This window comes from Ammodytes marinus, assembly GCF_949987685.1.
Source record: "Ammodytes marinus genome assembly, chromosome: 22".
Lineage (NCBI taxonomy): Eukaryota > Metazoa > Chordata > Actinopteri > Uranoscopiformes > Ammodytidae > Ammodytes > Ammodytes marinus.
Genome location: NC_137226.1, coordinates 17,113,577 through 17,185,665, shown reverse-complemented (window position 1 = coordinate 17,185,665; position 72,089 = coordinate 17,113,577). Strand labels below are relative to the sequence as shown.

General features: G+C 43.0%; 3 protein-coding genes and 1 long non-coding RNA gene across 5 annotated transcripts in view; 1 reads left to right on the top strand and 3 right to left on the bottom strand.

Annotated features, from left to right (window-relative positions):
• Positions 1-14,226: 14,226 nt before the first annotated feature.
• Positions 14,227-15,119, bottom strand: LOC307268145. Its single transcript, XR_013845438.1, has 3 exons — positions 15,001-15,119; positions 14,461-14,545; positions 14,227-14,309 (listed from the first exon to the last, which is right to left on the bottom strand). It is a non-coding gene; the product is annotated as an uncharacterized lncRNA (long non-coding RNA).
• A 2,381-nt stretch (positions 15,120-17,500) lies between these two features.
• On the bottom strand, positions 17,501-36,418 carry optn (optineurin). 2 transcript variants are annotated; one of them, XM_080051016.1, is made up of 13 exons: positions 36,310-36,418; positions 34,744-34,871; positions 34,177-34,358; positions 33,469-33,630; positions 32,705-32,889; positions 32,477-32,555; positions 27,343-27,458; positions 26,156-26,305; positions 21,373-21,457; positions 21,063-21,221; positions 20,810-20,952; positions 19,362-19,444; positions 17,501-18,421 (listed from the first exon to the last, which is right to left on the bottom strand). In XM_080051016.1, the coding sequence occupies exons 2-13, from the start codon at positions 34,865-34,867 to the stop codon at positions 18,309-18,311; spliced, it is 1,581 nt and encodes a 526-aa protein (XP_079907142.1). In that variant the 5' UTR covers positions 34,868-34,871; positions 36,310-36,418; the 3' UTR covers positions 17,501-18,308. The 2 variants fall into 2 exon arrangements, with proteins under 2 accessions (XP_079907142.1, XP_079907143.1); XM_080051017.1 differs by having other exon boundaries at positions 34,744-34,913; positions 36,310-36,413.
• Positions 36,419-38,592: 2,174 nt separating this feature from the next.
• On the top strand, positions 38,593-48,832 carry ccdc3a (coiled-coil domain containing 3a). Its single transcript, XM_080051391.1, has 3 exons — positions 38,593-39,402; positions 39,914-40,091; positions 46,133-48,832. The coding sequence occupies exons 1-3, from the start codon at positions 38,996-38,998 to the stop codon at positions 46,442-46,444; spliced, it is 897 nt and encodes a 298-aa protein (XP_079907517.1). The 5' UTR covers positions 38,593-38,995; the 3' UTR covers positions 46,445-48,832.
• Positions 48,833-57,937: 9,105 nt separating this feature from the next.
• The window catches only part of camk1da (calcium/calmodulin-dependent protein kinase 1Da), a 53,503-nt gene continuing 39,351 nt past the window's right edge, over positions 57,938-72,089 (bottom strand). The window contains exons 4-11 of the mRNA XM_080051260.1: positions 68,065-68,203; positions 67,559-67,685; positions 64,134-64,209; positions 61,277-61,389; positions 60,037-60,115; positions 59,465-59,552; positions 58,422-58,644; positions 57,938-58,207 (exon numbers count right to left, since the gene is read on the bottom strand). Of these exons, the coding sequence (XP_079907386.1) occupies positions 58,080-58,207; positions 58,422-58,644; positions 59,465-59,552; positions 60,037-60,115; positions 61,277-61,389; positions 64,134-64,209; positions 67,559-67,685; positions 68,065-68,203 (973 nt within the window). The 3' untranslated portion in view covers positions 57,938-58,079. The remainder of the gene's footprint in view (positions 58,208-58,421; positions 58,645-59,464; positions 59,553-60,036; positions 60,116-61,276; positions 61,390-64,133; positions 64,210-67,558; positions 67,686-68,064; positions 68,204-72,089) is intronic.

The following is a 72,089-nucleotide window of genomic DNA, read 5'->3' as shown; positions in this document are numbered from 1 at the left end:
GGTAGTATAGAGATTAACATAGCTGCTTGCCAAGCAGTTGACCCGGGTTCGATTCCCGGCCAATGCATCATCAAAAAGACTCTCCTGAAATAGGGGAAGTGTTCTTTAGGGTTCTCCCTGCCAATGTAATAACATTGAATGTCACAAGAAGAGCTGGTTTTGGCCAAGTCTTCAAGGAAATTGACAAAAAATTCATCAGGTATGCCTTGGCAGATTTGAATCCCACAAGTTTCAAGATGATTATAATCAGGTATAGCAAGAGTTACAGCTTCTTCACGGTTTTCCCTGACCGGGAATCGAACCCGGGCCGCAGCGGTGAGAGCGCCGGATCCTAGCCACTAGACAATCAGGGAGGCCATGATAGCAGGTGGACAACACAGATTGAAATAAAAGAATTATCATCTTTCTAATGTCCGTCCCTTCTCCATCTTCCCCTTTGGGAGCTGCAGTAATAACATTGTAGTTATGGCACACTTTTGCATTGGTATTATAGAGGTTAACATAGCTGCTTCCCAAGCAGTTGACCTGGGTTCGATTCCCGGCCAATGCATCATTAAAAAGACTCTCTTGAAATAGGGGAAGTGATCTTTAGGGTTCTCCTTGCCAATGTAATAACAGTGAATGTCACAAGAAAAGCTGATTTTGGCCAAGTAATCAAGGAAATTGACAAAAAATCCATAAGGTATGCCTTGGCAGATTTGAATCCCACAAGTTGCAGGATGATTATAATCAGGTATAGCAAAAGTAACAGGTTCTTCACTGCTTTCAAACCTATGTTCCCTGACCGGGAATGGAACCAAGGCAGCAGCAGTGAAAGCAGCGAATCCTAGCCACTACACCATCAGGGAGTAATTACATTGTAGTGATGTCACACTCAAGCATTGGTAGTATAGAGGTTAACATAGCTGCTTGCCAAGCAGTTGACCCGGGTTCGATTCCCGGCCAATGCATCATCAAAAAGACTCTCCTGAAATAGGGGAAGTGTTCTTTAGGGTTCTCCCTGCCAATGTAATAACATTGAATGTCACAAGAAGAGCTGGTTTTGGCCAAGTCTTCAAGGAAATTGACAAAAAATTCATCAGGTATCCCTTGGCAGATTTGAATCCCACAAGTTTCAAGATGATTATAATCAGGTATAGCAAGAGTTACAGCTTCTTCACGGTTTTCCCTGACCGGGAATCGAACCCGGGCCGCGGCGGTGAGAGCGCCGAATCCTAGCCACTAGACAATCAGGGAGGCCATGATAGCAGGTGGACAACACAGATTGAAATAAAAGAATTATCATCTTTCTAATGTCCGTCCCTTCTCCATCTTCCCCTTTGGGAGCTGCAGTAATAACATTGTAGTTATGGCACACTTTTGCATTGGTATTATAGAGGTTAACATAGCTGCTTCCCAAGCAGTTGACCTGGGTTCGATTCCCGGCCAATGCATCATTAAAAAGACTCTCTTGAAATAGGGGAAGTGATCTTTAGGGTTCTCCTTGCCAATGTAATAACAGTGAATGTCACAAGAAAAGCTGATTTTGGCCAAGTAATCAAGGAAATTGACAGAAAATCCATCAGGTATGCCTTGGCAGATTTGAATCCCACAAGTTGCAGGATGATTATAATCAGGTATAGCAAAAGTAACAGGTTCTTCACTGCTTTCAAACCTATGTTCCCTGACCGGGAATGGAACCAAGGCAGCAGCAGTGAAAGCAGCGAATCCTAGCCACTACACCATCAGGGAGTAATTACATTGTAGTGATGTCACACTAAAGCATTGGTAGTATAGAGGTTAACATAGCTGCTTGCCAAGCAGTTGACCCGGGTTCGATTCCCGGCCAATGCATCATTAAAAAGACTCTCTTGAAATAGGGGAAGTGATCTTTAGGGTTCTCCTTGCCAATGTAATAACAGTGAATGTCACAAGAAGACCTGGTTTTGGCCAAGTCTTCAAGGAAATTGACAAAAAATTCATCAGGTATGCCTTGGCAGATTTGAATCCCACAAGTTTCAAGATGATTATAATCAGGTATAGCAAGAGTTACAGCTTCTTCACGGTTTTCCCTGACCGGGAATCGAACCCGGGCCGCGGCAGTGAGAGCGCCGAATCCTAGCCACTAGACAATCAGGGAGGCCATGATAGCAGGTGGACAACACAGATTGAAATAAAAGAATTATCATCTTTCTAATGTCCGTCCCTTCTCCATCTTCCCCTTTGGGAGCTGCAGTAATAACATTGTAGTTATGGCACACTTTTGCATTGGTATTATAGAGGTTAACATAGCTGCTTCCCAAGCAGTTGACCTGGGTTCGATTCCCGGCCAATGCATCATTAAAAAGACTCTCTTGAAATAGGGGAAGTGATCTTTAGGGTTCTCCTTGCCAATGTAATAACAGTGAATGTCACAAGAAAAGCTGATTTTGGCCAAGTAATCAAGGAAATTGACAAAAAATCCATCAGGTATGCCTTGGCAGATTTGAATCCCACAAGTTGCAGGATGATTATAATCAGGTATAGCAAAAGTAACAGGTTCTTCACTGCTTTCAAACCTATGTTCCCTGACCGGGAATGGAACCAAGGCAGCAGCAGTGAAAGCAGCGAATCCTAGCCACTACACCATCAGGGAGTAATTACATTGTAGTGATGTCACACTCAAGCATTGGTAGTATAGAGGTTAACATAGCTGCTTGCCAAGCAGTTGACCCGGGTTCGATTCCCGGCCAATGCATCATCAAAAAGACTCTCCTGAAATAGGGGAAGTGTTCTTTAGGGTTCTCCCTGCCAATGTAATAACATTGAATGTCACAAGAAGAGCTGGTTTTGGCCAAGTCTTCAAGGAAATTGACAAAAAATTCATCAGGTATGCCTTGGCAGATTTGAATCCCACAAGTTTCAAGATGATTATAATCAGGTATAGCAAGAGTTACAGCTTCTTCACGGTTTTCCCTGACCGGGAATCGAACCCGGGCCGCGGCGGTGAGAGCGCCGAATCCTAGCCACTAGACAATCAGGGAGGCCATGATAGCAGGTGGACAACACAGATTGAAATAAAAGAATTATCATCTTTCTAATGTCCGTCCCTTCTCCATCTTCCCCTTTGGGAGCTGCAGTAATAACATTGTAGTTATGGCACACTTTTGCATTGGTATTATAGAGGTTAACATAGCTGCTTCCCAAGCAGTTGACCTGGGTTCGATTCCCGGCCAATGCATCATTAAAAAGACTCTCTTGAAATAGGGGAAGTGATCTTTAGGGTTCTCCTTGCCAATGTAATAACAGTGAATGTCACAAGAAAAGCTGATTTTGGCCAAGTAATCAAGGAAATTGACAAAAAATCCATCAGGTATGCCTTGGCAGATTTGAATCCCACAAGTTGCAGGATGATTATAATCAGGTATAGCAAAAGTAACAGGTTCTTCACTGCTTTCAAACCTATGTTCCCTGACCGGGAATGGAACCAAGGCAGCAGCAGTGAAAGCAGCGAATCCTAGCCACTACACCATCAGGGAGTAATTACATTGTAGTGATGTCACACTCAAGCATTGGTAGTATAGAGGTTAACATAGCTGCTTGCCAAGCAGTTGACCCGGGTTCGATTCCCGGCCAATGCATCATCAAAAAGACTCTCCTGAAATAGGGGAAGTGTTCTTTAGGGTTCTCCCTGCCAATGTAATAACATTGAATGTCACAAGAAGAGCTGGTTTTGGCCAAGTCTTCAAGGAAATTGACAAAAAATTCATCAGGTATTCCTTGGCAGATTTGAATCCCACAAGTTTCAAGATGATTATAATCAGGTATAGCAAGAGTTACAGCTTCTTCACGGTTTTCCCTGACCGGGAATCGAACCCGGGCCGCGGCGGTGAGAGCGCCGAATCCTAGCCACTAGACAATCAGGGAGGCCATGATAGCAGGTGGACAACACAGATTGAAATAAAAGAATTATCATCTTTCTAATGTCCGTCCCTTCTCCATCTTCCCCTTTGGGAGCTGCAGTAATAACATTGTAGTTATGGCACACTTTTGCATTGGTATTATAGAGGTTAACATAGCTGCTTCCCAAGCAGTTGACCTGGGTTCGATTCCCGGCCAATGCATCATTAAAAAGACTCTCTTGAAATAGGGGAAGTGATCTTTAGGGTTCTCCTTGCCAATGTAATAACAGTGAATGTCACAAGAAAAGCTGATTTTGGCCAAGTAATCAAGGAAATTGACAAAAAATCCATCAGGTATGCCTTGGCAGATTTGAATCCCACAAGTTGCAGGATGATTATAATCAGGTATAGCAGAAGTAACAGGTTCTTCACTGCTTTCAAACCTATGTTCCCTGACCGGGAATGGAACCAAGGCAGCAGCAGTGAAAGCAGCGAATCCTAGCCACTACACCATCAGGGAGTAATTACATTGTAGTGATGTCACACTCAAGCATTGGTAGTATAGAGGTTAACATAGCTGCTTGCCAAGCAGTTGACCCGGGTTCGATTCCCGGCCAATGCATCATTAAAAAGACTCTCTTGAAATAGGGGAAGTGATCTTTAGGGTTCTCCCTGCCAATGTAATAACATTGAATGTCACAAGAAGAGCTGCTTTTGGCCAAGTCTTCAAGGAAATTGACAAAAAATTCATCAGGTATGCCTTGGCAGATTTGAATCCCACAAGTTTCAAGATGATTATAATCAGGTATAGCAAGAGTTACAGCTTCTTCACGGTTTTCCCTGACCGGGAATCGAACCCGGGCCGCGGCGGTGAGAGCGCCGAATCCTAGCCACTAGACAATCAGGGAGGCCATGATAGCAGGTGGACAACACAGATTGAAATAAAAGAATTATCATCTTTCTAATGTCCGTCCCTTCTCCATCTTCCCCTTTGGGAGCTGCAGTAATAACATTGTAGTTATGGCACACTTTTGCATTGGTATTATAGAGGTTAACATAGCTGCTTCCCAAGCAGTTGACCTGGGTTCGATTCCCGGCCAATGCATCATTAAAAAGACTCTCTTGAAATAGGGGAAGTGATCTTTAGGGTTCTCCTTGCCAATGTAATAACAGTGAATGTCACAAGAAAAGCTGATTTTGGCCAAGTAATCAAGGAAATTGACAAAAAATCCATCAGGTATGCCTTGGCAGATTTGAATCCCACAAGTTGCAGGATGATTATAATCAGGTATAGCAAAAGTAACAGGTTCTTCACTGCTTTCAAACCTATGTTCCCTGACCGGGAATGGAACCAAGGCAGCAGCAGTGAAAGCAGCGAATCCTAGCCACTACACCATCAGGGAGTAATTACATTGTAGTGATGTCACACTCAAGCATTGGTAGTATAGAGGTTAACATAGCTGCTTGCCAAGCAGTTGACCCGGGTTCGATTCCCGGCCAATGCATCATCAAAAAGACTCTCCTGAAATAGGGGAAGTCTTCTTTAGGGTTCTCCCTGCCAATGTAATAACATTGAATGTCACAAGAAGAGCTGGTTTTGGCCAAGTCTTCAAGGAAATTGACAAAAAATTCATCAGGTATGCCTTGACAGATTTGAATCCCACAAGTTTCAAGATGATTATAATCAGGTATAGCAAGAGATACAGCTTCTTCACGGTTTTCCCTGACCGGGAATCGAACACGGGCCGCGGCGGTGAGAGCTCCAAATCCTAGCCACTAGACAATCAGGGAGGCCATGATAGCAGGTGGACAACACAGATTGAAATAAAAGAATTATCATCTTTCTAATGTCCGTCCCTTCTCCATCTTCCCCTTTGGGAGCTGCAGTAATAACATTGTAGTTATGGCACACTTTTGCATTGGCAGTATAGAGGTTATCTTAGCTGCTTCCCAAGCAGTTGACCTGGGTTCGATTCCCGGCCAATGCATCATCAAAAAGACTCTCTTGAAATAGGGTAAGTGATCTTTAGGGTTCTCCTTGCCAATGTAATAACAGTGAATGTCACAAGAAAAGCTGATTTTGGCCAAGTAATCAAGGAAATTGACAAAAAATCCATCAGGTATGCCTTGGCAGATTTGAATCCCACAAGTTTCAGGATGATTAAAATCAGGTATAGCAAAAGTAACAGGTTCTTCACTGCTTTCAAACCTATGTTCCCTGACCGGGAATGGAACCAAGGCAGCAGCAGTGAAAGCAGCGAATCCTAGCCACTACACCATCAGGGAGTAATTGAATTGTAGTGATGTCACACTCAAGCATTGGTAGTATAGAGGTTAACATAGCTGCTTGCCAAGCAGTTGACCCGGGTTCGATTCCCGGCCAATGCATCATCAAAAAGACTCTCTTGAAATAGGGGAAGTGATCTTTAGGGTTCTCCTTGCCAATGTAATAACAGTGAATGTCACAAGAAAAGCTGATTTTGGCCAAGTAATCAAGGAAATTGACAAAAAATCCATCAGGTATGCCTTGGCAGATTTGAATCCCACAAGTTGCAGGATGATTATAATCAGGTATAGCAAAAGTAACAGGTTCTTCACAGCTTTCAAACCTATGTTCCCTGACCGGGAATGGAACCAAGGCAGCAGCAGTGAAAGCAGCGAATCCTAGCCACTACACCATCAGGGAGTAATTAAATTGTAGTGATGTCACACTCAAGCATTGGTATTATAGAGGTTAACATAGCTGCTTCCCAAGCAGTTGACCTGGGTTCGATTCCCGGCCAATGCATCATCAAAAAGACTCTCCTGAAATAGGGGAAGTGATCTTTAGGGTTCTCCTTGCCAATGTAATAACATTGAATGTCACAAGAAGAGCTGATTTTGGCCAAGTAATCAAGGAAATTGACAAAAAATTCATCAGGTATGCCTTGGCAGATTTGAATCCCACAAGTTTCAAGATGATTATAATCAGGTATAGCAAGAGTTACAGCTTCTTCACGGTTTTCCCTGACCGGGAATCGAACCCAGGCCGCGGCGGTGAGAGCGCCGAATCCTAGCCACTAGACAATCAGGGAGGCCATGATAGCAGGTGGACAACACAGATTGAAATAAAAGAATTATCATCTTTCCAATGTCCGTCCCTTCTCCATCTTCCCCTTTGGGAGCTGCAGTAATAACATTGTAGTTATGGCACACTTTTGCATTGGTAGTATAGAGGTTTACATAGCTGCTTCCCAAGCAGTTGACCTGGGTTCGATTCCCGGCCAATGCATCATTAAAAAGACTCTCCTGAAATAAGGGAAGTGATATTTAGGGTTCTCCTTGCCAATGTAATAACAGTGAATGTCACAAGAAAAGCTGATTTTGGCCAAGTAATCAAGGAAATTGACAAAAAATCCATCAGGTATGCCTTGGCAGATTTGAATCCCACAAGTTTCAGGATGATTATAATCAGGTATAGCAAAAGTAACAGGTTCTTCACTGTTTTCAAACCTATGTTCCCTGACCGGGAATGGAACCAAGGCAGCAGCAGTGAAAGCAGCGAATCCTAGCCACTACACCATCAGGGAGTAATTAAATTGTAGTGATGTCACACTCAAGCATTGGTAGTATAGAGGTTAACATAGCTGCTTGCCAAGCAGTTGACCCGGGTTCGATTCCCGGCCAATGCATCATCAAAAAGACTCTCCTGAAATAGGGGAAGTGTTCTTTAGGGTTCTCCCTGCCAATGTAATAACATTAAATGTCAAAAGAAGAGCTGGTTTTGGCCAAGTCTTCAAGGAAATTGACAAAAAATTAATCAGTTATGCCTTGGCAGATTTGAATCCCACAAGTTTCAAGATGATTATAATCAGGTATAGCAAGAGTTTCAGCTTCTTCACGGTTTTCCCTGACCGGGAATCGAACCCGGGCCGCAGCGGTGAGAGCGCCGAATCCTAGCCACTAGACAATCAGGGAGGACATGATAGCAGGTGGACAACACAGATTGAAAAAAAAGAATTATCATCTTTCTAATGTCCGTCCCTTCTCCATCTTCCCCTTTGGGAGCTGCAGTAATAACATTGTAGTTATGGCACACTTTTGCATTGGTAGTATAGAGGTTTACATAGCTGCTTCCCAAGCAGTTGACCTGGGTTTGATTCCCGGCCAATGCATCATCAAAAAGACTCTCCTGAAATAAGGGAAGTGATATTTAGGGTTCTCCTTGCCAATGTAATAACAGTGAATGTCACAAGAAAAGCTGATTTTGGCCAAGTAATCAAGGAAATTGACAAAAAATCCATCAGGTATGCCTTGGCAGATTTGAATCCCACAAGTTTCAGGATGATTATAATCAGGTATAGCAAAAGTAACAGGTTCCTCACTGTTTTCAAACCTATGTTCCCTGACCGGGAATGGAACCAAGGCAGCAGCAGTGAAAGCAGCGAATCCTAGCCACTACACCATCAGGGAGTAATTAAATTGTAGTGATGTCACACTCAAGCATTGGTAGTATAGAGGTTAACATAGCTGCTTGCCAAGCAGTTGACCCGGGTTCGATTCCCGGCCAATGCATCATCAAAAAGACTCTCCTGAAATAGGGGAAGTGTTCTTTAGGGTTCTCCCTGCCAATGTAATAACATTGAATGTCACAAGAAGAGCTGGTTTTGGTCAAGTCTTCAAGGAAATTGACAAAAAATCCATCAGGTATGCCTTGGCAGATTTGAATCCCACAAGTTTCAAGATGATTATAATCAGGTATAGCAAGAGTTACAGCTTCTTCACGGTTTTCCCTGACCGGGAATCGAACCCGGGCCGCGGCGGTGAGAGCGCCGAATCCTAGCCACTACTAGACAATCAGGGAAGCCATGAGAGCAGGTGGACAACACAGATTGAAATAAAAGAATTATCATCTTTCTAATGTCCGTCCCTTCTCCAGCTTCCCCTTTGGGAACTGCAGTAATAACATTGTAGTTATGGCACACTTTTGCATTGGTAGTATAGAGGTTAACATAGCTGCTTCCCAAGCAGTGGCAAGACGTGGATGGCTGGCACAGCCTGACAGCCAATGAAATTGCAGCATCGACCCCTGCTGACTATGGTCCTTAATCCCTCAAAGTTTTCCCTTAAGTAGTTAAGATAAATATCTGGAGCTGGTTCAAACCCCGGAACGGACAAAGGTAAAGAGGTGGTTTTGAAACAAGAAATGTTAATCTCACTTTGATGGTCTTCTTCTATTATGACTATCATTATATTTAAGTTACAGACAGACAGAGAGGTGCGTGCTAATATTTTCTACACTTTATATTGGTAATAAATTCAGGAGCTTAGAAGAATTAACTCAAATGCAGTGTGGAAAAAAAATACTAATGCATTATGTCAAGTCCTTGACATATTTATTATGGCTATTAACCAATTATATTACATACCTTTCATACTAAGTGTATACAACATATTTAAAATGCAGCTACTTTTTCCATTCAATAAATTCAATGATCACAAAAAGTATTCACTTATTAAAATTACACAAGGACAGGGTTAAATCTTAATCATTTATTATTAACAATCTTCACAGCATCACAACTTAATATTCAAGAAACATAGTATAAGGGCTCATATTTGAGTAAATAAAACTGCAACAGTATTATTGTTGCATTCACGTTGAACTGGGAAGACGTGAGTGGAATTAATTAGATTTTTTTTTCAGTTTACAGAAACTAGTGCATTGCCCGTAGGAAGCAGGTCTGCTGTGTGTGTCTCGCTCGTCACTCATTTCAAGCTTTGGTCGCTGATCAAATCGGAGGGAAGCGGGGTTTAGCCTGCCCAAAGGTGCCCTGCATGAGTGTTCTGATGGCTCCCTCCTGGTGCTGGTACTCATAGAATAGGCAGTCAGTCAGTCAGGTAGTGTAAAGAGACAGAGATCCCGTTCCAGCCATCTGAATCTCCATACTCGCCAAAGGGAGCTGGATCTGTGCCCTGTCGAATGAACTGTGTTATTGTTCTTTGGCCAAACTTCCCTGCTTCACCATCGATGGTAGTTTGGCAGCTGAGGAGGTAAACCAGGTTAGCGTGTTCATACTTCAGGTGCATCATCTCCATGACCTGCTTAGCCATGTCAGAGGGAGAGTTGCCCGTAGCAAATAGCCTTCTTGAATGTGAGTACTGCTGGCAACAGGTTAGCAAACCTCTGGGGAAGTTTTTCCAGCCAGATCGGGTTGTCAGCGTACCACCTTTTCCAGCAAACTTTGCAGCACAGCCTGGATGACAGCAGGTAATACTGTCCGGTTAGTCCGACGATAACTCGAGGTCTGCCAACACCTGCAGAGGCAACTTGAGCCTGAGCGCAACCATCTATGCAAGGCAGAGGGTGTAATTGTTCCTCAGCCTAACCATTATGTTATCATTCTCTGGCTTCCATATAAAAAAGGGGTGAAGTTGAAAGTACTTTGGGGATGGAAGCTCAGAAATGCTATCGATTAACTCAGGCTGAGGAGGGGAACGCCATCAGTCATGGTCATAGGAAGGAAGTGGAGTAGAGGCACGGCTGGGGACAGGTGATGGCTGACCTAGTCAGACAAGAATAAAAACACAGGAAATCATCAAGATTTTGTATGTGACTTGCTGAATCAGTAACTTTTTTTAATTCAGTTCTTACAATACATTTTACATATTTGGTATTTGCTCCTGTTTCTTATTTCAAGTCACTTTGTAAACCATAAGTTGCTTAAAGTTGCTATATAAATACAGCTATTATTATTGTTCATACACACATAAATACTTACTTTGAGCTATTGGTGAACTTAGGGCAGATGAGGTTGTGTGGGTGCCGCTGACGCCTCAGGAGAACTCTGATGTTCTATATAGAATAGTAAACATTTCATTATTTTTAACAGGAAGATAAAGAAAAAAATATAAAAAGATACTTTACAACATTTATGAAGGACACTACATAAGTAAAGAGAAGTTTGGGGTTCCCTGCTCAAGCTGCTGCCCTCGCGACCCGATTTCGGATAAGCGGTTGAAGATGTATGTACTACATAAGTATTTTTCAAAGGTGAATACAGGTAAAATAACACACCTGGAGCTGTGATGACCGTCTCAGGAGAGGGACAGGTTTCTTCACAGCTGGCAGAGCTGGGGCTGCAGGGAGGGAAGGTCAACAAAAAGCAATCAATTAATGGTCTGGGTTTGAACTGAAATAAACAAGGCATGTGTGAAAAAAAGTTTAAAAGTACACAACATAAATATTTTTCAAAATTGAATACAGGTTAAATAACACACCTGGAACGGTGACTGCCGTCTTCGATGGCAGGGGAGCTTCTGTTTCTGGTGAAGCAGATGGTACTATGACGAAAATAGTGATGTTAGTCATTTATATTTTGGCAATATACAAAAATCAGTGTTAGTAAAGGAACAAACTACCCATCCTTTACTTCACCTGCTTCAGCAATATAGTGAAACAATACATTAATGTAATGTTTCTTACATAAATAATGTAGATTATATTTCATTCTTACACATGCGTTTGATTTATTATGGATTAGAATTCAGCTTTCAGTCACTACAATTTAGCCTAAGCAGGGGAAGCAAGATGGCACACTGCAAACACATGCATTCGTCTGTTAGTAAACAAGACGTTAGTTATATACAGCTCCGGCAAAAGAGAAAGACCACTCCACATTTTTAGTTTCACCGGTTGTACTATATGAAGGTATTCGTTAAAAACAATAACAAACTGTATGTCTAACACATTCCGAATAAAAATATTGTAATTTAGATAATTTCAATAATGGATGTAGAAATGCTGATGTACTAAAATGTGTAGTGGTCTTTATTCTTGTAGGAAAATAAGGATTGGTACTTATACCAACATCATGACTGGTAGCAATTCATAGTCACTAGGACTCTTGGTAGAACACCAGAACACAAACATGATAACAGACAGGTAGAACTCATGCTTCATGTTGGGATAATAATTCATGTTCCCAGAGTTGTCTGTTTATGTGTGACATGTTTGTTCAGGAACCTCTTTGCCTTGGTGTTGCCTGTCGTCTGGTGGGGGACAATGATGATGCAGAAGTAGCTGGAAGACACACAAAAATTGTATTCATATATATATATATATATATATATATATATATATATATATATACACTGCAAAAAAGCTTAACTGTAAATTGTTTCTGAATGGTTAGGTAGTAACAACAAGGAGGCTAATGTTTACTTACAACTCTGCACATGCTGTTTAGAAGGAGAGATGGTCAGCATTTCTCTCTCCAGCTCTTCATCTTCATCCATCACTGTGATGCAACAGACAAGAAGGAGAATGGTAAACGGTGCATGATTCAAGTTAATTCCATGTGGTGCTCTTATAAACCAACATGTACTGGTACATCTTTTTGTCAAAATAAACGGAAAACAAGACCCACCCATGGATCTGGCAGGAGCTGGTGAGGTGTGTGTTGAAGAGGAGCCAGAGGCTGACTGTAGCTTCTTCTGCAGATATCTTTTTAATTTATACATTTTTGTTCCAGGAGCACAGCTTTTTTATTATATTATATTTTATTATAAAGGATGCATAGCCATCATCCCTGCTTTCCCAAATCTCTCGCCAGGTGCCAAAACTGACTAGCTGGTCATCCTCTCCTGTTGCTGCTGCTGCTGCTGTCAAATCTGGCCTCTGTGATAGATAGTTTAGAAGTGCTTGGACTTGGCTAAAACTGAGGGCATACATTTCAAATGAAAGTAAGCTGTCCTTGCTGTGTCCCTCACCCATGAATACTCCTGCAGCCTCTTCCTTTTCTTTACTCCTGATTGGGTCAATTGTGTACCCGATGTCATTCTCCAGGAGCCAACGGAAAGATTTCCCTTTGTACTTTCCAAACTGTAGGATGTACTCTCCAAACACCTCTGCTCTGTCCGAGGCATCACCTCCTCTCTGACGGACCACAGTCAGGGCATTTTGTCTGACCACCTCCTCCTTCAACGGGGCAGACTTGTCCTGCAGTGCTGGGTTGTCCTTTAGTAGTTTTGCTGCTTCGGTTGGGTCCTGGCGGAGATACCCACGAGGACCAGTGCGGAATGAAACACTGATCCTCCCGGGGAAAAATTTTTGCTTTCGCATTTTTCTGTAATGAAAAAAATTATTTGGTTATTTAATATGTTAAAGAGAGGAATTGTTTTTTTTTAAACACAGGTGTTGGTAGGTATGGGCTCAATGGGAAGCAGGATTATTGTCAGAATATGAAGACTATTTGTGTCTGGATCTTGATTTCATGTCTGCTTTTCTTTATGTCCTATGTCCTGTGAGTGACAATGAGCTGTGTTTAGATTTGACTGTTTGAACGTCAACATGGCCATTTTAAGGTGAAAACCTTTGAACGTATGTAAACAGTCTCCTAGTAGAGATAAGATGACAGAACTTGGTGTAGTGAGTAGTGATACCCTTTGAACCTACTGTCTATACCTTTAAAGTAGATGTCTCAATTTCAGTGTATTTTCAACAAAAAAACTAAATTTAATTACCTCTCAGCATTTCCTACATTATTATATAAACGTGATTGGTGTAAAATAAAGCATGCATGACTGGTATATTAGACTTGTAGGCACAACATGACACAGTATGAAAATCCCTCAGAGTGGTTTGCAATGTAAAATAACAATATCAGCGTTTAACATATGACAGCTCAGTTAAACTGTCTATTGTGTGTGTTTTTTATTTTTAATCTCAAAGACAGAATGCATGATAGCGGGGAAAGTTACTTTCGTCGGTAACTTTATAATGGCGACTGGAAGCCGTCGACATAACGTTGTAGTAAGTGTAAACAGAACGAAAGTACACGATACAAATGAAGCACGTCCATTCGTAGCTGGTTTCATTCACTGTCTAGTCTGTTATCCACCGTCATTTTGACTGTTTGTGTAAAAAAGCACCCAGCGTTTATTTAACTTTAACCACAAAACGGTGAGACGTATTAATGGTAGTAAACGCCATACTCCCATATGTTAACTCACGACAATCATTAGAACTGTAAAAATGTAATTCCACAAACATCTGACGGCTCAATGTGGCAGTATAGTCGCCGTAATTCATTATACATTGCAACGGGCAACTTTAATACTGTTCACGTAAACAGGAAAACTTCAGACGGCGCTGAGATAAAATATCACTACAGGTCCGTTCATCATTGTTTAATTCATCATATCATAACGTTATAAAGTAAATCACTTACTTCTGAACTGTGATAGTCTCTTCAAGCGAGCTGCAGACAATTCAAACTCCAGGTGGAGGCTGATAGCCCCGCCCGCCCCCTGAGCCTGGAAGACAGATATGGTCTCCAGCTCCTTCTCCTTGCGGGACATCTCCTGCTTCATCAGATCGATCTTTTCCTGTTTGGAGACCAGGGCTTCTTCAGCAGCAGTCAGCTGACCCTGGAGCTGTTCCACCACCTCCCTCTGCACCAGCTGAGACTACAGGACCACAGGGCAACAGGTCAAAAATGCCTGGCTCTCTTTTTCTAATTGATAAATATTGGTATGACTGTATTAGGTTTGGGAGAAATCAGTTATCTTTTGCTAATATGAGAAAAAAATAGTTCCTCAATATGCTAGGAGAACTGACCTCTCTCTTCTTCTTCTCTTCTTTGAGTTCATTGTAGTCTTCAAACAGCTTGGTGTTGGCGTCCTTCAGCTGGGCCAGGTTGTTTCTGCGAGGGGAGGAAACAAATAAATATTGAAATGGTGGTTTTTGGTTCATCTGTCCCCATTATTTTGTTCTGGTTTTGTCCAAACGGGTTGATTTGTTTAAGCTGATCCAGTTGAATATCAGGGAAGCTGAACTTTTGTTATCCATGAATGAAAAATTAGGAGGGGGTAAGAGCAGAAAAGTCTTTAAACTTAAACCGTTTTGAACATGACCAATATTATTTGATTTGTATACGGGTTGCTTATATGCTGCAGAGGCTCCCATTTGTTTGTATTTTGAACGATAAGTTGACTTTGTGATTGTATTACTTTATCATGTTCAATACATTGACTAAATAAAAAAAGGAGATTAATCAATTCAGTGTATATGTGTGTGTGTGTCCGTCTGTGTGCGTGTGTATCCTCCTGTGTGCGTGTCCCTGTGTGTGTGTGTTAGTGTGAGTGTGTCTCTCTCTACCTCTCCTCTGCAGCCTTCCTCTGCTCCATCAGGTTCTGGGACTGCATGCTGTCCAGCTGCAGCTTGAGCCGGTCGTTCTCTGTCTGCACAGCCTGCTTCTCCACCAGCTGGGCCTTCAGTCACCACGTCCTGCACCACCTCCCGAAATCTAGCACAATGCACACCCATCAAGACCACTGGTGTATGGTAAACAAGAGTGTGTGCAAAATGACAATAGCCTTAGCACATCAAAGGCTGATTTTGGCACTGTTCCTTTACTTGATGGTTTGTGTGTTAAGATAAGGCAGTGTGGGCGTGGGCATGTGTGTGTGTGTGTGTGTGTGTGTGTGTGTGTGGGCCTAACCTGTCCTGCAGGTTCTTCTTCATGCCTTCTGCTTCACCCAACTTGCTCTGTGCCTGCTGCAGCTGTTGGAACAAATATAACGTAAAATCTCGGTCGGCGGTAGTAGTCAGGAGGTAGTAGTCATCCGGGTATTTTCAAGCATGCTAAATCTGACAACATGAATTGGGACATCCTAAATGTTTTTTCTACCAATCTAAATCAGAGTATTGGGATTGCAGGGTTGGCCTCAAGTCGTTTCCCTAACGCAGTTCAGCCTTGTCTCATCAAGGCTGACTCAAGCCAGGCCTGCATAGCCTCGCTTTTTGAACGCACCCCGGCTACATGAGAAGGCCCGATGAATGGATGAATGAAAAGATGATCAAAGGACTATGTACGCCTAAGGATGGAATTGTTTTCAAAGCGGTTCATAAATCTACATTAACACAGACAGAACTTATTATTTCACATTGAATATCATATAACATTACTCCACACATATCATACTGTAGGGGAGAACGGGGTTATATGTCACACGGGTTGGTTGTCACAATCGTTATATCTCGGAACCAGAAGGCGCTGTCTGTGAAATGTTGGTATGTAAATATCCAGAATTGGGATCAGAGGTCACCTACATAGTCTTCCTTGGAGTTAGACTGCTGAATTTGAGGTGAGTGGACTGTTTGTGTTTTTCATGTCAAATTGAAAATATTTAGCTCATCAGTATTTTTCTTCTAGGCTTTTACACAATGGGAATATAACAACACACTTGTTACCCATAAAAAGTGTGAAGGGTAAACTATAGTTTAGATTGTGGTTAGCAAGCTAATTAGTTGTCAGATGGTTGTTGGCCTTGATGCTAGCAAGAAATTCAAGTTGGGGTTGGTCGTCACATTTTTTGGGGGGTTAGTTGTCACATGTTATCCAAAGGAACCAAATGTGAGGGGTACACATTTCAAGCCAACACCGTAAGCTTCAATTTAATATAGGAATGACTATTGAAAGATGTTTAGGTAACTGCCTCACTAAAAATAGGTTTCTATTTCGTAAAGCGACTTTTAAAAAAAATCTAAGGACTTAAACTAAATATTTTTCCAGGATAAAATATGTTAAAAAAACATTATTTTCTTCTGGAAGATTTTGTTGCAACATTTGTCCCTGGGTAACTCAGGAGCCTATGTGGTTTGTTTATAAAGCAAAAAGATCCCTTTCAAAATAATTGTAAAATAAATGGTATGAATAATTATTAAAGGTCACATATTATGCTAAATGCACTTTTTAAATGTGTTCTAACATATCCATGGGTCCACGGTGTGCCTAGAGACTGCCAAAATATTTTAAAAAATAACAATCTCTCCTGTTCTCACTCTCCCCCTTTCTGAAACCCCCACCCCTCCCCCCCAATATACTCCAGTCAGAATTTTCCCCTTTTCTGACCTCACAAACTGGAAAGCCAGAAGCTTCCACTGTGCAGCCCACACCCCTATTTCTTATTGGTCCACGGCCCTGACAGACAGAGGGCGAGGCGTATCTGGCTTCGCTTCCGGACAGGGGGCGGGGGCAGCTCAAAGATTGTATATTTACGAGGGGAGCTGCAGCTCTTTTTAAAAAATAGGCCATTGTGAGATTATCTGAACATCAGCATAGTACAATAAATTATCTGAAAGTTTTTTTCAGCAAACAATTAAAGAAAAACGTATTAGGGACTACTAAGACCATATAATATGGTGTATAATAGTACCGAAAAGTGTATAATTTGGGAGCTTTAAGCAAATCATAACTGAATGAAAGGGTCACAGTTACTGTGGGGAGTTTCCTCTTGTTTTCTTTTCAATTTGTGACGGAGTATCCCACGTGCCACAGACACCCACTCTATAAAATATGTAAGGCTACATTTATTTTGAAACCCTTCAAATGCTAAAATTGTGGACAAAGAATGCGTAAACTAAGTTGCTACAGTGTTTACCGTTCTATTTGAAAATGATTTGTGACTGCAAAGTATCACAGACACTATGTATATAAATACTATTTCAAAAGGTTTCATATCATGTTAGCTCTACTGCACACTAACATGTACAGGATCATTTCATAATTTCAAATATCCACTGTGTTTTTCAAGCACTTAGAAATAGAAATACATCCTCCAAGTATTGTTTGTGTCAATATGACTCGTAGCAGACAGAAATTTGCAGATTTTATTTTCATACACAGAATTACAACATAGAATCAGTAGGCCTTTATAATCTACAGACGGCAGAGTCATCCACTTACAAAGGGTTCGCATAGGGTGACAGGTTGTATAACAAGTTAAATATATTACGTTGTAATTACCCAGTATCATCTGCAGTGTCAAAATCAAATATATATATATTCATATTAAAGTACATGGTGTATATGCTCCTTTTCCCATCAACACCTCATTTCAAGATAAAATATAATTTCCAAGCAAAAAATATAGACAGTTCTATTTTTATACCAGGTGGAACCCTGAAAATAATTGTTTTAAAGCCTTCAAGGGGGTAAACAACTTTAACGTGTGTATGATAGGTGAACAAACTTAATTGGTATCAAGGTGCAATTTCTCTTTTGATAGTCCAAACTTTTCATCTTCAGCATCTTCGTTACAGCAACAAACAGACTATGTGCCAGAGGACAAGGGCCCAAAACCGAAAAGATGTCTCACAATATTTCTCCTGTTCTTATCTTAATCTTTATAAAGTCTACTAAAATTTGACAAACTAGAGATGCAGTCTCGTGCCGACTTCCTTCTCAAGTCTAAAAAAAATCTCAAAACAGCTTTGAAGTCCTACATTTTGCTAAAAAAGGAGTGTTTCCCATCCTAGAGTGAATTTGACTGAGTTGATCATGGAACTATGAAGGGTTGTCTCAGGGGTATCCCAGAAGAGGTACAGGCCAAAGCAGAGGAAGACTCAGAATAAGGTGCTGATGTAGCGGGCTGTTGTTGGTGGATACTTGTCCTGATGTGGGTCTAGTTGATGCAGTCCATGATGTGGATCTGCAGTGAGTCCAGGTCTGGCAGGATCTCGTTGCACTTGGGACAGGCGTGTTCGGGAATGTTCCCCTGATGCTGCCAGTCGGTACCTGAGAGTCAGAGGAAACAAACATAACATGAACACACTGGACAGATGCTATCCTAAATGAAATGAACTACACCAAGGTCAAAAGACCCGGGTGCTCGGGTGGCGTAGTGGATAGAGCGCGTACCACATTTGCTCCGGCCTTCGTTGCAGTTGTCGCAGGTTCAAATCCGACCCGTGGACCTTTACTGCAGGTCATCCCCCCCTCTCTTTCTCTCTCTGTCTACCCATTTCAACTCTATCCAACTCTATCCAATAAAGCTTGAAAATGCCAAAAAATAATCTTAAAAAAAATTACTGAGCTGTATCTTGGTCAACTAATCACATGCTTCAGGTTATATTGCAAAAATGCTTAGGCGATAGGTTTAAGGAGTAGTGTGACATTTTGCGGAATACATAGACAAGCAGATTGATACAACTCCCATGTCTGTATGCTAATTATGGCACTAGAGCCAGCAGCCGGCTATCTTATCTTAGCACAGTGATTGGAAACAGAGGTGAACCTTTAGCCTGACGAAAGGCTACAAAGATAATCTGCTCACCATCTACTCACTAATAAGCATGTTTATCATATTGTTTAATCCATATACAGATTGGAATGTAAAAACGACAATTGGGAGAGGAGTTACGAACTGGAACTATTAAATATTATGATAGTATACAGAATCCAGGAAGTCACTGGCTCAGTAGAGAGATACTTTTAGTATTCCCCCTGCTTCCAGTCTTAATGCTAGCTAGGCAAAGTTAACCATCTGTTAGCTCTAGCCTCATATTTATCCAACATAAAAGCTGTATAAATTCTGTCATTTAACTTATTGCCCAAAATGCAGAACTATCTTTTTTATGGCTCTGTCGATTCAGGCAGAAGACTTTATACACAGCTTGATAGGAAGTGTGCCTGGAAGTCTACGCTCAGTATATAGAAAAAACAAACAAGGAAGTACCTCTTCCAACCAGACTAGCGCCTGCTCCCTGTGGACTTCCTCCCAGTGACACGTGTCTCCTCTGCATCTCGTTCAGAGCGCCCCTGTGGAGAAACACAAGACAAGTGCACTGTTAGAAATTTCCCTGTAAAAAAACATTAATCAACTGGCAGCAGGGTTGCCTTTATATTACTGTTAAATTAACATTATTTTACTGTCAATAAAATTGACAGGATTATACTGTTAATGAAGAAAAGGGATGAACCTGGACTAAATGTTTGTTATGTTGCTGTTTGCACCTTTAGCGAAGGGGATGTTGTATTTCATTGGGCAGATGTGTTTCATCCCTATATAAGTTTACTTTGTCCCCTATTTGTTAAAAGGCTAAACATAAACAGCAGCTTCTGTTTGTTACTTCAAGACACTTGTTACAATATATCAAGTTCAATGGAATGATTAATTTCTTTTGTAATTTGTCTCCTGAGTTGAACTAGGGATCTGGCTTAAGAGTTCCACAAACCGTGTTGTTATAACCAAAAAAACAACAGTTAGTTCACAAAGAGATGTTTTATTTAAACAAAATGCATAGTGAGGTAATGGAATGAAACATCCCCTTCACTGAGGGTGCAAATAGCAACATAACAAACGTTTAGTCCAGTGCAAGTCATTGTGGGAAAGCGGGCGTCTCTAAAATACACTTTGTTGTGCTTACTTGATTTATCGAAGGCAATCCGTTTCCTTCATTCTACTGAGTAACACAACTCTTCTTCAGTAAGTAAGACTAACTTGGTTTAATTATGTTAACTGCACTTTCCATTTCCAAGTATATATAACTCAACTTTAAGTAAACTTAACCAGAGGATATAAAGTAAACAACACTTTTTAGTTAAGATATGGATGGATGAGGATTAATGAAGAAAACTGTATAAGCTTCACATGTGCAGGGACCTCATGTCAAGTTGTCCCTTCCAAGTTTGATGGTAAATTAACAGGAAATTTCAGTATTTTTGAAAAACATTACTGTTCCGTAAAATAACAGCAAATGACTGTAATTTAACAGACTGCCTTTTATATTAACAGTTAAATGCTGTTTTTATAAATAACAGGTTAATGCTGTTTAAATCCTGCTGTAAATTTACAGCAATTGTTTACAGTGTGTGTTTACCTTGTAGTGCACTCTATAATAGCACTTTATGGCACTACACCAGTATGAATCCTACAACAAATGCAGAAATGTTTAAATCACACGCAGGGACCCTTTTAGGGTGCCTTTACATCTAACTAGATGGTAAGTTTCAAACAAACTCTGGTGTGTATGCTTATTTCTTTTAGCTGGTGCATTAGACTACAACCAGTACTATGTACACTTTAGAGCATTTACTGTATCTTCCTTTTTTAACCTTGGTCTGCACCACCTGAGCTGAACTACAGGTGTTAAGGCAAACTCAGTCTTGTGTATAATCCCGTACCTTCCCAGTGACTCCATCTCCTCCTGCAGATGGCTGTTCTGCTTCTTGACGTACTCCAGCTGAGTGGCCAGACGCTCCCTCTCCTCATGCAGCTTCTCCCTGGCCGCTCGCTCTGCGTAGAAGTCAGAGGAGTAGACCTCAGCCTGCACGGACAGAAACAGACGACCAAAATGTCTTTAGTATTTATTTATATTTAAGCCATTAAAAAAAGGAAATGTAAAAAGTCGTGAAACAATTCATCCCCCCTACTGACCTGAGCCTGGAAGACAGATATGGTCTCCAGCTCCTTCTCCTTGCGGGACATCTCCTGCTTCATCAGATCGATCTTGTCCTGTTTGGAGACCAGGGCTTCTTCAGCAGCAGTCAGCTGACCCTGGAGCTGTTCCACCACCTCCCTCTGCACCAGCTGAGACTACAGGACCACAGGACAACAGGTCAAAAATGCCTGGCTCTCTTTTTCTAATTGATAAATATTGGTATGACTGTATTAGGTTTGGTAGAAATCAGTTATCTTTAGCTAATATGAGAAAAAAAGGGTTCCTCAATATGCTACAAGAACTGACCTCTCTCTTCTTCTTCTCTTCTTTGAGTTCATTGTAGTCTTCAAACAGCTTTGTGTAGGCGTCCTTCAGCTGGGCCAGGTTGTTTCTGCGAGGGGAGGAAACAAATAAATATTGAAATGGTGGTTCTATTTCGTTCCTACTGACCGCCAGAGGCTGTGCTTTCAGCACTGGATGTTCCATCGCGCGCATGCGCAGGTCGAGATCTTATACCAAAATAGTCACCTGTGACACCTGGGTGACCCCGGGAATGTCTATATATTCCGGAAGTCACTCGAGGATCTGTTCCTTCTATCTTCTCGTGGACTAGCAGGTCACACACATTGTTGTGTGATAGTATACCAAAGGCTGCGACTTGCAATTCGTTCGACTTTGTGGCTCGGTTGCTCTCGCCTGAAGCCCGGTTGCATAACTTAATCGGATGCATATTTTAATTGGCTCGACAGTGGGCAGCTTAGGCCTTCCTAAAGTCGCTGTCACGGTTACTTTTAGGGGTGTCGCTCCATTGCTCTGGTGCTTGCGCCTGAAGCCAGGGTGAGTAGGCTACTAATTCAATTAGCCTAGCCTGCCAAATTGCTGACATGTTAAACAACCATAATTGTGACGCCTTCATGACCTCCCTACAGTGGAGAATGGCCATGACAAGTGCCCTGCAGGTCTCAGGGTTGAACATCTGAGGGAAGCACTGTCAGATAACCCATGCATGAACTGTAGTTCTGTACTGTAGTTCATGCCTCAGGCACTGAGGCTTCCTAGGTAGAATCTCTCCTACTAGCCTCCAACCAGCTCATGGTACCAGCGGCAGTGAATAACCTTGCGGCTGTGCATCCTTCCTACTAGCAGGGGATGACATGCTGTCCACAGCTGCGTCCTGTAATGTCTTACAGGTGGGCAGCTCGGCTAGAGGGTCAGCGTCCGTCCGTGACTTGCCAAGTATTGGGTTGGATGAAGCTCTGGTTTCATCTGCTCCTGTGAATGCCTTTTTTCGGCGGGCCCTCAATACTCCGTTTTCTCTGGGCCTCCCTTTGAGCCTTACTTCGCAGAGCTCCGTAGATGCTTGCCAGATTTAAGAGAGGCACCTATTTGCAGACCCATGGGGGAAACCATTGAAAGTGGAGCTCCACCGGATGCCACGCCCCGAACTCATTTCATTGGTCAGAATTGTAACCTACTCTGAATTTGTTGTCTTCTTTTTGTTTTACTGCCGGAGTTCACCTAGCGGTGAATAATAATACACAGTTTCCACCGGTTATGATGCTAGTACACAGTAAAATACGTCAGTTTGTTAAGGGTCCCAAGTGGCCAGGACGGTGGTAAAAAGTAGATGTTGAGGTAGAAGATGAATGAAGCAACGAAGCTTTGGGTACATCTTCCGAAATCCGTCTCTTTAATTCACAATTATCACAAGTAGGTCAATCACATAAAAATATCAACTCTTATAAATAAAACACAAAAAGTTGAACTTTTATCTTAGAAGTCCTGGAAACAAATGCTTGTCTTTTCCTCTTAAACGAAGCTGTAAATAGCCTTTACGTAGTGTCAGTTGGAGTCTTGTTGCAGCAGTGCAGGCTAATGCTAACTGTGTTCGGATTAATAAACCTATTGTATTGTAGCCTATCTCATTCTGCGGCTGCACGCGATCGTTACTGTTCACTTCACAGACGAGCCTCGTTAAATAGCCTAATATGAACATAGGCTATTTATGTCTGGTTGAAATGTAATTCTGCGGCTGCACACGATTGTTACGTTCATTTGCGTGATCACAAAGTCACAGACGAGCATCGATCGTGCAATAGCCTAATATGAATATAGAAATGATATAATAATTAAAACTGTGATCACTAGAGGACAAGGGATCTGGTAATAAATCAATCAGGATCTAGCATGGAAACTGTCACCTTATGTGTCAGACGTTAATGCCTTTCACCCCGCTTTTTAAAATGAGCTGTTTATTTTAATGTGGTGGCACTTTTTGTGTTTCATTTATAAGAGTTTATATTTGTATGTGATTGACCTAGTGTGATAAATGTGAATTAAAGAGACGGATTTTAGAAGATTTACACAAAGCTTCGTTGCTTCATTCATCTTCTACCTTAACATTTTACCACCGTCCTGGCCACGTGGGACCCTTAACAAACTGACGTATTTTACTGTGTACTAGCACCATAACCGGTGGAAACTGTGTATTATTATTCACCGCTAGGTGAACTCCGGCAGTAAAACAAAAAGAAGACAACAAATTCAGAGTAGGTTACAATTCTGACCAATTAAATGAGTTCGGGGCGTGGCTTCTGGTGGAGCTCCACTTTCAATGGTTTCCCCCATGGGTCTGCAAATAGGTACTCTTGAGATTTAAGGGCTCTCTCCCATCACACTAGTGACAGCAGAGCTCTGGCAGCCATGCACAAAGCTGATAGATAGGGCTTGGACTGGTTAGCTCCGATTGAGCCTGCTATAGCATCCCTGGTTGTCTCCCCAGATGAGGCTCTGAGAACCGATGTGCGCTGTCCTCGGCCCCAGTGCCAGATTACAGACGACCTCCTTACTAGGAGTTACGACATTGCTGCCCGTGTGGGACGTCTTGGGAATTAGCTTTTTCACATAGTCCTGGCTTGGTCGCAAACCATACAGGGGTCAGGTGCCGGTCACTCAGCACGGACCCTCAGTGATGCTTCACTGCAGACTTTGCATTATGACTTCGGGAGCTAGGCAGGTTGATGCCAACTGTGACGTGGCGCGCCGCCAGGGTTGGCTGGCGCAGTCGTCCCAGTCGGAGGTGTGTCGACAGACCCTCCATTCTCTTCCAGTGATCCCAGGGGCCAGCAAGTGTTCAGGTTGACCAGGCTAGACAGTAGTTGCACGCTGCGACGTGCACCTCTGCCTGATTCCAGGCCGGGAACCTCTGTGGTACCCCGTGCCAATAGCTTCAACCACATTCAGGTGGACAATCAAGGGGCCCGTGCTTCTCAGCACATTCTGAACAGCGCCGTAACACCACGCTACGGTCTGCATTTCAGGTGCCAGGAGGTCGGCGTCCAGCCGCCGCCCTCCCCCAGAGTCCATGGGGGTGCTACTCGATGCTCGGTAGGTTCTACTCAACCTAATTTCAGGTACCAAAAAGTGGGGCGGGTTCGCCCCGTTCTGGACTAAGTGGGCGGAATCAGTGCCTCACGGTTCTTCCTTGACACATACTGCGTGTTGCAGGTGTCCTCCATTCTATCGCTCAGGCGGACTGGGTTGTGTCAATAGCCCTGAAAGACGCTACTTTCAAGTCCCTACTGCCCAATGTCACAGGTGGTCCTCCCCTTTGCATTTCTGGGCAAGGTGTACCAGTTCAGGGTTCTTCCGTTTGGGCCGTGCCTGGCTCTGCGTATATTAAACAGTGTGTGGCAGCATCCCTGTCACCATTACAGCTCAGCGGTATGGTGTACTGCCATACCTAGACAACTGGTTGATCATTTCGCCCAACTCAGGAGCAGGCGGTCAGGGACACAGCCATGCTCCTCAGCCATGGGAACAGGCTTGGCCTTACGATCAATCTTACAAAGGGCAACCTTACACCATGTGTTGGGTTGTGAATTACTTGGGGCTGGTGCTCGACTCGGCGGCCATGCAAGCCTTCCTTTCTCCAGAGCGCGTAGCTAACATTCGGCAGCTACTACAGCACTTCATGCTGGAATACAGCCTCTTCCTTCGACTGATAGGTATGCTGACCTCGGCATCCATGAGGGTCCGACTAGGCCTTCTCAAATTGAGTTCTCTTCAGATCTGGGCGAATGGTCTCCACTTGGACCCCAAGTGGCAGAGACGCAAGATGGTCAGGGTGTCTGGGCAGTGCCTTCGGGCCCTCAGACCCTGGAGAGCGAGGGCATCCCTGATTGCAGGGTCAACCCTTAGGGAGGAATCTCCCGGCATGAGGTTGTAGAGACAGACGCCTCCTTGTCAGGCTGGGGCGCAGTTGCACAACTGTCGGAGGCCAGTGGGATGCCCAGCAGAGACTGGAGCATGTCATAGGCTGGAACTCCTTGCAGTGGCTCCTGATAGCCAGGACCCACTGTTGACGTATTGCGACCAGTCAGAGGTCCATACCTTTTTACGTTCAAGGGCACTCTCCGCTATATGGCTCTATGCAAACAGGTGGAAGTTGTTTTCACGATAGTGCATGGCACATGGCGAAGTCCAAGGGACTTGCTCATTGAGAGTGATACTACACTTTCTGCAGTCTGTGTGGGCAACAGGAGAGCTGCTTCCACCCGGCGCGTTTATGTGGCTGCGATATCAGCCGCACATGCAAGGGTGGATAACCAGACGGTAGGGTCCCACTACCTAGTCAGGCAGTTACTGAAGGGAGGCCAGAGGCTTCATTCAGCCACCATGACCCCTGAGGGCACCATCAGGGGACTTGCAAGTAGTCCTGAGGGCCTTAGGTCTACCCCCATTTGAGCCGCTGACTCAGGCAGACCTTTTTAAACTTAAACCGTTTTGAACATGACCAATATTATTTGATTTGTATACGGGTAGCTTATATGCTGCAGAGGCTCCCATTTGTTTGTATTTTGAACGATAAGTTGACTTTGTGATTGTATATTACTTTATCATGTTCAATACATTGACTAAATAAAAAAAAATATTAAATGATTATGTGTCCCTGTGTGTGTGTATCCCCCTGTGTGTCTGTGTGTGTGTGTCAGCGTGTGTGTGTGTGTGTGTGTGTGTCCGTGTGTATCCTCCTGTGTGCGTGTCCCTGTGTGTGTGTTAGTGTGTGTGTGAGTGTGTCTCTCTCTACCTCTCCTCTGCAGCCTTCCTCTGCTCCATCAGGTTCTGGGACTGCATGCTGTCCAGCTGCAGCTTGAGCCGGTCGTTCTCTGTCTGCACAGCCTGCTTCTCCACCAGCTGGGCCTTCAGAGTCACCACGTCCTGCTCCACCTCCCGACATCTAGCACAATGCACACCCATCAATACCACTGGTGTATGGTAAACAAGAGTGTGTGCAAAATGACAATCGCCTAAGCCAGTGCTTCTCAAATGGTGGGGCGCGCCCCCCTGGGGGGGCGCCGTGAGTTGTCAGGGGGGGGGGGGGGGGCACGGGTGGCCTTGATTTCCAACTGACCTGGCAAGCGCGATGTGTGCTTGTGTATGGTCATAAACGCGCGAAAGGCCGCGATTTGCAGTAAATAAATGTCCACATGTGTCTCCAAGTGTCTGTGTAGGCTATTTAAAAAGAAATCAAGCAAGTAGACTAATAATAACATTAATGAATTATAGGTTATCGCATCACAGAAGGCATATTGGCCTATAATGATAAAAAACACCACCTTAACTATGTTTACAGTTTAAAAATGTTTTGAATGAAATGCTAACCTCAGTGAATCTTTTGCTCTTGTTTCTCTGTCCTGAGATTCACACAGACTGAGTAGTCTTGTTTAAATGTTACAAATTGAGCTAATAAACTGAACTTCAATTTTTTTTTAAGTTGCTGCAGAAGTTATCTCAGCTAATTTTATAATCTAACATCTAATTTGATAATAAGGTGATTGTATGCAGAATGCTCGTGCCAGAAACTCATACAGTGGTTTTGTAAAGATAAATAAATAAATATTAGCAGGTTCTCAACAGTATTTCAATTTGGTAGGGGCGCGAAAAAATTTCTGTCCCCTAGGGGGGCATGACAGAAAATAATTAAGAACCACTGGCCTAAGCACATCAAAGGCTGATTTTGGCACTGTTCCTTTACTTGATGGTTTGTGTGTTAAGATAAGGCAGTGTGGGCATGTGTGTGTGTGTGTGTGTGTGTGTGTGTGTGTGTGTGTGTGTGTGTGTGTGTGTGTGTGTGTGTGTGTGTGTGTGTGTGTGTGTGTGTGTGTGTGTGTGTGTGTGTGTGTGTGTGTGTGTGTGTGTGTGTGTGTGTGTGTGTGTGTGTGTGTGTGTGTGTGTGTGTGTGTGTGTGTGTGTGTGTGTGTGTGTGGGCCTAACCTGTCCTGCAGGTTCTTCTTCATGCCTTCTGCTTCACCCAGCTTGCTCTGTGCCTGCTGCAGCTCTTGGAACAGCGACCGCATCTGAGAATTCAGATTTGCCACCTCGGACTCCGCCTGAAATATTTTGCACAGTGACACTAGGGTTTTACCATAAGGAGAACTAAAGACAAAACAAACATCAATGGACCTATGCCAGGAGGGGTATTCCATCAAAGTAGCTCAAGAAAGCCAGGCCTACCTGAATAAGCTAGGCTGATACTATCCTCATCTCCAAATTGCATGCTATTTTTTACTATTTTACACACTACAGCTTATCACAAAAATAATCTAGTTACCATATGCATTAGGCACACAATTGGGACACATTTGTACTAATGTATGAATGGCTCCTGGAACCTGCCTCTGGTTTATATATCCGCATCATTGCTGGTTATTTTCATACACCGATTACGGTGCCCACTGGATTGTTGGTCAAAATCATCTGACTCAGAATTCTGATTTCAACACAAAAATCTCGGTCGGAGGTAGTAGTCATCCGGGTATTTTCAAGCATACTAAATCTGACCACATGAATTGGGACATCCTAAATCTTTTTTTACCAAATTAAATAGCAGAGTATGGGGATTGTGTCTAATCAAGGCTGACTCAAGCCAGGCCTGCATAGCCTCGCTTTTTGAACGCACCCCGGCTACATGAGAAGCCCTGATGAATGGATGAATGAAAAGATGATCAAAGGACGGCCCATTTCCCATAATGCCTTGCTCTGGACAGAATGTTGGGTTGTGTTCCGAATCGCAAACTCTTTCTTTTTTCTATTCTACATACTACATCCGACGATAAAAATAATCTAGTTAGGATGCAGTAGGCATACTATTGGGACATACTTTTACTCTCTTATTTCATCATAACATGGCGCCTTGATCTTGCCTCTTGCTTTTATATCCGGTGCATCCCCGTTTGTTTTCATATGGAGGCTTCGTCGATGTGACGTCACTTCACGTGCGCATTGGATTGTGGGTCAGAATCGCCCACGTCACATCGACGAAGCCTCCATATGAAAACAAACGGGGATGCGACGGATATAAAAGCAAGAGGCAAGATCAAGGCGCAATGTTATGATGAAATAAGAGAGTAAAAGTATGTCCCAATAATATGCCTACTGCATCTTAACTATATTCTTTTTATCGTCGGATGTAGTATGTAGAATAGAAAAAAGAAAGAGTATGCGATTCGGAACGCAACCGTTATGTTGTAGTTTAGCCTTGAGGGAGGGGGCTGTTTCATTTCCTGAAGATAGCTGTGTCCTTCCTTGATTGATCAAATGTACCCCTGAGTTGTTCAATAACAAAAGAGTTGAAGTACAAACAAACTTACAATTCAGCAATGTTCTAAGGTGTTTTCATCTTATTATATGATAGAACAGTATACAGTAGAGCGGATAGAGTGACGTCATACGTCAAAGGTTCTAGTGGTAGCCTGTCGATGGTATTTATAATAAAGATTTCGTATGACACAATGATCTTTTAAACTCATTGTATGCACAGCACTTGGAGTAGCATTTGATGTGTAACTTGTGTTATATAGCCTAAATGAGATTTTACAAATTATTTCAATTTGCAAACAACAGAAGTTGTGAGTGACGATTTTTATGATCTATGTTAATTTTCTACTTGATCCTGTTTGATAGAATCACTATCTATGGATAGAATATCCCCCTCCCCCTTGGTTATTCTGAAGCCGTAGACGAATGCACAGAGATGAGACTCCATCAGAGCTATTTTTTGAGAGCAGCGGAGAACTCAGATTCACAGCATTAAAAATCTCTGAAAATCTCTGGAGATGTCCAAAAAAGGAAAAACCACTGATAAGGCAATGGAGGAAGACAAAGTTTTTGCGGAAGAAATGAAAAAACAGTTGGCAGACTTGAAGAAAGGAATGTTGGCAGATTTGAAGAGAGAAATAAAAAGTGAGAGGGAGACGGAGCGAGCACTGCGGAAGGCTGAACTGGCTGGGATTGTTGACGAATTGATTGGGCGTTTTGATGTAAAAATCAAAGAGAAAGTTGCTGCTGGTCTGAAGCCACTGATGATCGAATTGAAGGAACTTCAAGCCGTCAATGTGAAGAAAGATCAGCTCTTGAAAGAGCTTGGAGATAAAATTGATGATCAAGAACAACAAGCAAAAAACAGAGATGTGATAATAACTGGAATGGATATTAAACCAAGGTCGTATGCAGGTGCCGGGAATGGAGAAGAAGAGGGCGATACAGGGAATGTAACGGTGGAAAAACAAGTGGCAATGTTTCTGAGAAGCAAAGCCATTAATCTGGATCTAGAGAACGTGGAGTCCTGTTTACTTCTCCCGAAGGGGAAATTCGCCAAAAAGCGTGCTGTCATTCTGAAATTTGTGAGTAGAAAGCATAAGATAAATCTGCTCAGTCAAGGCAAAAAGCTTAAAGGTGAACAAATTGGAATGAGTGAAAATTTAACCAAGAGAAAGGCTTATCTGGCCTACCAAGCGAGAGGGTTAAAAAAATGTGGACAGGTCCAATAAACTTGGACGAGAGATGGAAGAATCTTCATCAAAATGAATGGAGCTACACCCGAAGAAGCCAAAATTGTGCAAATCAAAACGGAGGAGGATTTGGATCAATTCCGGAGGGACGAGGATTAAAGAAGGCAAAAGCATGGACTTTGAACTAAAGGGATTTAAACTGGTTTGTGTCAAAATATAAGGTTTGAAATCGTAAATAAAATGTGCTCTGCTATTGATAACCTAATGGAAGGTGTGACTATTGAAATTCAAATGAAAGATAAATGTTAATTATCAGCTGTGTGTTCAGAACAACCGATTCATAATTGGAAGACTTTCTCTGACTGAAGAATTTGTAAATACACTGCATGTTATGGGACTGTAGTCGAGGTCAGCAGACACACTGACTGTTTTGAATACTTTTGCAGATGTGTTTAGACTACTAGAGAAGAAATGGACAAGGCCATATCTGCATTGTCACAGGCAGAGAGGAAAATAGAGACCTAAAATTATCTGTGTATTAGAATGAATCTTCTTAAAAAAAAAGAAAAAAAAAATTTCTAACTGTAGTAGCTGTGTATCTGTGTATCTGAATCTTATGGCAGTGGGGGCGGGACCCGATAAGCCTTTGGCTTCTCCTGCTTCCCTTCGGACGATAACACAAAGTAATATGTACAGTATCTCACAAAAGTGAGTACACCCCTCACATTTCTTCACATTTTTCTTTATATCTTTCCATGGGACAACACTGAATAAATGACACTTTGATACAATGTAAAGTAGTCAGTGTACATCTTGTATAACAGTGTAAATTTACTGTCCCCTCAAAATAACTCGACACACAGCCATTAATGTCTAAACTGCTGGCAACAAAAGTGAGTACACCCCTTAGAAAAAATCTACAAATTGGGCCCAAAGTGTAAATATTTTGTGTGGCCACCATTATTTTCCAGCAGTGCCTTAACCCTCTTGGGCATGTAGTTCACTAGAGCTTCACAGGTTGCAACTGGAACCCTCTTCCACCCATTTATGACAGCATCACAGAGCTGGTGGATATTAAAGACCTTGCGCTCCTCCACCTTCCGTTTGAGGATGCCCCAAATATGCTCAATAGGGTTTAGGTCTGGAGACATGCTTGGCCAGGCCATAACCTTTACCCTCAGCTTTTTTAGCAAGCCACTGGTCGTCTTGGAGGTGTGTTTGGGGTCGTTATCATGTTGCAATACCACCCTGCGGCCCAGTTTACGAAGGTTGAGTGCACATGGTCAGCGTCGTACACAGAAGTTGGCTTTGGAAAATAGACGTATGAGTGCTGCCAGCATTGCTGAAGGGCTTGAAGGGGTGGGGGGTCAACCTGTCAGTGCTCAGACCATACGCCGCACTCTGCATCATACTGGTCTGCATGGCTGTCATCCCAGAAGGAAGCCTATTCTAAAGATGATGCACAAGAAACCCCACAAAAAGTTTGCTGAAGACAAACAGACTACGGACATGGATTACTGCAACCATGTCCTGTGGTCTGATGAGACCAAAATACATTTATTTGGTTCAGATGGTGTTAAGAGTGTGGAGCGGCAACCAGGTGAGGAGTACAAAGACAAGTGTGTCTTGCCTAGAGTCAAGCATGGTGGTTGGAGTGTCATGGTCTGGGGCTGCATGAGTGCTGCCAGCACTGGGGAACTACAGTTCATTGAATTCTAACATGTACTGTGACATACTGAAGCAGAGCATGATCCCCTCCCTTCATAAACTGGGCCGCAGGGCAGTACTGCAACATGATAACGACCCCAAACACCCCTCCGAACGACCACTGGCTTGCTAAAGAAGCTGAGGGTAAAGGTTATGGACTGGCCAAGCATGTCTCCAGTCTTAAACCCTATTGAGCATCTGTGGGGCATCCTAAAACGGGAGATGGAGGAGCGCAAGGTCTTTAATATCCACCAGCTCCTTGATGTCGTCATGAATGGGTAGAAGAGGGTTCCAGTTGCAACCTGTGAAGCTCTAGTGAACTACATGCCCAAGAGGGTTAAGGCAGTGCTAGAAAATAATGGTTGCAAAACAAAATATTGACACTTTGGGCCCAATTTGGACATTTTTTCTTAGGGGTGTACTCACTTTTGTTGCCAGCAGTTTAGACATTAATGGCTGTGTGTCGAGTTATTTTGAGGGGACAGTAAATTTACACTGTTATACAAGCTGTACACTGACTACTTGACATTGTATCAAAGTGTCATTTATTCAGTGTTGTCGCATGGAAAGATATAATGAAATATTTGAAGAAATGTGAGGGGTGTATTCACTTTTGTGAGATACTGTATGAATATGCAATGAGAAAATTATGTATTATGTGTAATTGTCCGGAAGAATAATAATAAACAAATAAATAAATAAATAAATAATATATACTTGTTTTACACAGTTCAAACTAACTGCCTATGTACGCCTAAGGATGGAATTGTTTTCAAAGCGATTCATAAATCTACATTAACACAGACAGATATTATTATTACAGATTGAATATCATATAACATTACTCCACACAGATTACACTGTATATTTCCTGCTTCAGCCAGTCGAAGTACTTTCACTAGTGTAAATACCTTGTCCTCTTTGGCAGAATCCTCCTTTGTCTGTGTTGATACATGCACATCACTCTTACTCTTCTCCAGCTCTCGAATTCTGTTGGATCATTTGTTTCGGAAACACATTTCAAAGAGTTGAGACATGTATTAAAAAAAAAACAAAGCAACAAAAATCTAGACAAAGCAGATGGGAGTACTGCCAAATAAATGAATGTTGCAGTGCTCCTTTAAGTCCCTGTCCTCTACCTGTCAGCGGAGGCCTGCAGCTGGGCCTGTAGTGTCTCTGCGCGCTGTGTCTCGTTCCTCAGTGACTGGAGGAGCTGGCTGACGGTGGTCTCTTCGCTCTCCAGGCGCGACGCTGTCATACTCAGGTCCTGATGTCTGCTGTGCTCTGATCCACACACATCGTTCACACCCTCCACGCCTCCATCCTGTGACAGAGAGAGAGGAACGCCCACACTATGGTTACACCCATGTGCTATTTCAACATAATAACAACAAGTCAGGGTGCCTCCCTAGGGAGGTGTTCCAGGAGCGTCAAGCTGGAAGGAGGCCTCGGGGAAGACCCAGGACTAGGTGGACAGATTATGTCTCCACGCTGGCCTGGGAACGCCTCGGGATCCCCCAGTCAGAGCTGGTTGATGTGGCCCGGAAAAGAGAAGTTTGGGGCTCCCTGCTCAAGCTGCTGCCCCCGCGACCCGATTTCGGATAAGCGGTTGAAGATGATGATGATGAACAACAAGTCAAGTAGACACACACTGTCATTTGGTGAATCAGCCCCTTTGTTCCACCAATCAGATTCCACTTCACAAATTCTTAGTCAGGGTCACACCCCCTTATATACTGTACTATACTGTACTGTGTGTGTGTGTGTGTGTGTGTGTGTGTGTGTGTGTGTGTGTGTGTGTGTGTGTGTGTGTGTGTGTGTGTGTGTGTGTGTGTGTGTGTGTGTGTGTGTGTGTGTGTGTGTGTGTGTGTGTGTGTGTGTGTGTGTGTGTGTGTGTGCTCACCGAGACTCTTATGATCTCAATGAAGGAGTCGTCCTGTGAGTCCTGCTCGGCCTTCAGCTGCAGCTCAGAGTTCATGGCCACCAGGTCGTTCTTCTCTGCCTGCAGGCGAGCAACCTGGGCACGGAGGCCCTCCAGCTCTGCAATCTGATTGGCTGACAGCGTCTGGAGAGATGACATACAGTACCCCGTCACATTTACAGAATATTAAAAGGTTTGAAGAAGTCTTAGTTTGGTTACAATGCAGTTACACAGAAGCTTAAAGGTGGAGTCAGGGATTCTGGAGAACACTTGTTGTCAAAGCCAGTGAATATCTCCTCATGATCCACTACCTGTATGTACTTTGTGTGCGCTGAAAAATAAACAGTGTTAAATAAACATCCTAGGCTCTGTAAACGGGCATGTTGCTAGCAACGGTGGGCGCCCTTTGTTTACATACAGCCCAGGCTGTGTATTAAAGCCAGACTTTTTTTTCAGAGTGCAAAACCAGTACGGACAGGTAACGTATCATGAGGAGTTATTCACTGATTTTGACAAAAAGTGATTTTGACAACAAGCTTTCTCAAGAATGGCTGACTCCGCCTTCAAATTTAGTGCTACTTTATGCAAAATGAGCCACATAGAGTACAGTCTCATCAGGAAAAAAAAACACAATGTAATGTTATGCATATCATTTAGAAGCACTATTAACAGGGTATAGCGTCTCCCCACCTTGCCCTCCTCCACTAGCATCCTGCTCAGCTCCTGGTTCTGGAGGGTCAGGGTCTCTATGCGCTCCTTAGCCTCCTTCAGTCTGCTCTCCAGGAACTCCCTCTCCTCCCGCTGCTTCTCCCTCCACACAGACAGGCCCTCGAAACGCTCCTTCATCGACATGTTGGTCTGTTGCAGGGCCTCTGAGGGAGAGAGGGAGGGAGGGAGGGAGAGAGAGAGGGAGAGAGAAGGGAGAGAGAGTGGGGGGGAGGGAATTCAGTGCATTCAAATGATATTACACATTGTGCTAACTGCTAACCACATCATTTGAATCATGACCGTTTCGATAGCTTCATTGTCTCTATACACTACAACTCTCACACTCCATTCTACCTTCAGCAGTGCACTGACCTTTGAGCCCTAGACAATAAGGGCCAGACTTGATAAGAGTATTAAGGAAGGGAGGGAACATAGGCTACTTCTTTGTTGTGGCATCGAGCAACAAATTTAAAGCTCAAATTAAAAAATTTAAAATTCCACACTATCTATCCATAGTCCTCTAGCCATACACCTGACCTATAGGCTCACCTTTGAGTTCCCTGTTCTCCTGGATGAGGATGTTCATTTGCTGCAGTGTTTCCTCCAGCGTGCCAGCTGATTGGACCGGGGAGCGAGAGATGTCTCCGTTCACCATGGGGCCTCCGGACGCCATGACGCTGACAGGAAGACACGGTTAAAAAGAGCCACACGTACAGAAGCTGGAAGAAAAGAGTGTGCTCTGTCATGCTGTCTGTGTGTATTGCTGATTGCTCACTTAAAATACTGGAAACATTTCTAGAAAATTAGGTCTCGTGTTTTACAGATACATCTTCAAAAAAAATCAAAATACGGGATCATGTGCCTATTTGAAAATGTATACAACAGGGCTAACAATGAGGTTCGTCACAGCGTGTTTTTGGTGCTACCACTAGAGGGTGTAAAAGCTTATGTTTTACAATTCTACACCGTGTTTAAAAGGTGCAGTATTTATTAAGGTGTATTTTGGGGTTATCTAGTGGTGGGATTCTAGATTGCAACGCTCGTAGTATTTACAACGACAAGAAGCTAGTTACTAAAGATGGCATCATCCACCATTGCCTCAAGTCTTTCCACATTATCAAGTGATGAGGTGAAGATGTATTTTAGTTATTTATTCTATAGTAGCCGACTTCTTCTTGGTCTTCCAACAGGTGCATTTCGAACACCCACAATGTATAAAAAATACTATGTTGGTATACAAGTCTCATTCTAAGGGGGAAAAAAATATGTTTTCAATCGATTATACACTAATTAAAACATACTTATATAAATATAATATATTATATCAGGTCTGGAAAACGCCAGTTCCATTCCCACACTGTACCTTTAAGGTTGCAGAGATTCCCTCATGTTATGGGAAAATGTAACATTACCACACACACATATTATGAATATCGAATATAAATATTCGAAAATGATTTCAATTAGATCTCCAATGACTTTCTTCGAGTTTTGTAGTCTGGAAAGTAAAATCCGGTGAATAAAATGAGTGAATGACTCCATGCTGACATGTCGTGACTAAGAGCTTGAGCATTCAGCAGCAGAAAGCATCCATCCAGAGAGAAACAGAGCCATCTATCTCACCGGCAGGTCACATGATTTAATGACATTACAATAACAGAGCAGAAGCTAAGCTATTCACACTGAGGGCTGTGTCTGTCTTCTCTCAGTGACTTACTGAAAAACCATCACACATTCAAAACAACAGCAGGCTATCTAGGCCTATAATATTAAACTAGCCTATATCGGGGCAAAGTGTAACTCGGGAATAGCCGAATAGGCTATAACTGGGAATAACAGTGGGATAAAAGATAGGCTACTTTAAAACCACCACTGGACACAACAGACGCAGTGTCACTCTGTGGAAATTATAATAAAAGGATATTACTTTTGAATATGTGGTCGTATACTTTTAGTTTCACTTTCTTCGGGTGGGCCCTATCTGAAGTAGCCTATGACTCTTTGTAAATAGTGAAAGTTACCAGTAACTTACACAACACGGACGTGGTCTAACCCCGAGCCAAACTGCGTCACAGCAAACGTTTTTAAAAAAAAAGTAGAAATGTTTAAACTCACCTGCTGTCCACTCCGAAACTAAACACAGTCTGGACCTTCACTCCAAAACAACATAAACACTCGGAGAGACGGCGAAATGTGTCGCTCAACCTTGTACAGCTGCTTCTGGTCTGTAGTGACGTCAAGTCGCGGGTGGCAACAGGGCACTTCCGGTCATTTCTTTCTAAATAAAACCACACTTTGACAAAATGTGTTGCAGAAAACAAGAATTGAGAATTGCTGTGCTTTTGCAAATAAATTCATTTACGTTTGAAATGACTGTTTTAGAGTAAAACAATATATAAGCTCTATCATTTTGTATTTATTGGCCCAAAATAGCTATAACTTACCTGTAAATGCTAAATTAGGCCACATTTTTAAAATGGGCAACAACATACAAAAAAAACAATGAGATAGGACAGAGAAATGCAACTAGTAAAAAATAAAAGATAAACAAATAGAAACATCTAATACAAAATCCCACTTCCTAACCTTATCCTTAACCATTTATACAATAATTAACTTCACTAAACCCCACATTTAGGCAAACAATTTCTAACTCTGTAAGCTATGTTCAAAGGTTTCATGTAAGTCATGAAGAAGACAAACATTTAGATTATTTAAATTTTTGATCACTTTGACCAGAATATGAGGCCTATTTTTCATATAGCCCTCATATAAACAATCAAATGAAATCTGAAACTAACCTGGCTATTGTACATGAAGATGCAATCAATGGTTAAGCTAAATGTAGCCTGCGTCATTAATCATTATTCAATCAGAGATGATGAATAGAATCTCACATTCCATGAGCAATTATTTTCATCATTTGTTTATTCATCCCACTACTTTCATATTGCTGAGAGTTTGAACTTTGAGGTCATCTTAAATCTTCAAATATGGGCATTTGTTTTGAAGGATCATTTCGCTTACTTCCTGTGCCCATTGGCCAGCTTGTCGCAAAAGCAGACCTGTTTTGGGAGGATTTAAAGCAGGTTTTTATTTCCTCGAAATGACGTCGCAGAGCAGCGCACAGATCTGAGTGCAAGTATCCTCTGCGCATGAGCAGGGCCGCCGTGTGGACAGGTTCATCCGCATGTTTTACATGTTAGTGACAGGCTGGCCGGACATCCACTGTCACCGGGAATTCCCTTCAGGAGTCACCTTGCACTTTGAGATTGAGAATGGAAAAGGAAAGAGTGGTACTTACCTAACCAGCTCATATAGCTTGCGTATTATAGGACTATCAGGTATAAATAGTTATAATTGAGATAGGCCTATAATTCATCCTGATTTAAAAATACACAAAACAAAAAACACAAAGGGCCTGCTTTTTTTTCTTCTTCTTTTTTCCATGGTCCTAACCTTTTCACAAAATGGCCTGGTAAGACAAATAGGCTATACAATAGAATATTAAAGCATTTATTTAAAGTATTCAAACAATAATATACCCAGTATGTTATGTATACAAAATAAGAAATATAGACTTATACATGCACTTCACGTCAATGTCCACTAGAGGGCACTGTTGTCTGAAGAATAAAAAATCAGCTGTAAATAAAAATCAACACTGAAATGTTTGGGTGAGGTTAAACCAAACCGAACAGTTAGCACTAATATCCTGAATAATGTCCCAATGATAGCATATCTGTATCATGGCCTGAAGCCAGCATGTCTAATGGAGAATAGAGAATAGACTCCACATAGAATCCTTACATCACCTATTCTGACACTTCAGGATTGCTGTGGTTCTGTGGTTGGTGCAGCAACCAGGTTTGCCGTCCTGTAGACCTGCATATGAACCTCATTATATTTATCTGATGTGCTCCACTAGACCACTTTAAACAGTCAGGAGGAGAAATGGAAATTCATCCAGATCATTCAATTGGAATTGGAATCTATTAAAGGAACCCCATCAAGCACCTCTTATAGACATGCCCTTCAAAATTACGCACCACGTTCCTGCTTTGATGGGACTGATTGGTTTTTCAATTTCTGATCCTCTTGGATGCTTTCAAATGTGCTATCTCAAAAAATGCAAATTTGACTTCTCAGTTTAGCTCATCTAAACACAGATAAAATGTATGGTTTGCGGTTAGTAAAAGCATTACTTATGGTTTTACTTTTAAACTCTGTCTTACATAGTCTAGGCTCCTACCGGTTTTATACAGCCTTCAGCGCACGCCGCACCAACCAGTTGACAAGTGAACGTCAAATGTCGGAGCTTCACACCAGTCCCTGAACGCAACACCAGTGCGCTCTGCTGGAGCTCATCGCTGCCACCGCAGACAGATGAGATGGACACACTGGGAACTCAGCAACAGGTTGGAGTAGTTTAAGTTTCTGCAAATTGACTGGATTATTGAGTTCTCTGGAGGGGAGAAGATCTGACAATGTGCAGGTTTGGCACATGGACTAAAGCAACGTGCTCGAATTCTGTGTAAAAGGAAAAAGTTACTTGGCATGTTTTTAGAATTTTTGGTAGAGTAGAGCATCCTCCGAGGGTCCATGTAACAATCACAAGTTTTAAGTTCTAAAGACAAAACTTTTTATTTTTTGCTCAAATTTAAACTTTTAGCAAATTGTAGACATGAATCGATGCACCTAAATCCATCAAGTTTGATCAATAGGTCAATCAGATCTTTCACAAGTGGATTTTTCACCACGGGGTTTTAAAAACTACCAGAGGCTTGTAACCCTGCTCGGGATGTATTCCACGGCTCTCCTCCTCGCAGCGCTAGGCGTCTTTGCGCATTTGGACACTTTTACGCACGGGTGCCAGCTGCCCTCCGAGTGGCGGCCACTCAGCGAGGGCTGCCGGGCGGAGCTGGCGGAAATCATCGTGTACGCTCGGGTGCTGGCGATCCACCGGGAGCCCCCGGGCGGCGGGGCGGGCAGCCTGTACAACTCGCTGCCCTTCGGCTTCGGCTACGGGTACGAGGGCGCGGAGGAAGGGCTGTTGTACTCCGCGGAGGTGGAGATGCTGTGCGATCAGGCCTGGGGCAGCATGCTGGAGGTGCCGACCGGATCCAGGCTCAACCTGACCGGACTGGGCTACCTGTCCTGCCAGTCCCACACCGTCATGGAGAACTACTCCTACTTCTTTTTCCTCAGGTGAGATGTAAAGACCTGGGCACATGCATCCAAATAGTCCAAACAGAGATTTGAACTCCAAATAGCCCACTGTTCCAAATTGCATTTCCGCCAGCCCAGACACTTTTTATTGTTTTTAGACTGCTCTATATAGAACTGTTTTCCAGATAGAAGGTTCTTAGCAAAATAGCATGTTTAAACTAACAATAATAACCCTTTGACTTTTTTTGTCTTTGTATGAGACAGACAAACTGCCTGTCCTTTAGGTCTATTTCTTTTTTGGAGCAAATTGGCTACTACTATATTTAAATATAATATTGAGGTATACCAGTACAGGCTGCATTTCCATCAAGAGACACTTTTAATTCACTACATCTAAAGGCTGAAACTGTTGAGGGACTGGAATGGGAAGACCTGCACAATTTGACTTGGTTGATGCAAATTCAAAAACTACAGTTACTTTCTGTAGCCCACAAGCCCATACTTCCTCCTGCCATGGTCTGAGCTGTTCCCTGCTTTACCTCCACTGTAGGATGGATGAGAACTACAACATCCTTCCCCACGGAGTCAACTTCCAGGACGCCATCTTCCCCGACACGTCAGAGAACAGGCGCACCTTCTCCAGCCTCTTCCAGTTCTCCAACTGCACCCAAGGCAGCCAGCCCTTCCACACCTTCAGCCCCGAGTGGGACACCCAGGAGGATAGCAGGGTAGGGCATCACATAGTTAGGAACACAACACACACACACACACACACACACACACACACACACACACACACACACACACACACACACACACACACACAGACCTTTCATGTCTAGTACAATGTCACCTCCCAGAGCTCAACCTTTCTAACTAAACAAAGAAGGACCCCCATACAGCATGGTTGGGTGGTTGGTTGCCATAGTAATGCCTCCTGCTTCCTTAAAAAACAATAATGGTTCCCAACTCCTTGTACACTCTCATTAAAGGTGGAGTGAGCCATTCTGGAGAACGCTAACACCATCTTGTTACCATGGAGATAACAGATTAACAGACCAGATGAACAGCAGGGTTCAGGGGAAATAAAGGTGGTGGGAACTGACAAGTATGATTAGGGTTTTCTGCTTTGCTAGAACTCTACTTGTTGGACCTGAATATGCTGTTGTAGTGAGTGAGTGAGTGTGTGTGCGTGTGTGTGTGTGTGTGCGTGCGTGTGTGTGTGTGTTTGTGTGTGTGTGTGTGTGTGTGTGTATGTGTGCGTGTGTCGAGTGGACACCTGATCTTGAGCTGTGAATGAATGAATGAATGAATGAATGAATGAATGAATGAATGAATGAATGAATGAATTTTTATTTTTGTGTCATGTCCAAACAAGGACCCATCCCCTTCGGGATTATAAGACACCAACAACTGTATCAAATTCACATGATAACATTCACTTCCTGTAAATAAATGGAGATCACATTTCACAGTAGGACAACAAGGAAACAGACGCAAACAAAATAAAATAAAAGCAAACATAAGGATCTCATTGATAAGTATGTTTTGTTCTCTTGGCCCAGGCCTTCTCCAGATAGCCAGCAAGGGCAAATACCTTAAAGTCAAAGAGCCACTTCAGCCTGTCTGCATCATTCATCCACATGAAATCAACATCACCACACTGATCGAACAATCTCTGACGCAACCCATGGTACAGAGGGCAATAAAACAGAAAATGAAACTCATTCTCCACATCAAGGGTACAATAATCACAGAGTCTTTCCTCCTCTGGGACCCCGCGGTAACGTCCTGTCTCCAGGTGCAGGGGCAAGATTCCAGAGCGTAGCTGGGCGCACAGTGATCTTTGCTTTTTGGATAAAGGAGCACACACATATTTCTCCTTCCTGTAATAGTTCTTAATCAAAGCATAAGTCCTCAATTTTGGTTTAAATAAAATGTCCTGTGCCCATTTATCTTGATACGTATTGGAAAGAGTTTCCTTAGCGGACACTATATTCACTGTATTTACACTTTGGAAAAGGTGAGTGGCTCCAATATCTGTGAATATTTCCTGCACCTCACTTGCCCATGCACCCTTCACAGTCACGTCCCATTGGAAAACCTTCTTGGCAACCCTCCTCTCTGGGATTTTTATTAAACGGTTCCATAGAGCCAACATACAACCCTTCCACCTTACTTCACTTGGCTCCCATCCCATGTCTCCCGCTATTGCAAGGACTGGGGCAAACCTGTGAACTCCCAGAAAGTATCGTATCGCTCTTTTCTGCACTGTCTCTCCTTTCCCGTTTACTTTTGCACCCCATATTCCCGCCATATAGTCCAAGACTGGACACACACAGGTATGAAACAATTTAGAGTAGGTAGCATATCCCAGATTTCCCAACTGTTTAGTTTTAGCTATTACTCCACCAAGAGCCCTACCCGCAGAACCAGCCAGTACCTGTGTGCCATGCTGGAAATCCATATGATCACCCAACATAAAACCCAAATATTTGTAAGTTTCAACATAATCCAGCTTGTGGTCCCAAAAGTAGAACTGAAAGGTGCTTATTTTGTCCCTGGTCTGTCTAAAGTGCATGATCTGTGTTTTATTGTAGTTGAGCTGTGAGTCTGCTGACAGGAATGTAGCGAGGATCAGTAGAGACACAGATTAACTAACCTCTGGCCCAGCACAGAGCCCCCCCCCCCCCCACACACACACACACCACACACTCGTATTGATTATAGGCTACCCTTCTTAGATCACCTGCAAGAGATTGGTTACACGTAATCACCTCCCGGCCAGTCGATGATCAAAGCAATCACTGGTTGGTGGAGGTCCGTCCGTCTGTCTCCTCAGGCAGACAGAGCACCAGCCGTCTAGAGGTCAGAGGTCACGGTAGGTAGAGATGGAATGACACAGATCTTTTGAAGGAACACGAGAGCAGCTGTTAAGATGCTGAAGAGGTTACAGTAACTCATTACATAGTCACTTCAAATGACCGGGCCCTTTGAGGAAAGGTAAGAAAGGCTGCGGCATTCCTCTTTTGCGTCGCCGTGTTTACAGCATGTGGGCACAGCTGTAACCTGTGATCCTATTGGCCAAAGTCACAGACGTGACGGAACATGTCGTGGATAGTAAAGAGATGTCTTCCCAGATGAGGTGTCACGACTGACCAGCCGCCCTACGTCTGCAGGACAAGGCTATAGCAGGGATGATGTCATGTAGTCCGCATAAGTCTGAGAAATAAGCCTTGTTTCAAATGACTGAAGACTTTTCTAGGTATTTTTTTTTAAGATGAAATTTCGTCTTTATTCTCAACATTTCTGACCTCATTCACTCCTGGACTTGGATTGTCTGGATTGACTTGAGCCTTGACTTGGACTTTGTTGGGTTGTCTTGACTTTACAGTTGTGCCAAAAGACTTGAGAAAAAGCTTCAGAAAAAATTAAAAAAATTAACTGATTTAATGTAGCGCCACACCATTAGCATCTTTACAGTAATGAAAAATACTCACAGCTATACCTATAAGTATCATTTGTGTCAGAATATGGCTAAATATATAGAAATCCGAATCAAACAGTCAGGAGTGTTTCTAGGTTCCTGAATCTGACTGACCTAAACACTCGCTAATTCTTTCCTAAATGGATTTTTTTTTCCCTGGTGGTCTTCAGGACAGCAGAGCAGCTCAGGGGAAGGTGCTGTGGGGTTGTTTTCTTTGGGTTTAACCTGCAGGGTCCCAGTTATACGGTCAGAGGTCAGAGAGGCCGCGGGTTAAAGACACTGATCATCTAAAGGACGGGCACTCGCTTGTAGAGTCACAACCTTCAGGCAACAGAGGCACTAAACAGGTGTTAAGCTCCGGGAATTCTGGGAGGAGTAAGAGGAGGAAGGAAACTCTCTTTCTTTTTCCTCTGTCTTGTCTTGTCTGCATTTCATCACTCTATCAGTGCTTCTATAGGTTCATCCTTTAGCTGGAGGTTAAAGATAAAACATCCCTTATTTTGGAGTCAGGAGGTGGTTAGCTTCTCCTGCCTTCAGCCTTGTGGGAACCAGACGCCCATCCAGGAGAAGAGACAAAAGACTTCCTCCACTCCTCTGCCAAAACCCTCAATTAGCTCGTGTCAAAGCCTCTTATCAGCAGCACTCAGGGGCAGCCTTCACCAACCCTGCTGTAACCCCACGAATCATCAGTTTAATACACAGTTATATTTCTGATAGATATCCTTTTATTTTGAAGTCCTCTCTCCTTCACTTGATGGCCCACAGAGACACATTCCCCGAATACTTCCTAATCAGCACATTTCACTGTTTACATGCCCTCCAGTCATTTCATTACGGCCACAGCGAGTTAATACGCCAGTCGTATAACTGTCGTAAATGACTCCCGTTAACATTTTATGTGGACGTTTAGAGGGATAAAAGGAGTACAGCACAGTTTCACTGTTCACACGGCAGTTAAGGCTCAGTATGAAAACAGTGCAAGCTGTGTGTGTGTGTGTGTGTGTGTATGTGTGTGTGTGTGTGTGTGTGTGTGTGTGTGTGTGTGTGTGTTTGTGAATCCCACGTCACTTTCTTGGTCTGTCTGACTGCTTGTTCTTTGTATTTCTTGATGTCTTACTCTCTATTTATGTCTTATTGTCTCTCCACACACACATGAGAGTGCACACACACACACACACACACACACACACACACACACACACACACACACACACAGGAGGAGGAGAGACTCTGTATTGTCTTTTTGGCATCAGTATAGCAAAGCTCCAAAGACACTATTAATGAGTGTGGGGGAGTCATGCTGTAAAGTAATCAAATGTCTGAGCAGTAGGCAGGGCTGGACAATCATACATACAATCTCCACTTACTTTCTTTCTTTTTCAGTGTGTTAACAAGTTGAATTCAGGATGTCATTTTTGTATGTAACACCATGTAAAATCTCCAACCTTCAGTTTGTACAAAAGATGCAAGTTTAGATATGTTAAAGATTAGCAGTTTTGAAACTGGTTTACATTTGATTCAGTTTGGGACATATGAGACACCATCACTCCACGAAAATTTTTGTACGCCTCAATTTGAGGACATTTTGTACATGTGTGTGTGTGTGTGTATCTTCACATGTCCTCCAATTACTGTTTATACAGATGATGCATCACAGCAGGTAACACCCGGATGTTTTGACAGGTGGTGTACTTTTCTGTGTGTGTATGTGTGTGTGCGCCATACTATCTATGGTGTGTGTGCGTGTGTGTGTGTGTGTGTGTGTGTCCCACTGAGTTTCTTCCTATGAGCACGAGGAGAAGTTTAAACTTTAGAAAAAAAGAAAAAAAAAAAAAAAAGACCAGTTATGTTATCTGCGCTTGACGTTTGTTTAGACACATCCCCTTGACCTGGTCTAAAGGCCCATAAGCTACCATGTAATTACTATGTCCCCGGTTCAATTCCAGCATTCCCCAAGCAGCATCCCCAGTAAAAAAAAATGACTGGTCATTTTATTACTGTAATTTGTGTAGGCCTACATTTAGACAACCAATATGGTTTATTAGCTTGCTTCAAAGGGGCTGCTAGGTGATAATGTTTTTCAAAACGTTGGTAAAAGCCGAGCTATTTGCTCCCACATTTCCTGTCTTGAGGCTACGCTAACGAAACACATCCAGTTTTTACTTCTGTTCTTCATGCACACAACACAAGAGTGATATCTATATCAATACTGCCGCCATTTTAACACACTGACTCAAATACAGTCCACTCAGTCAAATAAAATACACTATCAACACAGCCTCTGGTGCTGTGGACTATACTGTGTTTGTTAGCAAAGGTAACAATTAGCATTAACCTCAACTGAGATAACAACCTGATAGCCATGTAAAGTGTCTGCTTTTGTGCTGAATGAGACAATTGTGTGAGTGTAGAAATGTTCCCAGGTTTGTGTGTGACATGTGGCACACACACACACACACACACACACACACACACACACACACACACATTCCCCCACTGTGACCGTGACTGTGGAGCACTCACCCCCCTGCTAACCCTGCAGGTTGAGGTCAACTCTGGTCTACCAGCGAGATGAAAAAATGAAGGGCCCCTGAAACATCAAAGTGTGTGATGCCTGTGTGGGTAAATGTAAATGACGAGGGTCAGGGCCTCCACTTTATTTCCCCCGTACACACTCCGTTCAAGTGCCCTGGGCTTTGCAGAGGAGAAAGAAACACACGAGCAAAGGACGGAATAACAGCACTGTGGAGATGAAAGGAACAAAAAAATTTTTCCATTTTTTTTATCAGAGTGACTTGTAAGAGCCCGAAATGTTACAACATCCCCAAATGTGAAAGCAACCTACAATCTAATTTAAAAAATAATAATAAAACCCAAATAATAGCAATAACTGGTGGAAAATGTAACAATATGCTGAGCCCATAACGTATTGACTTTCTGCCCATAATGGAAGAACATATCATATTTTGGGTCACTTATTATATATTTTTTCTCCTAATCATTTTATTACATAACGATTGAGTCAATAATTACTGATGGATTAAAGGGCTTCAATGTAGACTGTAAAAGCATTACTTAAATGTATTACATTTTCTCTTTCACGTTATGGGTCGTTGTCACATGGGAATATCCCAACAGCAGTGCTCCCACACTGCAGCAAAACCAGCTGACGAGACGGCAACTGGTGCTAGCCTATACAACCCTTTGGTTTTGCCTGCTAAGAAAACAACCCCTTCCTGTATACCTTCCCTGCTAACTTAACGTTTCCTTTTCCCCTCCCAGCTGCTGTGCTCCTCGGTGCAGGCGGCTCTGTTCGAGGAGGAGGAGCGGGGCCGCAAGATGCAGGAGCGCTTGGCTGCGGCGGAGCGGAGGAACCGGCAGCTGAAGGAGCGCGTCCGCAAGGTGAAGCGCTCCCTGAGGAACGCACGCAAGGCCGCGCGCACGGCCGAGCAGGAGGCCGCGGAGCTGAGAGAGAGGCTGAAGGCTGCGGAGCGGAGGGCCGGCCATCACCTCAACGCCATCACCCAGGACGAACACCCGCCACCCGGCCGCTACGCCAGCACCACCACCACACGACAGAGAATGCAACTTTAACTAATGCAGCGTTAACCCCTGAAACCGCCACTCACCTGGACTGAAAAACTGGCTGTAGAGCGAGTGAGAGACTGCTGGGCGGCCTCTATGTAAAAGACTAAATAAAAAGCAACTGTCTGTCATAGGCTATATATTAAGTAAACCCACTTTTTAAAGGAATAATCTACATCGTTTTTTTGTTGTTGTAAATATAATACTATTGTTCTGGCTTGTATCTCAGATTGCTATAGGACAGAAAGTGTTCAGGGACCTTCCTGGTCATCTGACAAAAGAAGCAAAACAGTTTTCCTGAAAGAGGATCAGAGGTTTATCTTATGGAGGATGATTGCTCTTGCAGGCGGAGCAGTGATTTAGCTCTGCTGCCTTTTTACAACTGGATCCCCCTTGCAGCTCAGTGCTTTTCTCAGGCCGGGCGATCACAAAGGATGTGACAGTAACAGCAGGAGGAAGCCATGCGTTATGCTGTCTGCCGTTCAACTGTCTGCCCTTTCAATGACAAAAGAAAATCATTTGTTCTGTCTATGCTGGAGAATTGAGAAATGTAGTTTAAAGGGACACTCTACCTATTTCACATATCATAGTATAATATATTGTGTGGCTCTGGAGCTTTGTCAAGACTTCTTAACAACCCTAGCGATGTCAATGGGTTTATCATCTTGGCTTGCGTTTAGAACTATTTGAACAGAAATCTTCCAATATAAAAGAGTAACACATTTGTGACATGAAGTTTGAAAGACAACAGCGTTTACCAAGTAAAGTGAGGTGGTAGGAGGGTCTACCAGAAGACGCAACTGAATTGCATTATGGGAAGTTTTACAGTCAGGCTATACCTTAGCCTCTGTTGGATGCTTTAGCCATCACTTTTAGCCATTGCCATTTAAACATCTGGCTTGGTCTAAAGGATACAACATCACTGGAATACTCCGTCTTAACATTTTGCCAAGCAGACTTCAATTTTCTGCTTGTGATACTTCATCCTGCATTTTAAAGATTATCCGGACACTTTGGGACAGTAGAAACGAGCTATAAAAACAACCTTCTACATTAATATGGTAAACTTCATAGCAAACGGTTGCATATCAGACGAGCAACATTAGCATTCATTTGGAGACTTATTTCTTAAAACCTGATAGCCATATCTGGGCGTAGCTAAATGCTAACGATGTTCATGGGCTGGTTGACGTTTGGTGCTATAGAGTTGCATTAAAAATCAAAACAAAGAGCTGAAAGGCGCTAAAGATACCCTAGAACTGAGTTGAACTGCAGTTGGGTCATCATTTTCTGGGTCCTTTCCTACGAGTGATCCCTATCACATTACACACATACTAAAATGGCCCATTGTTGATATAAACACATTGATAAAAGCAGCTTTAAGTGATTGGAAGACTTGTGTATAGTGGCATTTTAGTGTTTAGTGTTGGAGAGGGTTCATTTATTATTCATTTGTGTGTGTGGACGTTCTTTGTATGAATGTTTGTCTTTACATAACATCCGATTTGGCTGAACATCATAGTGTGAACGTGACAATGCTTGTAAGAAGACTTTTAAAGTCTAGGTCACTGGAGAACAGAAAAACAAATAGCCCCGCGCACCCTCAGCGGTTCTGTTAATCCCCTACAGTGTCGCACAGAGAGTGTTAAAGAGAGGTTAAGGTCAGAGGAGAAACTGTATGTGTGTGTGTGTGTGTGTATGTGTAGCATTTGGGGAGAGCAAGACGTGTGTGTGTGTGTGTGTGTGTGTGTGTGTGTGTGTGTGTGTGTGTGTGTGTGTGTGTGTCTGGTCCATCAAGTGACTGGAATGTGTTTGTGTGGGCAGCAATGTTCTGAACAGCAGGACGTCGTTGAAATGTTCCCCCTAATTCAGTCTGGAAATCCAGGGGAGGCCCAAGCAGCCGTCGCATCACAAGACCTCAGCCAATTGCAAGAAAAAACCATTCACCAGGACCAACGAAAGAGAGGCAGGACGGACGGACAGCAAAAGATGTGTTCTTCAGATGCCGAGTCGAAGTCCCTTTGCAGCAAGAAAACATAATTAAACACTCACTGGTGTCAAGGCGAGGAATCAAGCAGCCACTGATTTACAGCCTGCAGCTATAGTGACTGAGGTGCTTAAATAAGAACACAACCCACCCCCCTCTCCCCCGTTAAAATGATATTTTGTGAGACACTAGCCTGGTGCGTCATATTCCTTCCTTGTCTAAATTAGCATGCAAGTAACACAGGCTATAAGGAAAAATGTTATAACATTGCAAACCCTGCAGCAGCAAAACGTGCGAATACGATGCTAATAGGAACTGAGATTTTGAGGAGATGTGGTTGAAGTGCCCAGAATCTTGTGCCCCATGGTGAAACATTCACTTGATAAAATAATGCAATCATTCAAAAGATTAAAGCCTCTATGTGTATCATTTCTATGTAAATAAAGCAACTTTCTGACTTTTCTGATTCTTCTTTGATGACTAGGGTTTTGCTCACTAAGTATTTTGTTTTTTAAATTATTTACATGGCAGCTTTAATTTGACCTATGTCTTTGTAAGATTGTTCACTTGGATACCATTGACTTTTAGTGTGGTTTGATAAGAACACTTTGTTTCCCCCCCTTTATTTATATCTCAACTTGGTTTACAGTATTCTAATGTTCAAATCATTTCAATCAAAAACAGTTAGGATAAGGAACTTAGCATGCATATGAAAAGGTTAAAGAGTTCACTTAGGCAGTGCTCAGCTCTAAACGGCCTCTTGACAAGATAATATACATGTAGCCTATGATGAGGCAGGCAAAATGAATGGTATGACAAGCAATTCAAGCCAAGGGGAAGACAAAGAAGGAATATAGCATATAAGGGCTGGCATTAGGAGTTAAGAAAATAGACCTTCTTCAACTTCTTCTGTAACTTTTGACTGAAATGACAACAGCTTGAAATACATCAATTGTGTTGTTGCTCCACTGCTAATTATCATGGAATGACATTAAAGGCCTACTTCACCGGTTTGAATATGAAGTTGTATTGAATTCTGAGATCCTATGTAGTATAAATGTGCGAAAAAAATTGAAATCGGTTCATCCTAGCCTGAGAAAAGGCAGAAAGAGTGTTTTTTTAACCCTATATTTCTCTTTCTCGTGAGATCACAGAAAGAGAAATATAGGGTTAAAAAAAAACTTACTTTGTAAATATTACTCAGATGTCTTTTACTGTGACATCACACAGTAATATTTACAAAGTACGTTTTTAAAAAAAATGTCAGTGCACACATCACTCAGGCTGCTTAGACCAGCTAGCTAACGCGGCACCATGCTGCACCACGCTTTTGAGCAGGTGACAGTTGTGGGCCCAAACCACTGTCAGTTCTGGTGTTGCAAATAATCTTGCAACATAATCTTGAATCACAAAATAAAAAGGTAAAGTAAAAAATGCTGTTGCTGCTGGTGTAATTGCGCTGCTTTCCGACAGTTTGTAGTTTGGTTTGGTTGTGGCTTCCTATCTAGCACACAGAGTGGAACAGTGGAATGGAACATGCACGTCGTCGTCCCCCCCCCCCCCCCCCCCACTGCTGTCAGAACGGTCCGTCCAAATGACACGGGTTCGTCTTTGCGATCACTTCCAATTACCCAGCAGCATGCCGTGATCCCCACCGCCATCCCCTTTGAGAATGTGCGTTATCTCAGTGTTTCAGATGATCAACCTAAAATTAGTTTTATGGAATATATACAATATAAATATATATATTTATGGTGCTTGGTAAGGTACAAAACAACTCCCTGCTGAGACAAAGCCCTGCAGTCAGAGAAAGGCTGGTGGAAAGGATGGGAGACGGGCGAGGGGGGGTGGGGGGGATTAAGTCCTGAATTAAAGATGAGGAGAAATCAGTTTAAAAGGCAGAGAGATCAGTGACTCCCGAGCACAAGCACACTTACAGCTCCACAGCCAAAGTCAAAAAGCTGTGTGTGTGTGTATGATCAGGCAGTTTTGAGTTCGCACAGAAATGCTTTTTCAGTCTTGTGTGTGTGTGTGTGTTTACTGGGCATGAGTGTCAAAGGGATATAAAATAGGCTACTTTGATTTCACAATTTTCATTTCAGTGGTTTGTAAGTGTGTGTGTGTGTGTGTGTGTGTGTGTCAGGGGGGAATGAATCATTTCAACTGAGCCAACATATTCAATGTGTTTACGCACGTGTGTGTGTTCCTCTCTATAACACAAACCGATATAGACAGACCGTCAGGAGGAAAATCTCCAACCGAGACGGAGGGGAAAGCAAGAGGGAGTGTGATGAGTTTAACAACAGGAAACTCCACGGGCCAAGCTCTGCTAATAAAGGAGCAATATTACCTGCAACGAGCAAGTCAAACACCTTTCGGGCCAGGGGCGTGCATAGGCTTTCTTAGGGGCATGGGCAAATACTTTAAAAAAGGGCACCTCCTTGTATACCCCCTTTTCCACAAGGCATTGGTTCAGAGCCGGTGCCTAATTGCAAGCCAGTTCTTTGTGTTTTGACAGTGAAGGAAAACGTGTCCTGGAGTGGCACCTACTCTTAGTTGCTGGGCTAGAACCAATAACCGTGTAAGTATAAACTGTGTAAAACAAATGGTGCTACTAGACGAAATCAAAACATAATTGCTGTCCGTAGTGATCGTAACCAGCAGCAGATATACACTGGACAAAAAAGGGCAGGGGTGGTTGCCCCCCCCCCCCCCTTCACACCTCCTGCCCACACCACTGTATCTGGATAGAGCATAAAGAAAAGATTGGAAAAGGCATTCAAGGGCAGGATGTAGGGAGAGTTGGGTTCACACATAACACAACACAGCAGTTTGTTTTAATGCAGCAGCTTATTGTACAGCCTCCAAGAATTCCCAAATGTCATTTATTAGAATAAAAGAGCCAGGAGTCATTAGCGAATTAGCTTAGATCAGCTGAACCTTATCAATACCTATTTAAACTGGTGCTGGGCAGCTGGGAAGGCTCAATGAAGTGTTGAAGTCGCTCCCAGAGAAAAACACTGATATTGCACAATTGGCTGAGTGCTCTCTTTAGTTTTTTTTCTTGAATGCCGTGAACATATATTTTTTTATCTGAACTCCTACTGAACCCCTTAGTTTGAGCTTCACCGTGATTTAAGCGTGGACCGTGGAGTGGAGACCCCCAAGGACAGTCTGTACCGACTCCCAACATACAGAACAACATCTGTGTCTACAATATGTTTTTTTTAAGCCCATTAAATGTATCCCAACATGTGCTAGTAAAGCCAACCTGTGCCTCATGTGTCTGCAACATCTGTCTTCTGTCTGCTTAACATCTGCCCTACAGCGCCTATAAGGGCTAAATGTCACTCACACAGTTGTAAAGAGTGTCTGGTGTCTGCATTATACCCAGCGTGTGTGGATTCTGGAGTTTACATTTCTATACTGAATAGAAGCACACACACACACACAGGTTGACATAGAGGAAATGTAGGCCTATTAGTGAGAACGAGTTGTGCTCGTCTTCTAATCACAGAAATACGCACACGAAAACAAAAAGAGTCATATTACGATCATTCAGGATTTATTCCAGGAGAAAGACAAAAACGGAAAAAAAAAAAAAAAAAAAAAACACGATCAGTTGCTCTTGGCCGGACTGTGTCGTCATGGTAACTCTGATATGTGCACATGATTGTCGAAGGCATCTGATACTATAGACAAGCCCCATAAACAGAGAGTCATCATCATCATCATCATCACAGCACAATAAGTGCGGTGGCGGGCTATTAGGCTCCTGGCTCTCAGACATGAGGGTGTCGTGCACAGTATGGGAGTTATGTTGTGGTCACATGCAGAGAGTAAATACAGTTGAAAAGCCAGCGGACTCAGCGGGCTCTGGACGAGGACACCCACACAGGGAGACAACGGGTCCCCACAAGGCAGCTCCTAGAAAGTTTCAGTTCAACAAACAATTCTCAGAGGCCTTCACCTTATCTTTTAGACTGGGTAGACTGGAGAAAAACTGCTAGCGTGGCACTAGATAGGCTATACGGTACCGGGGCTAACGGAAATCAAGAAAATGTCTTAGTCAATGAGAGACTCGGCTAATATTGTGACAGCATTTGGTTAAAAACTTATATTGAGACACTCACATAAAAGTAAAAGTATATCCTATGTCTACTTCAAAGATAATTTTAATATATATATTTATATATATATATATATATATATATATATATATATATATGCTTATATTGTGTAAAATAAAGTATGACACCGCCGCTAGCTAAGTAGCCAAAATAAAATACATGTCCAATAGCTTCATGTTCTTGGGAGCGGAGTTAGCAACAGGGCCAGCCTTTGCCTTAGAGGACAAAAAAAGTCAAGCTATCCATGTTAGCTAGGCCTACATAGGCTAGTTGAATTTCGAACTAGCCATATAAAGTAAGCCAATATTGTGAATTTCCATAACATGTATGAATGAAAAAGCAAAAGTCTGTTATTTATGCTGAAAAATTGCTGCTAGAAACAGCTCTTAAAAGAGCGATAAACTTCAAAAGTCTCACATAGCCATATCAGTAAATTCTTTTTTTCAAAAATCTGTACAGCGAATCAGAAAGAAGACACTCCAATAAGCAGCATTAAGGCAACGTTCAACAGACTAAATAGGACGCCATCTTGGAACATGGTGTCCAGTTCTCTTGATAATGCCATTTAGCTTGAAACTCTTCAAACTGTTTGTAGGAACTGAAACTCCTAACCTGCTATGGGAGTAAACTCAGGCATCTCTACCTGTGTACGTCTTTTTACATAATACAGAGACACAAACATCATACAAGGGCATATAAGATAATGCAAACACTCACGGTGAAGTCGAATTTCTTGAAGCACTTTTTACACGTCATGCTTGTGTATTTCATCTTTTGCGACGATGCTCTTCGGGCAGCGTCTTTGTACGAGATCAAATAAAAAGGTCCAAAGAGCTTGAGTTCAAAGGGGGAACAGAGCGGGTCATATAGCCGTCCCTCTAGTCTAGTCCCTTTAACAGTGAGTTTCTGAGTCGGTCACAGCTTTAGGATTTCTTCCTTTTTTAGGAATGGCAAAAAAAAACAACATAAGCCTGAGTTCAGTAAACGATGCTTTCACTGTGGGTTGGACTGACACTTGAGTGGTGGTGGTGGTGGAGGGATACTGGTGGCTTTACAGGTGGTAGCAGCCGCACAGTCCTGGAACAGCACATGAAAGCAAACAGCAGTGGGGGGAGTAAAGGGGATTTTTAGCTTCTTTTTTTTTCTTCTTTTACATTAAACATTCCATTGAGAAATACAATCAACTTCCCTCGACGCACACTCGCTCGCTCATTCACTCTCACATGCCTGAACAGCAACACATTTTTTGAAGTATCTTGAAAATGATCATTCATATATTCACAATCTACAGTATTTACAGTTTAGCATCTTTAACGTGGAAAGACTCGGTCAGGGGGAAAAACTATTTAACATACAAAGAAATACAACAACACAGCAGCATGTATCCAAACCCTCTGTCTGCCACACAAATACATTCGTAAAACCCAAAACGCCCGGACTGAAGCGGACCATTCTTACACAGTGTTGGCTGACATCTTTAGTGCCAGAGAAGAAACCCTGGTGGCACAAGCTCATTCCAGAATCATATTGAGAATTAATATCTAAGTGATTGCAATTGTTTAAGATCTGGCTGAAAACCTATTCTATTTGGTTAACTGTGAGTACTGATGTCGTTTCCTTGATTTCCTGATCCCACTTCCGAGACAAAGCATTAATGACGACACACTTTCAAATAGTTGAAAAAATGCATAGCAATCAATCGGTTACAGTGAATAATAAGATAAAAGGTGATCATAGGAATAAAGCCCTTGCATGGTTGAACGTTCCCCTCAGTAACAAATGGATAATTAATCACATGACTTGACTTTGGAGTTTGGTTAGTAGAGGAAAAGGTAACACAAGGCCCGCAGTAGAAAAGTCTTAATAAAGAGAATTCATTTACATATATATATTTCTATAGGTGGACCATGTAGTCATGCAGTAGGACACACATGTTGTAATTCAGTAAGGAATGCAATAAAGGGTTAGCTTTCTCTAGTAGGACACATTTAAAATCCAATAAATCAGACTAACTGGTATTTTTTAGACTCCTAACTCTAACAAAATAAAGCGAAAATAAAAGTATTTTATGGCTGGATTAGCTGCTAGGAGGACACGCGTTAAGCCATCAAGGCAGGGTTCTCAGTCAATTTGTCTGAAATGGTGCACCGTGTCAGAAGCTGTCACCACCTTTGCAAGTGAAAGTGGAACGAAGTGTTCTGTGAGTGGGCGATTCCAGCAGGATTGGAGGTTCTTGAAGGCTGTTTAAAAATGTATAATCACTTTTGCCCAAACATCTCAGGATCACTCGCTCCCTAAATCCCTGTGAATGACAGCTCAAGGCCAAAGTGTTTCATATTGATGTGCATATTCAGGGAGAGTCATGGCTGTTGTATTAAAGAAAAGGTTTCAGTGAGTTCATTATGATGAACATGGGCACTGCCGTTTATTAAGAGTCATCATATACCCCATTGTGCTGCTGCATCAGTCATTAGTGCAACAATAGTGTATTAGTCCACCGCTGAAAGTAGTCCCCCAACGAATGCCCTTATTACTCTTGTTGGTCTTTTGTTTTCTTTTTACAGTGCCCAGCTGTTTTAGGAAATAATTTAGCCTTTCAAAAAATTCTAACTATGTATTTTGGACTCATTTTTATAGATGTACGTCTATAGTGGGGGGCCAATGGGCTTGGGCCCTAGAGCTAAAACAGGGTAGGGAAGGCTGTAAAATATTGAGATGAGGACTAAAACACTGTTGGTAAGGAAACAGAGGCAAGATCATAAACTCCAAACACGCTGGAATTGTCCGCACAGATCTAGCTAAAGGAAGGCGCTGCTACTGCCAAAGAACATCAACGCAGATATTCTTAATAGCATTCACAAATGTGTGTTTGTCCTGGTTTGCTTGAGTCATCTTCAGTGCCAAATGTGTGGAGGCTCATACGTGTGGCGACGCAGCCAAGCCAGAAGTGAATTCCACAAAGCTTGGGTGAGTGTTGATTTACTGCCATGTTAACCCTATTTTGACTAGCATCCAGCTGTGGTCTCACACCCCTCCGGTCATGACATACAGATTAAAACAAGCGCTGTGAATGATTTGCAGATACCTTTCAGCAACAGTCTAGATCATAATAGAAAAATAAGTCAATGGCAACAGAAAGGGGGGGGGGGATCAAAGGTCCATCAATTTGCAGCTGGAGTTCAGCCCTTGGTTTTAATCCACTTGTGTCTCAAACAGCTTCATGTCTGACTTGGTCTGTTTGAACCAAATTCATCAAGTAGAAATGAACCAAAGTGTCTTCGTACCTTAGCGCTAGTCTTTGGCTACAATTCACAATAAAGGGATCAGCAGAGTTGCATCTGATAAGGACATGACAATCTGATATGTGTGAGTGAGCACCCAACACAGTACAGTTGTGCTGTAAAAAGGCCATTACAACCAGCGGCACGATCTAAGCTACCGTAGCAAAGTCAGGGTCGTGAGAAGTCAAAAGTCCATCAGGGAACTAATATAAACTAGGTCAGTGTGTCATGTTAAACTTAGATTAAGGATTAAGAAAGGACTACAAGCTGTGGACTTCCATTGGATCACAGATGCATTGGATTTCTTGAAACAGAATGTAAAAGTACAACCGGAAGTAGGTGGTGGACATCAAAAGTCTTGCTGTAAACAAAATATATTGGCTTGCCTACTCATAATGAACTAAATACTTAGACTTTTGCCCGTGTAGAACTGTTTCACTAATCTAGAGAAGCAAGCTATGCAAACCAAGCTTCTAGTAATTTATCATGTCCTCCATATTGTTCTAGCTGTCTCCGTCCAATTCTGTCAGCTGGGCTTCTTCAAGGTTTGGGGGATTGCGTCAACAAAAGGAACTAATTGTACATGCTGCGTAAGATGATTGAGTCCATAACAGCTTGGGAGTTCTTGGGTGGAATAGTCAGAGTCTTCAATAGTCAAGTCACGAGTCACTACAACACTGAAATAAGGACACAGCTAACCTCTGGATCATTAATGTTGATGCCACCAACGCCTGGACAAAAGACACTGGCAGATAAAAACCTAAAGCAGGACGTTTGGTATTTGCCAGCTCACAGTGCAGCTGCAGTTTTCCCTGAGCGCTTCTGAAACTGACAAAGCATAAAGGTGCGATCATGGCTTCTTGGATTTTTCCCTCTCGGACACGGGTCAAATTCTCCGGAGACCCATATTATGAGGCAGTGAATTATCTCGTAAATGGTGTGTAACCTTGAAACTTGCACTGCGCCGCTTGTGACTCCTCTCAGTTTTGGTAAATCAAAATGGCAAGCTTCTCGTGTAGCTGTTAACATTGTCAAAACCGAGGCAGTTTTTCTAGTAAATACCTCTTATCCATTCTGTCCTAAAACCTGCCGCGTGTTTCGTAGTAACATGTGCGTTGTGTCCCTTAAAGGGTGATTGTTATAAAAGTCTTATAAAGTAAGAAATAAACAAATCAGAATCTTTCAGACAACATATTGTACAAGTTAAAGGTTTACACTCTCTACTCTCTGATAAACACAAGTGAATGGCTAAGTGGCTAATCTGTGTCTGAAAACATATCTGACCCTCTCTGTGCAAAATACATCAAGCGCTTACTCCATGTTTCCATATCTCAACAGTCGTAAGGTACTTTTAAAGCACTTCTTAAAGCACAAACAAACACACAGACAAGCCCATGAGGACATGTAAAATGACTTAAAGGTGCTATATGTAGCATTTTAACAAGAGAACATCGTTGTCACTTCAGTCTGCTGCATTGGTAAAATTAGTGTAGAGCCTCTATTTCGCACCAGGTCAGAATAGGAAACATAGCCAAAGCATTCAGAGGTTTTGGTGACGGTGGAGACCAGAATAAACAAGGGGGGTTATGGGAGATGGAGTCTGAATGTGGAGAAATGATCGCACAATTAGAAAATGTTAATTGAGGGAGTTAAAGGTGTCTGATCATCATGGCCATGATGTTAATTATTTACAGTAATCATACCAAAAGTAGCACTATCACTTTGACAATGATATGTTTGCTTTGTAAAAGTTACACATAACACCTTTAAAATGGACAGTTACAATAAAAACGAAAATATCCAGTTGCCAACAGTCAATTACCTAATTTGAAAAAAAAAAGCTAAATAAAGTGGCGCAGGAAAAGACGAGATTCAAGAGGGAAGTTGATGTTGACTTGACATTGAATAATATGATACCACCATCCCCACCGTCTACCACCAATAACTGCTCAACTGGCAGCCATTTATCAGCAACAGCAGCCAATCACAGACAGCCTTACACAAACAAACATCCTCCATGACAGTCAGTGGCGTCCTGGTGGCTAGGTGGTGGGCGTACAGTGATGGCTTGAATGGGTGTGGGGTGGAGGCAAAGTCCTCTGCTCTCCCGGGAGCAGGGCGGGGAACTGGCTGGGGGGACTGGCAGTGGGTAGAGGGAAGGGTAGAAGAAGAGGGGGGTCCTCCTCTTCCTCCTCTCTGCCTCACAGGGCTGTGGCCTCCCAGCTGGTTTCCCGCGGGACCTGGCGTCACTTGGTCTCTGTGAGCACGGGGGCGGGGCCCACTGAGGGGTGTGGCCGGTTCAGCTCCGCCCCCGTGGCAGGAGATGAACAGGCTGCAGACGCCAGACTGCAGGGGGTGACCGGGGCAGCTACACCTGAGAGGGAAGAAGCAGAAGATGATGGATGAGATACACATAGCCCCCATACACCCCTTTTGTCTTGCCCAGGTTGCTAAACTACAATCTGACCATTGTTGTTTTGCGGGTGTGCTTTGGCGAATGATCGACTCTTTATAACTTCTTGAGAAAAACCCTCCCCGTATGTCCACTTGGCTGCCTGGTGCCACTTCTACTGCTGTGTCATACTCACATTCCTTTCGAGGAGATGCAGTGTTGTTGTCTGTGGAAGAGGTTTTGCTGGCGGCCACCACCATGTTGTTGCTCTGGCCCTGTGCTGCCTGGCCTGTGTTCTGGCTCTGTCCCTGGGCCGGCCTGCTCTGGGCGTTGGAGGCATCCATGCTGCTGCCCATGCTGCTGCTGCCAAGCTGCAGCCGCCTCATGTGCCGAACCACGGCGGTGGCATTGAACGCTTGCTGGAGAGAACATAAGAAGATGAAAGGAATTGAAAAAAAAAAGAAAAAAACGGGGAAAAAACAAGAGCGCTCACTTTGCCTCAATTTCTGTGTCTCCTAAAATCCATTGGGATTAGAATACTAATGAAAAGGCACTCTCGTAGGGTTGTTCAAAAATGGTGTTTTAGTATGATATAACAGTGAGGGCTGTAAACCAAACGAATAGGAGGAAGTAGAGCAGAAGAGTGCTCCATTTTTTGATGGTTTTTATCATTGAGGGGTTTAATTTCTTCTCCTTGATTCTAACATGAGGTCGGTGCACTATCAATGTACTCTCTTCACATATAGGAGCAGGGATTCTTTAATGTCGCGTCATTGAAAAGATCAAACAGGTACATTTTTCATTTCACACAGCGCCTTTGAAGTTGAAGATCAGAAAGTGCCTTCAGTGTTACTGGCACCGGTTCAGAAATACCATGATACTATAGGCTTCTGTTGCAGTCTATCTATCCATTAAAACACCCAGAGTATCTGCTATTGACACCCAGAGCTGAAAATTACATGACTGTGTGTTGGGAGCAGCTATTACAGAAAGTGCCATTTCTTTTAAGTCTGTAGATTACCACTCTCTTCTTTTTAAGAGCTTCAGGAAAAAAGTGTGTGATGCAGATTGAGTGCTGACCATATGGCCGGGCCCAGGCTTTTTACAAGCAGGTGATTCATCTTCTTACAACACAGACATGATAAATAGTTTTGAGTCATGGTACCGGAGCAATACAAAAGGCTGCTGCAACACAGAGGCAGCACAAGCAAGGAATCCACTGCAGTAAACAGCAGTTACCCTCCATTTGCTCTTGGCGAAGTTCTTCTTGATCTGTCGGCTGACTGACTCGTGGATGTTCTTGCAGAGCGCAGTATCCCCGCCGATCCTGATATAAATGCACACACAATGTCTCGGTTAACACCTTTGACTGTACTTTGATTGCTACATTTTATGCTTTAGTATGACATTCTGTGTGTGTGTGTGTGTGTGTTTTTTTTTTATAAGATATTTTTTTTTGGCATTTTTATGCTTTATTGATAGTGTAGAGACAGAGTTGAAATGGGGCAGAGAGGGGAGTGACATGCAGAGAACGACCGCGAGCTGGAATCGAACCCGGGTCCGCTGCTGGCCGAGGCCCATGGAGGGGACGCCTTACCAACTGAGCTAAAGGCGCCCCCTTGTGTGTGTGTGTGTGTGTGTGTGTGTGTGTGTGTGTGTGTGTGTGTGTGTGTGTGTGTGTGTGTGTGTGTGTGTGTGTGTGTGTGTGTGTGTGTGTGTGTGTGTGTGTGTGTGTGTGTGTGTGTGTGTGTGTGTGTGTGTGTGTGTGTGTGTGTGTGTGTGTGTGCGTGTGTGTGTGTGTGGTTTCTCACCAGGGATGTCTGAGGGACTGGTCGCAGGTGAAACGCTTGGCTGGATCTTTCTCCATCAGATTACTGATGAAATTCTTGGCTGGGGAGAAGAAATACAACATCACAAGAGCCCTACAAGGTCAATACCTTCAGTCACACAAACATCATACCAACTGTGACACAAGACAGCACTGATAATCTTTGACATTTCACTCAGTTTGAAGTACTGTTTGAATTGCTTGTTCAAATGGCCACGTGCACAGAGTGCCAATGTTGTTGGCATCTGCTGAAAATTGGCATTTGGAAGTCACAATCGCTCCAAAAAAAATAGACTAAGAGAATACAGTCATTCTCACTGGTGCTTTAAGCTAAATGTGTTGCCATGCTAACACGATAAGACAATGCTGATAAAACGGTATAATGAGCAGGTTTAATGATTAACACCTTTAGCGCCGTGTTACCGTGCCAACACTACAACAATACTAATTAGCAACAAACACTGAGGCTGATGGGAATGTCAATAGTGTTGCAGGTATTTTTCCATAGACGAATATTGGACAATTTTGCACTTGTGATGACGAGGCATGAAAAGCAAAATGGACGACCAAAGCTATTAGGATTTCTCCTGTGGGCACTATAAATGTCTGGACCAAATTGAGTGGCAAGCCATCCAACAGATGTCCAGACATTTCAACCAAAACCACACATTGGGATTCCATGGAACACCAACGTCATTAAGAGCCATCCTCCGGGCAAAGCAAATTTAACATAACGGCAGAAATCTGCTAAATGACACTGATTCTGTTGTCCCACCTCACTCTGGTTTAGGTGATTTCCATTTCTCCTCAGCACCGTTTGTTATATTTGCCTCAGGAGGAAAGCTGACACTTTACCTAACAGCACATTAATGCCATTTCATCGCCATCGACACACACACAAAAATACACTGGAATGGAGTTTTCAACTGGTTTCAGGGAAATAATAAACATGGCTTTTTTACTGGAAGTATTTGCACATAGTTGAGGTGGTGACTGTTGACCCCACTCTCTCTCACACTCACACACACACACACACACACACACACACACACTCCCAAATACATTCATTCCCGACAGATGACGTCAGAGGCAGTGATGGAGAGGCCGTGTGTGGTCCATATGTGCCACATGGTGGACAGAGGAAGGGAGAGTTGGTAATGGAAGAACAGAATAGACAGAATAAAGAAGAAGAAGAAGGAGGTGTGTTAGGGGGTAAGGCTCACCAGAGTCTGATATGTCGTCCCAGTACGGCGCGTCAAACTCGTAGTCGGCTTTCAGGATCTGTTCAAAGAGCTTGGAGTCGTTTTCATCGTAGAACGGAGGGTAACCACACAGCCTGCAGACAACGGGTTAACACGGTCAACCATTCATTATGTCTTTCACTCACTCACTTATTAGGTCATTCATTTAGTCACCGATTCATTTATTAACTCACTCACTCACCTTTCATTTCATATGGTTCAAAACAAATCAATCACCCGTTCATTTACTTATTGACTTAACACTCACTGTTTCGAGTTTTATTTACTGATTCTGATGACTGACAAAATTATGAACACCGATACCCCCCCCCCGCCCCCCCTTAAGGTCCAGGCAATACTTCTGTATTATTTTATATTGAATGATGGTGACACTATGATCATTTTGTGTCATCATTTGAAGTTATTCAGTTGTCTAGATTAGTGATTTCTTTAACCAAATTGCAAATATATAAATGAACAATTCTTCTTGTTCTACAAATCTTTGAAAAACACTTCATTGCCACAAAAAACAAGGTATAACGACCATAATGCCCAACACTGCTGCTGATGTAAGTGGTTTGTAATTGTGTCATGTGTTAATGGTGTCTGGGACAGAGTGAGTATTGGTCAGAGTGGTGGTTAATGTGATGCAGCCTTCAACATGAGATGACTGTGTTCCCAGTGATGATGAGCACAAATGAACTGGAGCTCCGGTCTGATTCAACCATGAACAACATCCGCAGCTCATTACTAAAGTGCTGGACGCACTGAGAGATTATCATAAAAACTCATTAAAATACCTTCTCCATCGATAGACATGCACGCACACACACACACACACACACGCACGCAGACACACGCATGCACACATACACACACACACACTCACACCAGGAAGAAAAGAAGAAAGGCACTACCTGCCGTGAAGTGAGAAAAGCATTCCATACGTTTTTCTGCTTCCTCATTGGGTTAAAGACTGACCTGTCACTCAGGTAACCCTCCACTCCACCAGAGACACGCACGCACGCACGCACGCACGCACGCACGCACGCACGCACGCACGCACGCACGCACACACACACACACACACACACACACACACACACACACACACACACACACTGTACCTAGGAAGAAACTTTAGGTTCTCCCTGGTGTGAAGAGATACCTCCCTTGTATTTTTCTGCTTTCACGTTTGGTTGGAGACCATCCATCCAACTGAACACACACACACACACACACAAATACACGCACATGCACACAACCCGCACACACACACACACACACACACACACACACACACACACACACACACACACACACACACACTAAAGATCCCAGGTGATTATCATGGCTGATTGCCTGATGTGATCTTTCCACCTGAGCAGCAGCTAAAAGCTAACAAGGTCTGAATCCCAACGCTAATTGTGCTAATTGTCAGCAGGGAGCCACTCTCTCCATCTCCATCTCCCTCTGTCTCTCTCACACACACACACACACACACACACACACACACACACACACACACACACACACACACACACACACACACACACACACACACACACACAATGCCACATAGAAACACACAGGGGGTGAGAGACCTTCACCCTACACATCAGAAATCTGTTTGACGTGCTAATGTTTGAGCGTGACTTCCGCCTCACATCCCAACGATGCAGACCTCTGACCTCTGATCTGACCTCACTCTCAAGATAATAGTGTCTCTGTCATGTGGAGCACACACACACACACACACACACACACACACACACACACACACACTTAACCATATACAGATGGAGTAACGGACACATCTTAGAATAATTAAAATGGTAGGTTTACGCATCAACAACATTGTACATACTACGTTAGTAGTAGTCACACACACAGACACAACAGACTACCTTATGTACTTAACAGTTAGCTAAGCACACATATTTGCAGTGTGTATTGTTCATGTAAACACACATTTATGCACACGCACACACTTACATACACACGAGTGAAAGTCTGAGTGTGGTGCTAAGAGGTGGGCATGACGCAGCAGAAGGAAAACAAATAGCAGAGAGAGAAATAGGTCTAGCCTGCAGCCCCATGTCCATACAAGGCCATTCAGCAGAGCTCCATCTGGCTCTGATGACCGCACACAAGCAACAAGCAACATTAACACACACACACACACACACACACACACACACACACACATGGGACCAACACAAGTGTTTCAAATTTCTCGACAGAGCAGAGCTGTACCATTTAACCTGTGAGGGCATTAGGCTCCACACATACTAGCGTTGTTATTGTGTATTCTCGTGCATGACAAACCAATGCAAACTTGCATGGAATGATCATTATGAGTTAGTAATACATAACAACTGACCCCATGGTTTTGTGTGTGTGTGCACATGCTCAGAGTTTACTCCAACTACTCATCTGGGGGTTGTCTTCAAGGCCCTGCACACCTATACAACCTATCCACAGGTGTTTTCACTTGTGCTGGCCCGGTTAGACGTCTGCTCAGGTTAAATAGGGTGCAGACAGTTTGACTTATGACATCAAGTCCATGTCCAAGTCCAGCCAACAGTATATTTTCCCCCTCACTCTGGAATCTCCATTCTGCACATTCTTCTTTGAGGAAGTTGTGTTGGAGAGCTCATGGCAGAAGTCGATGTGTCGAGACAACTTGATTGGCATAAGGTGTTAATGTGTCTCCTGGTGAGAGAGCCATGTAAACTGTGAGCTGTGACTGGCTGTGTGGTGGCGTCTGTGGGGCTGTTTGGATGAAAGCCTGGGCTGTACTGTGTGGAGAGAGAGATGCCGGGTTGGGTTTACTTACAGTATGTAGGCGATGACTCCAATGGACCAGCAGTCCACTGCCTTACTGTACGGCTTCTGGGCCAGAACCTCTGGAGCTGCAAGTTAAAGACAGAAGAAAAACAGTGTTTATCCCTGGTTGCTTGTTTTTCTTCCTACTAACAGAGTTCTATTTCCATCCAGCCATGGTGTTTGTGTGATTAAGACTGGATGGTGTTTTTAATGGCACAATTTGGACTTTCTTGTCAGCTTGAGGTCCAGTTAAAACCGCTGTGATTTTTTATTTATTTTTTTTACATGAAAAGGCTGTTTTATGGGCCCAAACGCAGAGAAAATGTGCAGACTCTCCACGCCGGTCCAAATTAAAATCACATGTGTGTTGTTTGTTTGTTTAATGGTGGGAACTTCTTCTGCAAGGAGGTTACAGGTTCTCACGGTGTTCCACTATTTGTACCTGACATTAAATAAGATAATTGTCTGACCCAGAGCCAGTGCATTCTCTCCTGACTGATTGTATTGGGGCATTAAATTTAAATTAAGCTGTTTTGTCAAATGAAACTCCTATCTGTCGTTGTGTCTGCAGCCCATTACGGAGCCTGGGAGGACCGCTGACACAGCAGATCAATCATGTCACTGAGCTCAACATAGCATCACGTCACACGGACACGCTCGAGGCCGCATCCAAATAGATTTGGCCCACGCACACACAAAGCAAAATATGGAGGAATGCCACACATAACTGGGGGGAAAATATAAACTCTGCACACATGTGCTGATTCAGAGAGTGCGAAGCCAGTGTTTATAGGTCTACCTTGACTCATTGTGAAAGTGTGTGTGTGTGTGTGTGTGTGTGTGTGTGTGTGTGTGTGTGTGTGTGTGTGTGTGTGTGTGTGTGTGTGTTCTTGTTTTGCTGGATTCAGAATAAGGCCATTTTTACACACTGAGGTCATTGTGTATGGTTGCGCTTACTTCTTCAACAAAGTGTACAAATGAAGGGTCAAATAGGCGGACAGAGTAAATATATCATAAGATGTTTTTTTTTAATTCAATTTCTGTTGCTTAACTCTCATTGCTTTGGTATTTCTACAAATCATATTGCCAAGCCATCTTTGTGGGCTTTTTTTTGGTAAATTAGTTTAAGTCTTAGATTTGGTTCTTTTTTTCTATCATATTTTTGAAGAAACTCCTATTGGCTTTGTTGTGCTTTCAGATAGCTTGTCTCACTTTTTCATTGATGGAACCAACAGGTCTCAGGTCAGATTGTAATGTCCAACAGATGCTTTTTAAATGTAAGATTGTTTGAATGTTTCTGAGATGAAGACACATATTGAAAAATAAGAGAGGTTTGGCTTTGACTGATTCCTCCATAGACTGTGTGCCTGCAGCTGACAAAGAGGCAAAAGCCAACTGCCATGTCTTTAACATATGCTGCCCATATTTATAATGTTGAATGTATGAATGTTATAAGATATATTGTTATGTTCTATTTTTAAGTCGCCCATTAAACACAGAGACAAGGAAAATGGATATAAAGCATCTCGTTGTTTGAGATGTGGATTTCATTTGGGTCTTCCAGAGTTATATTTAGACACACATTGTCTAGAGTTGAAACGCCCTGTGGCCAAGTAAAGCTCTGCAGGAGAGGGGGCTCAGGGTCGGGGGGGGTCAAGCCTAAAATGAGCTGGATGGATAGAGAGATCAGAGTGCTACAGAAATACATGACGAAAGAGAGAGAGAGAGATAGAGAAAGCAAGGATTTGACCATTTAAAGTCATATCTTGGCTGTTTTTTTTTAGTGAGTGAGTGAGTGTGTGTGTCCCCTGCATTTGAAAATTGGAATGCTTATTTTCTGCAGTTTGGTTGAAGTCAGATTTTACAGGTTAACATAAAACCAAAAGAGAAAAGGAATGTATTAGATTCAGTTTCAGGTCGTGAGCTCCAGCTGGGCTCAGTACAGTTGGCCCGGTGGAGGCGCTATAGAACCAGTTTCAGAAGTTCACCAGAGAGATTGAAACACATTTGATTATTTGAGAGTTTGTACTTTGATTGTCAGAACAAGCAATCTCTGTTTGTGCTCCAACATGGTAGCGTGTCCTGTCAACATCAAACATCTGTCTCTTATGACAACACACAAACACAAGCAAACACACACATGCACACACGCACAGTCAACTGCACAGTCTGTCAGGGACTGATAAGCACCATTGGTGATAGTGTGTGTGTGTGTGTGTGTGTTAGTGTGTGTGTGTGTTAGTGAGGTGTACTGTACGCAGATTGCGAATGTAAAAAAATGCACATGAACATGCAGAAACACACAAACAGATACACACACACACACACACACACACGCACACACACAAACAGTGGTCACGGTGAATGAAGAAAGATGATGCAGGGACCATAGGCGTGTCATATGGGAACAACATGCGCTCTCTGAATTTGGCATGTGTTTTTATTTTATTTTATTTTATCGACGCCTGCAGAGATCCAAGTAAAGACTGCTCAGTCCACGTTGTCGTTTCCACTAACATGTCTCCACATTATGGGAAATAAAAACATCACCAAACCAGGACAATGATACGGACACAAAATCAATAGTCCATTGGCTGAACCCCCCCCCCCCCCCCCCCAACAGTCCTAGCTTAGCCACTGCAGCTATGTCAAGCTATGGATTAGTCCACATGTTGAAGTGGTGTGCATAGAGCATTACAGTCAGGATTGAATTAGACAGTGTGTTTATCTGCTCTGACCTATTGCTGTCCGAATAACAAGCTCACTACATCCACTTCCTATAGCATTGCCTTGTGTTAAACACAGTTAATAACAGCTCATCCAAGTCTTTCCACATTAAACAGAAGCCAGTGCTGGATGCAATCAGAGTTTATCGGCCCTTCACTGGGTTTGGATGGCAGCCACACTCTTTAATACATGAAATAAACCTTGCTCAGTCCTCGTCCTAGAAGCCTTTTTCTCTCAATAAAAGGAAAACATGAAATGTAATGCATAAATCTAACCTAGGTCTTGCTTGTTAAAGGATGTAACAAATCAATCAAGTCTGTTCTTATATTGTTCCCTATCATACTGTTAATAGTAAGACTCTACGGGCACCGCAATACAAGAACAGTGTATCATTTCTACACGGATCATCCAACCGGTTGTCATTTCAGCCGGGCAGAAATCTTGTCTACTGACTGAAATCAATGAGCCATCCTTTTCCTAAAGTGCTATCTTTCAAGTGACAAGCACTGTATATTTATCCCAATGTAAAGCTTGACAGGCGTTAACAACAGGGGGGAATTATCTCCTCGGATTTTTATTTTTTTTTCCCCCGCCAAAAATCTTTCAAGGACACTACGGTAAATGGTGACTGTTTTTGGGGAGGGGCAAGGAAAACGACAGAAATAGAAAAACAACAATGCCGGGCTGTTTGACCTCTGACCCACTCACCCACATATCCCGGCGTGCCGCAGGCCGTGGACATGACGTCACCACTGCCCTCCATCTTGGAAAGGCCAAAGTCGCTGATCATGATCTTTGAGTCGTCTAGGGTGTTGTAGTACAGCAGGTTCTCTGGCTGGAGGACAGAAAGAAAGAGAGGTGTTAGTTCCTCTCTGTGGTTATCATGGGTAGAGAAACATGTGAGCAGTTGGCTAAAAAGGCTTTAAACTTTCAAAGAAATGGAACAGACAGGAGCCTCTTTTCTTCATCATGTTTTAACTGTGCTGCTTTATGGAGCCCTCGCTGAACCAATCACCTCTCTTCCAACAGCCCGGCACGCGCCACGCTGACCCACAATGCACTGCACGTGTCCAGCCAGTGACCCCTGTGACTGCTGCGGTAAATCATTGGCTGTACAGTGAGAGTGAAGGGCTTGTGTGGATTTTAAATGGGGGAGGGGAGAGTGTGTGTGTGTGTGTGTGTGTGTGTGTGTGTGTGTGTGCGCTATACAGTACCTTCAGGTCTCTGTGTACTATGCCCATCTTGTGCAGGTAGTTGACTGCGTCCAGGACTTGTCTAATCAGCGTGCTAGCATCTTTCTCTGTGTAGAACCCTTTCTCCACGATGCGGTCAAACAGCTCTCCGCCTGACACCCTGGGGAAATGTGAAGGAGAGAGAGTGTGTGTGTGTGTGTCAGTGTGTGTTTGTTAAAAACATTAGCGTGCGTAACCGTGTGCACACATGGCCGTAACCGTTAACAGGCCCGTGGTTTGGGGGTCCAGATTTTAGAGTAATTTATGAGCTGTAGATGGTTCCAGCCAACAGCGTGGGGAAGCTGTGAGCCATGTGCTCCCTCAGACACACACACACACACGCACACACATGCATGCATGCACACACACACACACACACCCTTGTATTTCCATCTTTGTGAGGACACTCATTGACATAATGCATTCCCTCGGGCCCTTACTCTAACCTTGACCATTACTGCTAAATGCCTAACCCCAACCCTGACACTAACTTACTTACTTAAAACCAGTTCTGACTTGAACCTGACAACCTAATCTTAACCCTCAAAGAGCTCTTTGAAGAAGTGAGGACTAGGCTAAATGTCCTCACTTTCCAAAAATGTCCTCACTCTAATGGTCAAAAGCGACACACACACACCTACAAAACACTAATATCTATCATCTATCTACTTCCTTTATGTCCTGATCTTCAAATGTGTTTGATTGGATTTTGGAGAATGAAAATAATTCCATTATCAACACAGCAGCAAACCCTCTGAAAAGAATCCCTGCATTCCAAATCGCATACTCTTTCTTTTTTCTATTCTACATACTACATCTGACCATACCATCTAGTTAAGATGCAGTATGCGACAAGTCAGTACAGTACAGTATGCTTTTTACTTATTTATTTCATCATAACATTGCGCCTTGATCTTGCCTATTGCTTTTATATCCGTCACATCCCCGGTTGTTTTCATATGGAGGCTCCGTCGATGTGACGTCACTTCAGGTGCGCAAAGGATTGTGGGTCAGAATCGCCCAAATAGCATGCTGTTTTCAACACTAAAAATCTCGGCCGGATCTAGTAGACATACTAAATCGACCACAAGAATCGGGACATCCTAAATCTTTTTTTCCACCATACTAAATAGCAGAAAAAAAAGTATTTGGGGGATTGGAACGCAGCCAATCAGATTTGTGGTGCAGAGGGAAAATTAAAAATAGACACTCACATTCTAACCTAAGTACTTAATCTACATATGCTCCCCCTCTGGCAGATTCTTTTAATATTAACGATGTTTCTGCACCACATGAAGTGACTTGTTCAGGTATAGATATAGATAGATAGAGTATGAGCAGATGGGACCTGGCTCATCACCACCTGCTGTACAGACACACAGCTCCCTCTGCTGGAGGAGGAAACCTTCCCTTACCTTTAAAATGCAAAAACAAGCTAAAGTAAATAGCATGTCACTTGTTACTGCAGCAACAGCAGGCATTAATAATAATTGTAGAAGTGGTAGTACTAGCAGTAACCAACCCAGCCATGTAGTTTTGATGTATGTACTACATTTTCTTTGTCCTTTATAGCATAATAGAAGACAGACACACACAGGGAACGGCGCAACATCACTTCAACACACCACAAATGTGCATATAACAGCACAGACACACAAGACTGCACCAAGGCGCACACACACGCACACACACACACACACACTTGCACCACCACCTTTTCTCTCACACACACATCTGCACGGCGTATCTGTGGGGCGTCGTCACGACGACAGATCAGATTAGAGGCCGTGCAAGTTAAACTCTAATGAAGTTTAGGAAAAAAAAAGGATCTGAATTAATTGCTAATCCTCTCCAGCTTCAAAGAAGGCCGCGACTTGTTCACTTTCAGAGGCCGCCATGTCTGGGAATGACAAGAAAGGGCTGCATACACACATGTACAAAAACACAAAAACACACACACACACACACCGTACAGAGACAGACAGACACACACACACACACACACACACTCACCGTACAGAGACACACACACGCACACACACACACACACACACACACACACCGTACAGACACGCAGCAAAAAGGGAGATCAGCCACCAGGCTCCGTGGTTGCGTAAGCTTTTGCGAAAGGAGACCATTGCAATCAGACAGGAGCACCCACGTAAGAACACACACACTAACACACAAGCACAAGCACACACACAAGCACACACACACACACACACACACACAAACAAACCCAGGCACACTCACACAGATTTTGCAGATGCGAGGCAAGAACCCCATACACATAGAAAAAAACCGCAGACACACTAACACAAGCACGCAAAACACAGAGATACCCACACAAGGTCACACACTCGCAGACATCAAAGGCAAACGCATACAGTGCACACACGCAATTAACACAATGTCACGCATGCAGCCAGTAAACAGGGCTGACAGATTGTCAGATTACCTCCAGTCAGCTTTCCTCATTCAATATAGGAAAAAAAAACATCCATTCAATAATAAGGAGGTCAAAGGTCACATCACTGTGACAATTTATTAGGTGTGTCCCAAAGCACCCTATTTACTATAGTGCACTACTGTATGTTAGCTGTCAGACATGTTATAGTGAATTCAGAGGGGGATATGGACCCTGTATATTCTGGCCTCAAAAGGTTTCTGCCAGGGTAAAATTCTTCCAAAAACCAGGTACTAGCTTCAACATTAAAAACATGCAAGGTTTGGGAAAGCATGGGGACCCTTTTTTAAACTGACTCCAGGCTTTGTAAATGCTAATAGCCATTACAGAGCCTACCCCGTTCACTTATCGTTGGTAATTGTTGTGACAGGGCTGATACTGACATACGCTCACTGGCAGCGACTTGGGAAGAATCATTTTTGGTATTTTGTTCTTTCTTTTATTTTGTATTTTTGTTACATGTGGCATGAGTTTTCTTTTTGATTACTAATTTCATATGGACTGTCTATAACAAATGAACATCTTTGTACTTTTGTATGTGCTGAAAACCAAATTAAAATATTTTGATTAAAAAAAAAAATTATACGTTCTTGAACTCCCTATCCCTACATCCATCTTTCTGTGGAGGTCAGTGGATCATGGCTGACAGTGATCTTTATTGTGTGTGTGCATGTGTGTCATTAAGAGCGTTGGGGACCTGACTGGCTAATCACAGCAGAGACTCAAAGGGTTGGGAGTGGAGCCCCGGATCTTCTGCTGCACTGATTAGTTAGCCAACTGGGACAGAATGCCCGCACATGTTACCCAAGGCTGCACTCACACCTCCAGCCTTGCTCTCTATGGTCCAATCCATGCTTGTTGACAGGGACACTTGATTCAGATGAAGGCAATTCTGCGGAAGCTGTCACCTAAACACTAGAATTACGCTAATTGTGTTTAACTCCTACTCAGAGTAAACATGACCTGATTTCTTAGCTATTAAGGGAAAAATCATTAATTAAAAAATTAATTTGGGCATTGGTTCTGCTTTGAATTTCTCCATGCACCGGCTAAAGTAATGGACACCAAGACGATCTATTCATTTAATGCCTCGTTTTATAACATTTAATAAAATGACATGCAGACTGCCTCGTCTACACAACAACAGTGCATGTAACACTCAACGACATACATTTGAACATTTCCAACATGTCAGACTGTGTCATTGGATAGAACCATAAATCCCTGGACTTATTTCGATCATTTTCACAGGTGTGTTTACACAGTCCATCAACACTTATCTAAAAGGGGGACAGTTATTCTATGTCTCATATTAAAGCTATAGTGTGTAACTCCTGTCGCCCCCCCCCCCCCCCCATGAGTAATTCTGAGTAATTACAACAACACTGTCAGCACATCTACATGGAGTCAGCCTTCTGTGAACGTCGGTCGCTTCCTTTTTGGGATTTTTGTTCATTCTGCCGTTCATAGATTTTTTTTTCTTACCAGTAGAGTCAACTATTGAAACATTTCACAGCCGATCTCACTATACACCATAGCT

Coding starts and splice junctions, on each gene's coding strand:
- optn (XM_080051016.1), bottom strand. CDS start 34,867: ATGGCGTCCGGAGGCCCCATGGTGAACGGAGACATCTCTCGCTCCCCG. Junction 21,458..26,155: donor AGGAAGGCTGCAGAGGAGAG/GTAGAGAGAGAC, acceptor CTCCCCTCGCAG/AAACAACCTGGCCCAGCTGA. Junction 18,422..19,361: donor CGCTAGTCTGGTTGGAAGAG/GTACTTCCTTGT, acceptor TCTGACTCTCAG/GTACCGACTGGCAGCATCAG.
- ccdc3a (XM_080051391.1), top strand. CDS start 38,996: ATGTATTCCACGGCTCTCCTCCTCGCAGCGCTAGGCGTCTTTGCGCAT. Junction 39,403..39,913: donor TCCTACTTCTTTTTCCTCAG/GTGAGATGTAAA, acceptor CCTCCACTGTAG/GATGGATGAGAACTACAACA. Junction 40,092..46,132: donor ACACCCAGGAGGATAGCAGG/GTAGGGCATCAC, acceptor TTCCCCTCCCAG/CTGCTGTGCTCCTCGGTGCA.